Source organism: Stegostoma tigrinum, chromosome 18 (assembly GCF_030684315.1).
Source record: "Stegostoma tigrinum isolate sSteTig4 chromosome 18, sSteTig4.hap1, whole genome shotgun sequence".
Taxonomy (NCBI): domain Eukaryota; kingdom Metazoa; phylum Chordata; class Chondrichthyes; order Orectolobiformes; family Stegostomatidae; genus Stegostoma; species Stegostoma tigrinum.
Window position 1 is genome coordinate 33,687,741 of NC_081371.1, and position 72,089 is coordinate 33,759,829.

The following is a 72,089-nucleotide window of genomic DNA, read 5'->3' on the forward strand; positions in this document are numbered from 1 at the left end:
CCAGGTTTCATTATTAACAGAAAATCACTTAAATTTTGTAACATGCTTGGCTTTAAAAGATAGCAGAGAAATTAAGATACTTTTAATCTACTACTGTGTAACTTAAACCTTCAAAAACCCAAATTCAGAAATAATCATTAACAATTATGAGAAGCAGGACAGAGAGTTTGACACATATTATGGTAAAAAATGGATATAGATGGGGTAAGTATAATTCTCAAGATCAAGTGTCCAGATTTCAAGATTTGTCTTTTAGATTGCCTCACACAATTCCTTTGAGTTTTAGCATGATGATATGCTATTGTCTGTAAAGCACTGATTGCTCCTCACTTTATTAATGAATTTGGAGGATCTTGATCTTTTCTTGCTAGATTCTATCTTTTGAGCCTTCTTGTTTTGTTTTACTGCTTGAATTGAAATTTTACTTCTTCACTTCTGGAGAAGGGGTAGGAGATACAGATGTTTTCAGTTTACACTGGATGTCTCTGCTGCCTGTGAACTTAAAGCTTTGTAACAAACTGCAGACAAACCACTTAAGAGAACAAAAGAGCAGAATAGAGCAGAAACAGATCCTTTGGCCCTCCAAGCCTGCTGATCATCATGCTCTGACTTAACTAAAAAAAACCTTCTGCCCTTGTTCTGCCCATATCCCTCTATTCTGTCCCGATTCGTGTGACCATCCAGATGCCACTTAAATATCGCCGACATGCCTGCTTCTACTATCTCCTCTGGCAGTACATTCCAGGTTCCTACCACTCTCTGCGTAAAAAACGTTCCTTATATATCTACCTTAAACTTTTGCCCTCTCACCTTGAACCTGTGCCCCTTTGTCACTGAAACTCCAACCCTGGGATAAAGCCTCTGACTATCCATCCTATCTATGCCGCTCATAATTTTGTAGACTTCTGTCAGGTCTCCTCTCAGCCACCGTCTTTTTAACCTTTCCTCATAGCCAATGCCTTTGAGAACAGGCAACATCCTGGTAAAACTTCTCTGCACTCTGTCCAAAGATTCCGTATCCTTTTGGTAATATGGCAACCAAAACTGCACACAATACTCCCAATGCGGCCTAAGAAGGGCTTTATACAGTTGCAAAATAATTTGCTAGCTCTTGTACTCCATGCCCTGGCCAATGAAGGCAAGCATGCCATATGCTTTCTTAATCAGTTTGGCCACCTGTGTTGCCAATTTTAGGGAACTGTGGACCTGCATACCCAGATCTGTCTTTATGTTAATGTCCCCAAGGGTTCTGCCATTTACAGTAAAATTCACACCTAAAGTTGATCCTGCAAAATGCATCACCTTGCGTTTGTCTGGATTAAACTCCATCTGTCATTTCTGTGCCCAAGTCAGCAATTTATCTATATCCTGTTGTATCCTTTCACAATCATCGGCACTATCAGCAACTCCACCAATCCTTATATCATCTGCAAACTTACTAATCAGACCAACCACATTTTCCTCCAGATTGTTTATATATACTACAAACAACAGAGGGCCTAAGACTGATCACTGTGGAATGTCACTAGTTACCAGTCTCCATTCTGAAAAACACCCTTCCACCGCTACCCACTGTCTTCTATGACCAAGCCAGTTTTTTATTCAATTAGCCAGCCTGAATCCCATGTGATTTTAGTTTTTGTACCAATCTGCCATGTGGGACTTTATCAAATGTCTTACTAAAGTCCATATAAACCACCTCCACAGCTCTTCGGTCATCAAATATCTTTATCACCTAAAGAGGTGTTGCCAGGCTGAATTTCCTTAACTCAAAGACACTTGGCACTACTCAGTCTCAAAATAATGATCTCACCACTTCAAAAGGAAACATTGACCTGCACAGCTAAAAATGTGAAGCACTTGATGTTTCTCAGTTACAAAACTCTACAGATATTTCAGCTATACAGCAGTACAACTCCCATTTTGGTTTATATTCACAAAAAGGAAAAAAATAGAGACCTTTTAGGATGGAAAAGATTGCAGTGTCCTTCAAAAGTGTCTACATGTCAGAAGCAGAGAAAATCACAGGAAGATGAAATCCCAATCCATCAACTCTTCCCAAACTCAATCATTCTGTCCTGCCTCCTATTCTATTTACCATACAATGTTCTAGACACAGAATTTTTGAAATGCTGGGATAAGGAGAAAAAAGGGAAGCTCAAAGATGTTAAAAGAATAAAAGACAGTGAAAAAAAAATAGAAACTGAAGCAGAAAATAGAGGAAACATTGACCACTGATCTTTCAGTTCATTATTCAAAAGAAAGCTGTTCATTTATCTGAGATAATGGGAACTGCAGATGCTGGAGATTCCAAGATAATAAAATGTGAGGCTGGATGAACACAGCAGGCCAAGCAGCATCTCAGGAGCACAAAAGCTGACGTTTCGGGCCTAGACCCTTCATCTCTGATGAAGGGTCTAGGCCCGAAACGTCAGCTTTTGTGCTCCTGAGATGCTGCTTGGCCTGCTGTGTTCATCCAGCCTCACATTTTATTATCTTGTTCATTTATCTTTTTTTTCTCTTTGCAGACATTGGTAGAACTGTTGAATCTTTGTAACATTTTTGGTTCTGTTTCAAATTTTCACTATGTGCACTTACTACAGATTGAGTTCAAGAGGCCAATATTGTGGAGGCAGAGATGGGTAGTCTTTGAGATAAAGAAAATATGGATGCTAATACACAGCTTAGGGTCAAATAAGACACTGAGGTGGCGGACAATGTGATTCAGCCTGAAACACTGGCAGAGTGTATACCCTTAGCAGGTCCACTAAGAAGCAGACATAAATGTAATGTTGGATGAACAGCTATAAACTAATCCTCCAAATATAAGGTTTTAACATTAATTCTTTGGATGTAGGTGTCTTTTGAAAGGCCGTACTCATGGCCCCATTCTTAGCTGTACTGACAAGTGAATCAAATTGCTTTTTAAAACAAGCTAAGACTCAACTCTCTAAGATTGGAGTCATTAATATTCCAGGTTTTATTTCCATAGTTCTTCAAGTTGAATTCAAACTTGCAAGTATTTGAGCTTGTTGACTGGATAATTAGTCCAGGCTCTGTAATTACTAGTTTAATGACATAATCATACTGTGCACCTGAAAGTGTCTGCATTCGATAAAGTTCTATTCTGCCTGCGAATTCTGACGGCAAATCTCTCAAACTCATGCCTGCGATTGAGATACCCTGCTCTCGTGGTCAAACTATTGAATTGCCTAAAGGAATAGTGTTTGATCCATTAATGGCTATGAATGCAGCACTGATATATTGTTGCAGTACATGCTGCAATACAGTGAAAATTTACAAATAAGTCACTGACTTAAATATGAAATGAATATAAACACAAAATTTGTGAAAAAATAAGAAAATACCGTTGCTTAAATACATATAACACTCAAAAAGTTCATTGATGCAGAAAATCAGCTTATTTATTAGGGGCAATGAAGTGTGCCACAAAGTAGTATGTCATGCATTAATGCCCATGATTTCCCACTGCATGAACTTCTGATCATCGCCACGCCATGGGGCAGCTGCACCAACGAGATACTCAACTCTAGCCCACAGGCAGGAAAGAAAACTGGATGACAGACAACCCATGGCTATATATCCAAACGTTCCAGTGGCTGGATGAAATGTGCTCTTGACAGAACTGTGCCAGCGGAGTGCCTGCCAACTTGTAGGGTGGTAGATCAAGGCTCATAGCACATGAGGGCATGAAACAAATATAGCAAAAAGAAAAGACTTTTTCTGGTTTCAAAGACAAGGTCACCAAAGACATCAAATATACCATCAAAAATAAAATGCTTAAAAACATTAAAGAAAGTTTAATAGATTATCTTCTGCAAGGGATGCCACAAATAAAGTACATCAAAAACTCTGGACTTTGAAATTAATTTTATGTAACAAAATACTATTAAATCCAATATCATCATTGTTTATTTATTGCACAGTGTATCAATTAAAGATCACAGCAAAGAGATGTAATTTATCAAAGCAGACCTTTGCAAATTCAGTTTTTTTTATCCTCACTAGCCATAATAAACACTTCACACTTACCTAATTCATTGTCTAAAATAAGTAATAGGGAAGTTGAAGGAAAGAAAGCAAAATTATTTTATTCTGATCTGAAAAGAACAGCTACTGAGTGTAATAAATAATATTCCTGATTACTGGCTTGTAGTAGCTGTCATTTATACTTCTAATTCTTGGGCACAGATTTTGAAAATGAATTAATAAGGCAGAAATATAATTATCTTCCAAAATCTAGATTTTTTATAATTATTTCTGTGTTATACATTTAATTTATGGGTATAATCTTCACAATTTTTAAAATCTTTTTTCTTTGTAGGATAGCAATAAGAATACAATTCACGGTGGGGTTAAATGATTAAAATAAAGACACACAAAATTGTGCTTCATACCAGTTTTTCTTTTATTAAATCATTTTACATGTGTCGCTGGACTCCAGCATGCAAGTGGAAGTACTCAGAAAAATATGCTTAATTATTGAAACATTAGTAGCACTGTTATTGTGCTTGCAGATCATCTACAAAGAGAGATCATCTGTCTGTAATGGACTTTCATTCTACTATTACTTCAATTGTGTCAAAAGAAGACAACTGGCACAAATGGACAGTAAAGCTCTTAGAATGAAAGTATGATAAAAATGATATATATGCATTGTAAAAACATAAAATACTGTTCAGGTTGACACATTCCAAAGTCATACTTTTTATTAAGGGACATTAGGAGTAATTTTTCAATTCTGCATTCCTGGCAAAGAACTGTGCATGTTAACAACAAATAAAAGAATAGTGGTGGTGGAGGTTAGTGCACCCATTTCACAGTCTGTCCAATTTTATGCTCATTAATTTTAATGGACAGAAATTTGGGCAGGCTCTGTAATAAATGCACTGTGCTGGTGTGCATGCTCTACTAAGAAATTGTAATTCGCCATGGCCAACCAAGGACCATTGGCATCTCTCCACTAAAGAAAGAGACAATTAGTTACATAGCTTGATGGGCCTCACTCCATGTCAACCATGGAACAAGATAAGGCACCTTGTCTCCATTGGCTACCACAGCTAATATGGGCATTGAACTCAAGCCAATCTAGTCATTGAGCCAATTGAGCCAACTAACAAGAAACTGACCCCTATATTCTATTACAGTTTGCATGATCAAAAGATCAAATGTAACTTTAGTCTTTATGGAGATTGTACGAATCAAATTAGCAAAGATAGCCTGGAAATTGAGTCCAGAAAATATATTTAGGACAATTTCTTAAAGCAGTACATTTCAGAAGCAGTCAGAGAGCAGGACTATTCTGAACTTGAGAATGTGAAGTGAGAATTAATAAATAATCTCTTAATAAAGCAGCGTCTAGGTGGCAGTGATCATAATATAGAAATTCACATTTAGTTTGAAGGGCAGAAGTGTAGTTTAAGTGTGGGTCAAATATTAATAAAGGGAACCTAAGGTATTTGAAAGCAAAGTTGTCTAAAGTGAGCTCAGAAACTACATTGAAATGTAGGACAGTAAAGATGTAGTGGCAAGTTTTTAAGGAGATATTTAATAACTCTCAGCAAAGATTTAACTCAATTAGAAAGAAACCTTTCTAGAAATATGCATCAAACATGGCTAACTAAGGAAGTTAAGTGTATTAAATTGAAAGAAACACTATACCATTCTACAATTGCTAGTGGTAGGTCAGAAAATTGATCAGGTTTTATGAAGCAGCTGAAAAAGACACAAAAAGAATCTGAGTGAAAACTGGCTAGAAATATAAAAATACATAATAAGCACATCTACAATCCTGAAAAGGAAAAAAATAACTGCAATGAACATTTGTCCTCTCGAGTCTAGAAAATAAATAACGTAAACAGAAAAATGTTAGAAGCATTAAATAGGAACGCTGCATTTGTCTCCACTGGAGGAAACTTCCCAAAAATCATTTGAAAGTCATTGGCAAAAGGGAAATTGTCATTGGGAAAATAATCACCATCACCCGGGAAGACAGGTTGTAAAAATCATCATACATAAAATCTGACAATTGCCCATTACCTAGCTCTAACACTGCCAGGGCTGCTAGAACTGCTAGCCAATCAGTTTGTCTGACAGCCACATACAATGAGAGTTCCTCTTGCTGAGGGGCAGAAGCCTCACTTTGAATAAATTTATCCCAGTCATAGCACAGAATGTTTTTGGGGAGGGCTTCTTTTGAACCTGCTAGCTAGATCCCCACTTTCCTTCCATTCCTCTCCACTACCCCAGTAAATTCTGTCCAATGTCAGACATTCCTCTGAAAGGTTTAACACCACGCTATGTCTCTTCAAGTATTTCCTAAACCACATGAAGCAGTGATTCAGGAGAATGCATGTCAGGATTTTCTTTGTTCTGGATAAGAGAGAAATACCTTGAGAGGTTCCACAGTATGATTTATCTGCATTCTTCAAAATATTTACAATTGTTGAATTCCTTGAAATCTGGGTGAGTTCTTGTTCTTGCCAAAGCTGTAAGAGCCTTGATAAGCAAAGCACACCAGCTTTGAATATCTTAGTTGAAATATCTTTAAGCTCTGTAGACTTTGTTGCTGTCATTGACTTGACATCTTGTTGTAGATCAGATGGAAGTTCACTCATGGATATAGGATAATGGAGGATAACTTGGACATTATCTGCCATCTCTGTGGATTCACGGCTGAGGTGTTGTTGAAAATGTTCTTTTCATCATTGTTAGATGGCAATATCGTTAAGAGAAATATTGTTCTGTGAGCAAAGGACATGTTGCCTATTTTACAAGAGCTATATATGTCCCTGACAGCTTCAGAATGCCTTTGTAAGTCATGATGGTCAGCACCTTGTTGGATCTCTCAAGCCATTCCTTCCCATCCATGTTATTTATCTTCTGGATTTATCTTTGAGCATCAGTGTTGAGCTAGCAGTATGCTGACTTCTTGTTTTGTGAATTTGGGTGGTTCTGCCAGACACTGAAGGCTGCACAATTTTTGTTCCGCATCATCATTTTTATTGACCATCCTGGTAACAACAGGTGGCAACAATGTAGAAAATCAATGGTCTGGGCATTGGAATCTATTACAGTTCTGGAATTAAGTTGATGTGTGAAGATTTGCTAGATTGATTGTGAGCTGTATTTAGAATTGTTTTCTTCAATTGGATTGTGACATTGCTCTGCTTCCTCTAGCATGTTTGTGTGTATTGGTGTCTTGGTGCCAAGTGCATGTTATCACTGATCAGTCAGACTCCTACGTGTGCATAGATCTTGACTCAAATAGTGACATAATCCAAGAGGTGCCAATGTTTTGATCAGGGATGCCCCCATATGGGTTTGTATTTGTACTGCTCATACTTTAGCTACAATGTCATGCTAAGCAGAATGACACCATTTGCACTGGCTTTTCCCACCACATTTTTCCAAATGATTATTCTTCCAGATTTCATTATCAAGGCCAACCCTGCCATTCCAGTTTCTGGAAGAATAACCTTTACTTTTGGTGACATAGCAGTGATGACTTTAAAAAGTTCAGAATAGCACTTCTGCTTAACTTCTGCTTAACATCTCCATTGGAATCATGGTCAGGGATTAGCAGTGGTTTTAATTTCTGTATGGTGATTTTGAGTTTATCCATGAGAGTTCAAACATTCCAAGTCGAAAGATTCAATGTTTTCTTTCTTTGATCTTGAAGGTGAAATATATGCAGGGTATAGCTTCCCCACGAGGAAAAAGCTAGCCAGCTTATGGTTAGACATCTTTTCTAGCACCCTCCACATTTGAGGTGAGCAGAGGGTCCTGAAGAGAAGTGCTCATTTTCTGCTGCTGCTTCACAAAAACAGCTGTATCCTGATGGTGTCCAATGGTTTTAACGGATCAGTCATCTGTATGAAGGTTCTTGGCTAGAGACTCCCTGGTTTGCAAATATATGAATTAGGAGTCAGACTAGGCAATTGCGCCCCTCTTACCTGCTCCATTATTTGATCAGCCCTATCCCTATCTTCAATCCTCCATTGTCACATGACTTGAAAACCAAACCTGGTAGAAGCCTGCATGTGATTATCTTTATGTAGGGACCCTTGGCCACCATCACTGTTCACACAATCTTGATGGTTTGAAGGTCAGATTTTGAGGAAGTGTCAAATCACAATGACCAGAACCATCTTGCCACTGCAGCCTTCTTCTGACTTCACAGCTAGTTTTCTTCCAGCATGTTTTGTTGTTGAGGACTTTTCGGACCATGCTGTGATGAAGTTATCGAATAAGATGGACTGCAGTACAAGATATTATCTCAGTATATTGAAATGTATCATGTGCCAATTATTCTGAGTGTGCTTTCATCACATGGATTGAAGCAATGGAAGATGGAGGCCTGTCAACATGACCTGAAAGACAAGTTGTAATGAACAATCAATGCTGGTTTTCCCTGCAATGCTGATATCCAGAAAATAGATATATTCATAAAATCAACAATGATCTGAAGCTGGAGTACTTTGCATGGAAGCCATGGAGGTGTGATGATTTTATCTGCTGAAGTGTGAGGTGTGATACACATGCAAAAGAAAAACATTTCACTTTTGAATATAAAATGTAGCCAATCAAATAGTTCAGCACACCTGATTGCTATTACAAATCAATACTTCTAGAAATATTCATGATGTACGTTGTTTCTGAACATATAATTGTAACTGCTTTGGATGGGAATGAGTTAAGTAAAGTCGGATAACGACTAATCAAAACAGAGTTTCAGTCAAGGTCTTTTCATTGATAACATCTGCAAAGGAAAATGACAAACGTTTTATTTAATTGTCACATGGCTTTTATTTATTAGGCTAATTATGTCTCCAATATGAGAAAGTAATAGATTTCTTTTATTCCTGAGATTTCTGTGAACTGAATTTATTATCGCAATGGAGAGACCTGTTTTGAAAGTTTTTGAAAATTCAGATCTATTAATCTTTGACATATACACAGTTCTGTTAACAAGAATATTTTCCATTTCTGAGATCCAACTCCGGTAACATAATAAACCATTGAGACTAAAATGCAATCTTTGATAAACACAGATTTTAATGGTCATCTTAATTGGACAGGAACAATTAAAGTATTCACCTTAAAAAGGGATTTTATTGTTCCTACACAATATTTGATTTAAAATGTGGTCCATCTACATGATTTGTTTACCCAACTCCTTTTGTTTAATTTTAAATGTATTTCAGGATTGGAAAGTATGAATTTCTGGTTTAATACCAACAGTGTACAAGGAGATCATTAATACCATATGACAAGTCAAGGCATATTTGCCTCACCTTCCAACTTTATGTGGACATAAGTCAAGTCAGGATCGTACCTAATTTTAGAAAATGCAACTCTGAAACGACAGTCAGCTTGTTTGGATTGTGAAATAATTTTAACTATATAATTGTGCATTAGTTGCGAGGCATGTCATGTCATTCTTGCCTGAGGAGTTCAAGTAAAGCACGGAATTATAGATGATGCAACACAGAAAATGCTGTTCAACCTATCACCCCTGTCTCAGATATAATATATTGAGTGAGGATGACAGCAGGTGCAAGAGTTTATTGTGCGAACAGCAGCTACTGCTGTGTTTTGTCACTGCTGGAACTACAGTGCTGCTGGTTAGCAGATAGACCAGCAGTTCTGGAGGGTAGGAATTCTTGTCCCGGCAGCTTCATAGTCACACCTTTACCTCATTAAAGCTGGGCAGCCATATTTAGAGTTGATTGCAAACTGCAGTGGACCTCGTGGGTGTTCATTCATCCTAATTTTTGAAGGATATTTAAAAATGGCTGGTACAAAAGCCAAATGTACTTAACATTTTGATCAGATTTGAATTTTAAAAATAGTTAAGAGCTGTTGGAAAATACCAAATAGTCAGACAGAAAATACAATTAAGTTTGGGCATGGATATGTGTTTGAAAGAGAAAATTGATTTGTATCTGGGTAAAAATATGCCATAGATTCCAAAACCACTTCATGAAAGTTTTAAGGAAGTGTAAGCACACTTATTTAATTAGAATGCTTCTAAAAACATAAAATGTGTACCCTGACCTCTGAGTCATGAGAATAACCTACAAATTCAGCAGTTTAATGTTCAGTGTTTGGAAGAAAATTGTCTCTCTGCAGAGATAATGGGAACTGCAGATGCTGGAGAATCCAAGATAATAAAATGTGAGGCTGGATGAACACAGCAGGACAAGCAGCATCTCAGGAGCACAAAAGCTGACGTTTCGGGCCTAGACCCTTCATCAGAGAGGGGGATGGGGTGAGGGTTCTGGAATAAAATAGGGAGAGAGGGGGAGGCGGACCGAAGATGGAGAGAAAAGAAGATAGGTGGAGAGAGTATAGGTGGGGAGGTAGGGAGGGGATAGGTCAGTCCAGGGAAGACGGACAGGTCGAGGTGGGATGAGGTTAGTAGGTAGATGGGGGTGCGGCTTGGGGTGGGAGGAAGGGATGGGTGAGAGGAAGAACAGGTTAGGGAGGCAGAGACAGGTTGGACTGGTTTTGGGATGCAGTGGGTGGAGGGGAAGAGCTGGGCTGGATGTGTGGTGCAGTAGGGGGAGGGACGAACTGGGCTGGTTTAGGGATGCGGTGGGGGCAGATTTTGAAACTGGTGAAGTCCACATTGATACCATTAGGCTGCAGGGTTCCCAGGCGGAATATGAGTTGCTGTTCCTGCAACCTTTGGGTGGCATCATTGTGGCACTGCAGGAGGCCCATGATGGACATGTCATCTAAAGAATGGGAGGGGGAGTGGAAATGGTTTGCTTCTGGGAGGTGCAGTTGTTTGTTGCGAACTGAGCGGAGGTGTTCTGCAAAGCAGTCCCCAAGCCTCCACCATCTACAATCCGACCCCACCACCCAAGACATTTTTCCATCCCCACCCCTGTCTGCTTTCCAGAGAGACCACTCTCTCCGTGACTCCCTTGTTCGCTCCACACTGCCCTCCAACCCCACCACACCCGGCACCTTCCCTTGCAACCGCAGGAAATGCTACACTTGCCCCTACACCTCCTCCCTCACCCCTATCCCAGGCCCCAAGATGACATTCCACATTAAGCAGAGGTTCACCTGCACATCTGCCAATGTGGTATACTGCATCCACTGTACCCGGTGTGGCTTCCCCTACATTGGGGAAACCAAGCGGAGGCTTGGGGGCCGCTTTGCAGAACACCTCCGCTCAGTTCGCAACAAACAACTGCACCTCCCAGTCGCAAACCATTTCCACTCCCCCTCCCATTCTTTAGATGACATGTCCATCATGGGCCTCCTGCAGTGCCACAATGATGCCACCCGAAGGTTGCAGGAACAGCAACTCATATTCCGCTTGGGAACCCTGCAGCCTAATGGTATCAATGTGGACTTCACCAATTTCAAAATCTCACCTTCCCCCACCGCATCCCAAAACCAGCCCAGTTCGTCCCCTCCCCCCACTGCACCACACAACCAGCCCAGCTCTTCCCCTCCACCCACTGCATCCCAAAACCAGTCCAACCTGTCTCTGCCTCCCTAACCTGTTCTTCCCCTCACCCATCCCTTCCTCCCACCCCAAGCCGCACCCCCATCTACCTACTAACCTCTTCCCACCTCCTTGACCTGTCCGTCTTCCCTGGACTGACCTATCCCCACCCTACCTCCCCACCTATACTCTCTCCACCTATCTTCTTTTCTCTCCACCTTTGGTCCGCCTCCCCCTCTCTCCCTATTTATTCCAGAATCCTCACCCCATCCCCCTCTCTGATGAAGGGTCTAGGCCCAAAACGTCAGCTTTTGTGCTCCTGAGATGCTGCTTGGCCTGCTGCGTTCATCCAGCCTCACATGTCTCTCTGCAGACACTGCCGTACCTGCTGAGTTTCTCCGGCACTTTCTGTGTTTATTTCAAATTTCCAGCATTTGCAATAGATTGTTTTTGCCTCAGCATTAACAGTAGAGATACATTTTGCTAAGATTCATTTGGCCTGAAAAACAAATAATTGGTGGGTCATTTTTAATATACAAATAATATTCTGTACACTCACAACATATTTCTGAGTAATTTAGAATGACGTTAATCTGAGTGCAGCATTCTGGGAATAAAATATTATTAAGCAACTTCACAGTTGACACTGTCAGTTACCATACACTTTCACAAATATCTTTGTGGCAGTTTTCAAATGTTATTACCCTTCTTCTCTGAGCCTGTGTAGTCTCCTTAGCACAGTAGTTGTAATGGAATGAGTTATTGATTTAATATTTTTCAATTCAGAATCATAGTTAGAGGATATTATGAAAAACAATGGAGACAGTGACAGGAGTTTAAGGCTGTAATTCAATGTTGGGGTGTATTTTTGTGTGTGGGCAGCACGAAGTACGTTTTCATACTTGGAGTATGACCACACCCCTCTTTATTCAATTTGAATCTGATAACTCTCTCGAAAGCATCAATTCATCTATAAAATTATCTTAGTCTTCCTCATGTTCTATTGTCACTGTCCAACCCAATTTAAATACTGGATGTATAAGCCTTTGTGTTGTAACTAACATCAGTTTTACTGGAAAACATTTCATGATTCCTTTCACGTTTTCATAAAATAACACCAGTGCAATGCTATATCATCTTAACATATGTTATTTCTGTTCTTTTTAATTCTAGATATGTAATAATGAAAGTGATGTTTTTTAAAAAATCGATGGGCACTTTTCAAAGTAAAATTAAATCTGAGGTGCTTAAGATCAAGCCAGAATGGATGTCTTCCAAGGCTAGTTGAATTTGTCAACTTTAGATCACTGTTACCTGGTGTTCTTTTGCAGATGTCAATTGGTATTGATTATACTCTAAAGAAAAACTAAATGTCAAGTTCCACTGCAGTTATCCCGGCTGTAGCTTTAGTATTCTCTATTTCTAGACAACCCTTTGCAGTTTCAGTCTTATGATAAAGCCGTCTGAGCTAAAATTAGGAAGTAAATTCCAAATTGATTGGCGGGTAGGTGTCATCATTAAAAGAGAACTAGATTAATATCAATTGAGAATATGGATTATGGGTTATAGAGATCTCAACAAAATGGCTCAATTATTTTCAAGGGTGGTCAGAAAATAAACATAAAGGCTAATAATAATCTTGCATTGGAAAGGTTCCCTCCTTCAGTGGTTGCCTTCCATAAATGAGCTGACCTTGCAAAACGTGATAAGTCAACTCATTGCGATGTTTAAATGTGATTCCCAGCACTCTTCTCGGAGCCAAGATTGCGGAGATAGTAATTATTAGACTATCAAGGTTTTCTGCCTCCTTGGTTCTTTTGGGGGAGGCAGAGCAAAGGATGGTGCATTCAACCCTTGGAAGCAAAACAGCAGGAACAAATAATTTTACAATTACACTGGTTGAAGTTCTGGCCAGCATGTAGATTTCTCTTAGCTTTCCATGTAGCTGTTCGATACATTACCATTGAAGTGAATTGCTCAGATACTTGAAAGGCACAGCACCAGAATTATGGGAATGGACCTAACAACAAATGAGAGCTCAAGGGGCTTTCCAAACAGTTCTTTGTTTATATTGAGCACAGAATCAAAACCTCCACTTCTGTGGCCTCTGCACATTCCTTAAACTAAGGATGATAATGGCTTATCTCACTTTAGATATGAATACATCCTAAACCCTTTATTAAGGAAGGTTACAAAAGAATATATTAATCTGAACAAAAGCAGTAAACTGTGACCCCAAGGAGGAACATTGTTTCTTCGTAACTAAAAGCAAATAACCCTCATTGGGTCAATGTCACACTCAGTGGAAACTAAGATCTGCAATGAAATTCTGACCTAAGACTTTGAAAATAAAGCCTTTTAGAAATGCTGGGTAAATACTTTTGTTGCTCAATCCACAAGAATTGCTATATTAGAGGGGCAAGAAAAGGCAAATAAAAGACTGTCAGAATAACAGTATGTTTTTATTGTGTTGACAGTAATTGGAATGCTAATATTGCCAGTTGTTAACTTAATTTACCATGAAACAATAACTAGATAATTGTTTGAAATAATATTGTTTTTGTGGATAAACTTTGATTGGAGTTCAATGGAGATTTTCTCCCTGTGTTTTTTAATATTTTGCTGTTCAATCTTTTATGGGCACCATATATGTCTCACTTTAAACACGGTACCTTCAATAGTGTGGCCTAACCTTGATATTGATATTGAAGTGTCAGCCCAAATTTGTGCTCAAATCTCTGGAATGGTACCTTAGAATCTTCTGACTCAGAGCCAAGAGTACTATCACCGAACCATGGCTGACAAACTTCAGTGGAAAATGAACTGAATAGATGTTGGTCCTGTGTCTATCACAATTGACTAAATCTATCTCTTGGGGACCAGATTGAATAACAATGGACTACAGTCCTTTTATCAGTAGGACAATGTTCTAACTATGCATGAAGTGGATAAAATATGTTTTCGATTTAACAGATGAACAGAATTAGCAGCCACTGCTCCCTCCGTTCTCCCTGAGGAAGTTGTGGAAAATTTGTACTGCATGGTGAACATTTGCATATTTAGACTTTGAACACTTCCACTGAGGGGAAAAATTGATTTTTGAGTGTTTTTTTTTCCACTGGCACAGTGCCCAAGACCACAGCAAATCTAGTTGCTGCTAATAACTGGAATGAGTGAGTAATCATAGTTAAACTGGCAAGTTTATTTTAGTAACCATGTGTTTCCTAAATACTGAGTGCCAAGTTCATTATGGAGCTCATGTATACAAAATAAAGCTTCCATATTATTGATGGAATACCAAATATGACAGTCATGAGGAGACAAATGAATAAATTTTTCTTCTAATAAACAAACTGATAAGGATTTAATGCTTGGCTAAAACCACAAATGAAACATCATCTTTTTATCTAAAGAAACCACTATCTGAATAAAAAAATGTTGAGGGACAATTTCCATATGGACTAAAGTTCCATACACTATCATTCTGCCCACTTAAAAGCTTTGCTAGATGATCTAGTTAATTTATTTCTTATCCAAAGTAGTCATAATTGGCATTTCTCCTTTGTAAAAGCTCTCATCAATTTTTCCAGCATGCTGAACAAAAATAATTTTTATGCCATAGATATTGAACTAAGAAAACAGCATTACTGTCATATTGTGAGATCTACACTCTGGTGTGTGAACTGCAAAAGGCTTTATTGAATATAACCATTTGCAGAAGATTGTAAAAAAAAGACTGGAACCCCACAGATTTAAGACACCAGTTCCATGTGATCTAGCAGCACACAGGCATATCTCCTTTTGCACATGGTCAGTAGCTATCCTTAAAGGGTATGATTTCCTTTAATCTACATCTTGCTGCAAGTTCTCTTATGGTACCCCTTTTACCATTAACATTTAATCTCAAGCATTCAATTCTAATCAAATTCATTCCAACACACATCTCTTTTTCCTTAAGGCATTAATTTCTAAATGTATTCTCAGATCTCTTAAAAAGCAAATAGGATATATGTGCTTTTGTGCCATTTCTTTGAAAGGAAACGTTCTGACAAAGTGAAATGGTAAGTTTCTAATATGGGCAGTTCTCATGCTGTGACACTCATGAAGACTTGAAAGTAGCAGCAGTGAAGTCCAATCAAGGATAAACTGATTCAAAAAAGAACATTCTAAGTCTCAAGTGATCATGGTCTGTTGAAAGGGAAGAGAATTAACTGAACTTCTTACTCTACTTTTCCTCTGCTTGTTCTCTGATGAAAAGCTGAACCTAATAGATGTTAAGAAGAATGGACAGCATCCTGATAGCAATCCTCGAGGCAAGGAAATGAAGATTTCTCCATTATCTCTACAGTAGAATCATTCTTTCTTGTTAGTGTTATCTCTTTGACACTTGCTGCATCAGAGGGCTAAGGTTGCTGAGACACAGACAACAATATCTCAGGCATCTCATGAGAAAGTAGGACTGCACCTACCATCAACAATGTAATAAGGTGATGAACCAAGTTCTTTAGGAATTTCCTAGGTCATACTGTGCTCTGTAGAATCGCTCTCTATTTTGTTTCAAACAATCTCTGGCATTAACAGAGGGATTTCCTTTAAAAGACAAGATCATTGCCATTAACAGTAGCAAAAAGTTTCCTTCAATAAATTGTTCACTTTGATCTTGGAGTTCTGAGCATTTCTGCAACAGAGCTCATTCTTTTCTCCCATAAATGTATCTGTCTATTGCACCAAGTGTGTGAGAATCTAGTCGATGAAAAGAAGAATGAAGAATCCTGGTTGTCTGTATATATGAGTTATGTAACTTCTCTGCAAGCTTTTTTGTTTTTGGTCTGCAGAGAATTACTGCATTTGAGTTCAGTTGTTTCATTGAAACAGATACATTGTGCCATTTCCTATTGAGTTTTGATATGTTAATCCACATCTGATGTTCAACTTAAAGCTTTGCCCAGGCCTTTTACATATCTAGAAGCTTAGTAGTTTGGTTATATGAGCTTTGGCTAAGAAACTACCTAGTATTTCTATGTCTTGCTAAAGTTTCCTTTGTAGCCTCCAGCTACCATTTATGCAGATCAACACGTTCTGCTCATTGAATTTTGACCTTACTCAGTTAGGACTTAAGTATGTATTTTTCTCAGAATACCTTTTTATTAACTACTTGCAGTGATGCAATAAAAGAAACTGTGGTCACAAATGAAGAAATTCCTCTCAGTGTAAAAAGCCTGACCACTACTGTGAAACAAGAAAACTGACTTATGCTACTTCATTCACTAATGAAGACAGAAGAAGCTTCACTACCTCTACAGTAGTAGTGTGACCACAGAATCTGAGAGATCATTGTGCTTTTCTTTGGCTTGAAGTCTGTAAACATGTCTAGCTCATGTTGATGTTGTGGAGGATTGCACACAATTGGTTTCTGCAGTGCGAATGAGACACCACCGACCATGTCTGAAGCTTCAGTGTTCTTGAATTTGTTTTGGGATTTGAGATCTCCTTCTTGTGATTGAGGATACTTTGCTAATACCATAATCCTAAATATCTCAGATTCTGTTGTTTAAATTGGATTATGCATTAGATTTTCTGAGTGCTCATTTCTTCCACATCCTTGTCAGTACCATCAACTTCTGTAAGTTTTTATTCATTGTGGTTGATTGCTTTTCTCCTGTTGTTTACAGCATAGTCTACCATAGGACATCCACTGTGCTTTTACAGCTTCTGTGTGAACTTTCAATCTTCATGGTTCAATATTTGGATGGTTTTGGAATCTGCTGTACCTGCCTCCTATTGTCAGGATGTGAAATGAGGGAATGTTTCTTTTCCTGAATGAGAGGGGAATAGAAGGTTGCCAAAGGGAAACACCAAGAGGGAATACAGCTAACTGAAATTTGCTGTGAGTAATCTAGCAGTAAATGTTTCCTAACCCTCTGCTGGTTTACTTCTCTGTGACAATGACATAAAAGATAACACCCACAAGGAACTCTATGCTTCTTCTAAGAAGCTGTGACTATGGTATCAGGTAGTAGGTGATGGGGCCTAAAGGGCGGCCTGCAGCCTGGCCCTGTCAGAAGGTGTCTGCAGAGGGGATTATAACAAAAGTCTCTTCCACAAAAGTCACTATTCATGCTCCTGACATCTGTTTGATATTTGCTGCACCTCAGAATGCTCAGTCTAAGTCATCTAGGATACACCAGCAATATACATAATGAACAAATATTCACATCATAAATCTTAAAACATGGTTAACATAGTTAAATAACCCCCTACACAGAATGCTGTAAGAAAAATTTGACATTGAATCATGTAAGAAGATATTAGGACAGAGGGACTTTTTTTTACAGTGTATCTTTAAGTAGAATAGAGACTGCAAGAATTTGGGGAGGAATTTCCAAAGCTCAGGATGAAGGTAGGTAAGGCACAGCTGACAATGGTTCAGCAATGGAAATCAGGGAAGTGCAATTTTGAATCTGGATTGCGAATGACTCTCATTTAACACATGGTAATTGACATCAATTAGGACAGAGTGGTTAGACTGTGAGAAGTTTCAAAAAGCACAAGCCAACCCAGGAAAGACAGTTTCTGCTTAATATTCATGTCATAAATCACGTTCTACATTTTGAATGTGACTAACACGTTGAAACCTTGAAGAACTCAGTCAACTGTTTAAAAAAAAACAGATGATAGAGATGATTTATTTAAGTATGGTTGAAAATAGGAATGCAGAAGACAGACTCCTACAGAAAATAAAGAGTACCTTTGTCATGTTCAACATGCAGGTACAGAATTGATATGATGTCCATTGATGGGCATGAGACGCAAGATGTTGTCTTGACTTCAGAGGACAAAGGTACTGTGATATGATCTGGAATGTAAGATGAAGTCTGATTAATTACAAACCAGATTCAAGGTAGGGTTTCCAAATTGGAATAAATCCAAGTGGTAATAATAACATTCAAATACAAACAGGAGCATTGTGCAGGATTCACTGAGGAAGTGGAACGCCTCAGGAAATTAAGGGTCACTGTCAATGAAGGTCCGTTAGTCAGGGTTGAAATAGGGATCATATGGGCAAAACAGTGACAAGAAAAACGTATTTTGTGAGAGTAAGATTAGAAAATAGTTAGGCATTTTATCTTGATTGCTAGAATTCCTAGCATATATATAATTTGACAGAACAATTCTTTTCTGATTCAGTCATAGGATGTCATATGGGAAATGTGGATTGGTGATGAAGGTCAGCTGCTGCCACATTTCAGGATTGAGCATACCAGTTATTGCAGTATTATAGAAGGAACTGAATAATAGCTGAACACATACATAAAGGTAACAAAACATTGAGTAGGGTAACTTTTTATTTCCCATATTTTCCAGTGTCCTGCAAAATCAGTACTAAGTTTTAAAGCTATGTATATTGTTGTGTCAAAATGAGGACAGGTGAATTAGCTCCCCATTACCGTTTCGTTCAATCACTAAAATAATTTATTTCTATTTTGCAAGCAGCAACACCACACTTCAATTTAAATGTTATATTCGTCAAAATTAGAGAATCAATTATAAGATTTTCTTCAGTGAAAGAAAAAAATAATTTTACTATTTATCATCTGCAAGAAAAATAATAAACACAAGATCAAAGCAAATTTAAAAAGGAAAGAGTGTCTAATATAAAACAGAAGTCAAGAATGTGAAGTTTTAAATGTAATGGTCCTCGAGTCATTAAGTTGTCAGATTTTAAACTGAGGTTACAATTGGTTAATAGATCTTTTGGATTTCAGCAAAGACAAAATCTGTAAACGTCTTCTGGGTAAATATGTTTTCTTCAGTTTGTTTTATCACCAGGTGCTATTTTTTGATGATTTGAGGATATTAGGCAAGGAGAGAGAGTGAGTAATCCAATTCTGTCTTTCAAAGCCATATTCCTCCCCTGTTCTGTTCAAAATTTATATTGCTGCAATATAGTTCACTTACATATTCCCATATTTGGCATCATAGTTCTTTTCATGTTGACAAGTTTCATGCCAATATGTGAAACTTCCAAAAATATGTAAAAGTAGGAGAGGAAAGTTTCTACACACTTAACTGCATTTAACTTTCTTTCGATAAATTGTTAAATCTGGCTCAAGTTGTCTTTGTTTATCTTACACTGGACTCATGAGTTTAGCTCATCCTAGTCAGGTAACTATTGCAACCACCTAATATCAGTATTTCTCCTTTCTTTAAAGCCATTCTAGTTCATGAAAGTCTCATGTATTAAAATTATATTTTACCATCATCATGAAAATACAAACAACATTGATGTGAAACTGCATTCTCCAATTGTGTCACATAGGTAAGGTAAGATGGGTGGGCATGGAGTTGTGAGGGGTACAGCAGCTGATAGGCTCACAGCTCCATTCCTAAAAGAAAATAAACACTTTTCCACCCAACCTAAACACTGAGTTTTCCATTTGGGAGATTTTAGTGAACAGCTAGTCACTTCAGCATCCTTCCCTCCAACTGAAGAATTGTTTTATAGTCTTCTCTGCAGGCAGAGAGAATGGATGGCGCACAGACAGCATTTTTATTAGACTTAATTCCCAGTTTTGTTAAGAGCCCACCTGACAGATTATTGGGTATTGTTCCCTGGAATATTCTTTCTACCTAAAATACTTCAGATTATTTTAAAAATGAACCGAAAATGACCTGCATCCACATGAACTCAAGTCATACACATTTCATGAATAATTATTGCTGAACCCTTGTTTATTTGATTGTACTGAAATATGATATTTTTTTATTCTGCTGTCCCTATTTTTACTTGATACATAACTAATTGTTGGCAGATGTGGCAATATCTATGGCCAAGACATATTTGTTTGCACAGTCTGATTTTTCAGACTAAACTGGTATCAGGCAGTTGCAGCTGGATTTTATCAAGGCTTTGTGGACCCCAGACATTCCACCTGGCAAAACAAGATGGGTCTATATGACCTGCGTGTAAACGCTTTGAAAAAATTGAAGTAGTTTGTATTAAACTTCAGCAATAAAGAATCATTGGTGAAAACATAGTGCTGCAATTCATCATCTACTCCAGAATAAAGTTCATTTGTTTATATTTAAGTGAGCTTATAAACCTCATATGTTACTAATAGTACTGCTTTTAATAAAATGTCAACGTGAAAAGGTTTTCCATTGCATCCCCCTGCAATAACATTCTTGGTCCATTTGAGCCCCACAATATTTTATGAGGTTTTTTTTAGATATTGTTCTAAACCTTGCATGAGTAGATTCATGACAATGTTTATCACTGAATATAACAAAAATCTGAGTATGTTTTCAGGAAGAAATGAACAACAGTAAATAATATGATTATCCATATGACTAATGATAAATCAGAGATGAAAGATGAGAGAAAGTTGTAGATGTTACTATTTTAGTATGGATGAAAATGGTTATTCTGTGGTGCTGTCTGAACCCTTCTCCACACCTCCATCCCAAAGAGATGAGGAAGCAAGAACATCTTGTGGCATTTCATAATTTTACACAAGCAGATTTGTTACTAATATTTAACTTGAAATTTTTAGGATTTATTTTTGCTTATCTTCTGAACTTATGCTATGATATCTGAGCTAGGAAATATATAGTGGGCAATCTCTAGATGGGGAATGATTAAACAATTTCTGTAACGATGAAGTTGAATTTGATGCAGATGATGTAATGATAATTTCTCATATCAAAATATGCACTACATATTTGCAATCACAAGAGATCAAGTAGTTAACAGACAATATACTGCCAAGTCTATGTGCAAAGAAAAAGCACAAAAATGTCCAAGCTAGTCTATATTTTTCTTTCGGGTGAAGATATCAGGATTTTGATTCTCAGTGATCCTAAATTTAAAAACAAGCTGGACAATTGAGAAATTAACTCAGCTCCAATGTGTCCCATGGTGTTTCATGTTTAACAGAGCCATTCAACAGTAATTGGTAGTGGAGAGCTCCTTCAAGAAGATCAGCAGCTTGCATTCCAACTAAGTGCAAGTGAAGTAGACAAGCTCTACATATGTCACACAATCATTATGGAACACACCCGCTGGTCACAATTGATTGCTGCAAGGTTGATCTGTTTAGCGATTGCAAGGGAGCTATTTAAAATAATCAATTCCTGCTGAAATTTTCTGTTGGTTAGCAAAGATCACATCAAAACCAGGCAGGGGTTGATTTAAAAAGAAAGCAAAAAATGGCTTCTGATCAGTCTGGCAGTAGACCAACTTTGCACCGCAGATTGTGAAGTTCGCAGGCCTGCTTCAAACCTGGGGATGGATTTTAACGCAGAATGGGTTCCAAGTATGCAGGTATGGAACACTTAAATGTACCCAGAATCATATAAACTTCAGGCTTGCAATATTTTATTTTGGCCCTCATTAAATTTTTTTTTAATTCCGAAGCTATCACACAAGAACAGAGGCCCCACCCACTTTCTAACGTAATTTCTAGCAGATATCTGGAACCGTATTCAAATTTAGCCTTTGAAACTGTTTCATTTTGATGGGTTTGTGCTGTATATGCCAAAGCATCATGCGTAGGTGAACATGAAAGACTCATTACCTAAGAGGATCATCAGATTAACAGAAAAAGCAAGGTCTTTGAGGACATTAATCTGCCAGTAAAATATAAAAAGAGATTATTTTAATTGCTGAGTCCTAATAAGTCCAAAGCTAAATGTGAGGAAGCCAAAAAAATTGAAGGGAAGTCCCGGCAATACATCATGAATGTATGTTCACTTTCAAAAAATAATTCCCACTAATCCTAAACTATAATGGATTTCTTCTAAGTGCATTGTTATTTTCTGTCTGTTGTTAATATATCTAATTTACAGTGATTATCTACATTCAACTAATTTGCTTTGGGTTAAGAATTAGTACCAATGACTACATTATAGGAGATGAGTTACTCTAAAATATTAGCAATTATATTGCTATTACCTTCTCAAAGGATGACAACAACACCAACTATACCAATAGCATTTTATTTCTATTGAATCAGAGGCCATTCATTCATGGTCAACTCTAAGATCTCACTGCAAACTTTGATGGAGTCTACTGTAAAGAATCTCCTGCCCTGTTATTGCATCTGCTAGAGAAGCAGAAATATTAGTGGACTTTGTATATTTGACAGTGAGTGAATCAAATGTTCTCAACATATTTCTATTAGCTGTATGTAAAAGAGTTAAATTTAATGCTAGAACAGTGGCATAATGGGTATGTTACTGGACTAGTAATCCAGAATCCTGAACTAATGATTTAGTAACAAGAGCTTAAATCTCACCATGACAGCAATGGAATTAAGTCCACTTAAATAAAATCTGGAATAAAAAGCTAGTATCAGTATTGATGGCCACAAAATCACTGGATTGTTATTAACACCCATCTTGTTCAATTACGTTGAGGATCGAAATCTGCTGTTCTTGACCAGTCTGGTCTACATTTGAGAGGAGACCCACAGTAATGTGGTCAACTCTTTTCTGCTCTCTCATATGCCTTACACCAAAGTTGGGAGAAATATCCCAATCTAGCCAAGCAACTGTCTGTCATGCACACAGAATCAAACGGTAGAGAAAAAGTCCAGGACCTTTCTGTCATTGTTTTTGGGTATGCCCAATCCCTCTGGAAAATCCACCAACAGTGGTGACACTGTGATGAACAGGCAGCCTGGAATGTACCTAGGAGTCTAACATTAACCCTGACCTGTGATGATTCAAACATGTTCAGCAAAATTTTCTGCTCATAACCACCCACCTCCCTCAGCTGATGAATCACATAGAATACCTCTTAGAAAAAGGGTTGAGTGTAGCAAGGGCAGAAAATATACACTGGGGGAGAGATTTCAACATCCACTATCCGGCCTAGGTCAGTAGCTTGATTACTTACATTCTTGAAGTGGCTTAAGCTCTTAAACTGACAGAATGGTTCAAACCAACCACACTTAATCAATTAATCAATTTCAGCCTTAGTCCAGTTTCTAATGGATGTGAATGCAATAGACACAATGCAATAGAATCTGGTGTTGACTATTGTATATTCTATCAGTGAAGCAAATTGCTGCTTAGACCAGAAGAAGAAGTACTCTGGATTTGATAATGACAAAGGGGGTTCCATTTCCTCTAGCAATATGACGAAACACGATGAGCACAAAATTCACTTTCTTTTGGAATTGTGATTTAAGGAAGAATTAAAGGAAATGGAACATGATGAAATGTTATTCTAAAAATTAAAATAAACGCGAAGAGGAATGTTATAAAATTGCAGAAATACTACAAAACTAATGAGGAAATATTAATGTATTAAATAATGTGGCTTTTTCTATAAAAGTATGAGTTGTTACAATCTAAACAAGATTGATAATTTTTAAAAAATGAATTCCCAGTGACTGACTGCAAGATCACATGACAGGATTTGAAACTTTAAAGATAATTAGTGTAACAAACCACTAAAGGAACATTATTTAAACATTGTTCAATTGGCAACATACACTCTTCTCCCATTTAAAGGCCCAGAAATCTACCTTTATGTATACACTTTAATGGACATTGCATTCTCCGGGAATCAGTACAAAGCTGCCATTTGCTTCAATTATTCTTTTCCAGCCATCGAATTTGTAACCCTAAAACAAACATTATTGGTAACAGTTACCCTGGAGAGTTTTCCTTTTACACAAAGCTAGTGAAACAAACAAAATTGGTCTCATCAGTTTGAGGGTGAGCTTTCGACTGTACTGGGCTTAGTGAATGATAATGACTAGCTGCTTCTATCTCATTGCAGTCTGTCTCTCACTTTGTCAAATTATGCAGAATACTCATGTGTGTGGTTCAAGGGTGTCTTTGGAAAACCTTGTAAGATGATTCCTCAATGCCTTGCTGTGAACTCTTTCCCTCTCACAAAGTTTATCGCTATGGCAATGTGAATCACAGGGGTCTTGTATTCCGTGATTACCTATCCTCCAGATTCTAACTCTAAAATATTTATTCAATTCAAAAATAGACTGTAGTATGACTCTTTAGAAAACTTGTTATTCTTAAACCTTGCTGTAAGACTTGGAGAATGTAACCTACCTGCATAAATACCAACCTTTTCCTGACTACCATCAGTTCTGTAGAAGGGTCATTGGGCTCAAAATGTTAACTCTGCTTTCTCTCCACTGATGCTCCCAGACCTGCTGAGTTTAGCAAGCAAACCAGATAACAAAGTGTGAAGCTGGATGAACACAGCAGGCCAAGCAGCATCTCAGGAGCACAAAAGCTGACGTTTCGGGCCTAGACCCTTCATCAGAGAGGGCTACTTGTCCAGCTGTGTTCATTCAGCTTCACACTTTGTTACCTTGGATTCTCTAGCATCTGTAGTTCACATTATCTCTGAGTTTATCAAGCAATTGTTTTTGGCTCTGAGATCTTGCTAATGCCTTGACTGAATAGACACAGAACCCAGGACCCTGAACACAACAAGCAGCCAACTAACTGTGCCCAAGTCCCTGGACTGGTATCAGATGATGCCCTTAACCTACAGCGCTGGTATCCTCATACTGAGGCCAGTCCCCTTGACTTGAATGATGACTACTTCCTTTAGACTTTGAGACATGAAAAGCTCAGTTTACGAGCAATGTGGACAAATCATAGTAAGCAAGTACATATAGACCACAGGGTGAAAAAAAACTTACAGCATATGGGTTACATTGCACAGGGTATGCTCTAGGCAAGATCAATATTATCAAGATCAGCTTTATTTGCAGTTAGAGACTCCATTCATCAGTCTAATAACGACCTGGAAGAAGCTGTTCCAGAACCTGCTGGTGCATGTGTTCAAGTTTCTGTACCTTTTACCTGATGGAAGAGGTTATAGGACAGTGTTACCAGGGTGCGATGGATCTTTGATGATTGGCAGCCTTTTATGGATAAGCATATGGATAATGATGGTATAGTGTAGGGGGAAGGGCTTAGATTAGTTCACAGGTCAGCGCAACATCGAGGGCCGAAGGGCCTGTTCTGCGCTGTATTGTTCTATGTTCTATGGCCAATTGTTTGAATCATATCCTTCATGTTTGCAACAGAAGTTGCAGATACATTCTGTAGGTGTGACATTAACATAAGCTAGTGCCATACAGTAACATGTTCATCCCTTCACTGATCATTGTGGCAAACATGACAAACTGTCCCACTTTGTGTCCACACTAATTAGTAAGTCAAGACAGTAGCTCAGTGAGGCTGCAAGTTCTCAATGAGAGGGCAAGGCACATAAAGGCAAGGCAGGTATAGGTACTAACAAAATTAAGTAGGTGCAAAGTGAATGACTGCTTAGAGAGCAACTGAAAACTGGTGCAATACACCTTGCTCTAATCTGTGAAGTTGCCTCTCAGTGTTTTCAAGTGACCTGGCAGCAGTATTACAGTGCAACATGTAAGTGCTGTCAAGTGCAGTATTAGACAGTATTCTAAGTGAATTGCAGCAGTTCTACGATAAAGCAACAAGGCTAGTGCATGTCCACGGCCAAACTCCATAGACAAAGATAGGAGGAACTGCAGATGCTGGAGAATCTGAGATAACAAGGTGTAGAGCTGGATGAACACAGCAGGCCAAGCAGCATCATAGGAGCAGGAAAGCCAACGTTTTGGGCCTGGACCCTTCTTCAGAAATGAATTTCAGAAATGGATTTCTGAAGTAGGGTCTATGCCCAAAACGTCAGCTGGGGGATAGCAAACAACATGTAACTGAAAAGTGAATAGGTAAAGTTAGTTTTTAATACAAATAACTAAGCTTTTCACTGCTCACCAATGAAAATCTTGTCTCAACAGTCCAACACTGGGTGCAAAATTGAGCCTTTCTTCTCAATGTTCTCAATCTCAGTTTTCTGATCTCTCCATATTTTTTTCTTTAGACTCATCCATGCTCACATTGTTCAGAAGCTGGCAAAATTCACCTCATAATTTCTTGAAAAAATAAAGAGGTGAGAATAAAGGAGAAAAGTTTCTATTTGTCTGTAGCACAATTCAATAAACTTTAATGTGTAAGAGATAGAAGAGTAAATATCCACACAGCTAATCACTTGATGAATGTATTTGAACTTCTATTACCAAGTTTAAACTTGCATTGTCCCTCAGATTTATACTACCATCTAGTACAGTTGATGAACCGTAATGAAGTAAACATATGAATGTTACTTCTCCCTTTCTCCAGACTACATTGCTTCATTTTCAAGAGTTTTTAAAAACTGTTTTGGATTTTGTTTCCAGCACAGTTACTGGGAAGTTTAAAAATGAGTTCTAAAATCACTCTCACATTCTTTTGGTAACTGTTTTAATTTCATTCATCTTTACTACTAATTATGGTATTGTGCTTCCCTCAGAACTGAAAGTTGTTTGTTCAAGCCAAATTCCAGGCAAACCTTTACCTACGAGAAAAGGAAAATGACTATGTTTGATGAAAGTAAATTGCGAATGATGAAGCACTGAAGATGATCTGCAAATATAACAATGTATCAATATATAGAAGTTAATATATCTTTTCGCTTTACATTCACTCATGAGGATTTATTGGTAACTTTTGCAGCAGACATGACGGCAGGCAAACTGGGAGAGTCATATCTGATTTCCAGCATCTTGAATACTGTCCCTAATTTAACTGGCAGCAGCAAGTTTACCAAAATGGGAATCATACCTTTTGGCAGTGACATGCAAATAGGCTTGTCAATGAACCACCTAAAGCCCTTTAGCACTAACTCTATTAGGATTTAAGGGGCTTAATAGGATGTGTACAGGTCTACTGTGCATCTTCAAGGCTGCCCTGTAACATGGATACACAGCTTGTGGAATTTGGCAGGAGCTTCCTAGGGGATGTGACTTCATCAAAGTCAAACTCACCCTCTGCCCTTACACCCAACTATCCTGCACCCAACACTGCAGGAACCCTGCCCCTGTCCTTTAGCCTGGCTTAGGGTAGTGAAGAAAGAGCTTGGTACACTTGCCTTTATTGGTCAGTGCTTTGAGAGTAGGAGTTGGGATGTCATGTTGTGACTGTACAGGACATTGGTTAGATCATTTTTGAAATACAGTGTCCAGTTCTGGTCACTCAGTTATAGGACAGATATTATTAAGCTGGAGAGAGTTCAGAAGAGATTTACTGGGATGTTGCCGGCTATGGAAGGTTTGAGTTGCAAAGAAGGGCTGTATAGTCTGGGACTTTTTTTCACTGGAGCTTAGAAGGTTGACAGGTGACATGATAGAAGTTTATAAAATAATGAAGGGTATAGATATGGAGTTAATGGCAGTTGTCTTTGCCCTAGGATGGAAGATTACAAGGCAAGGGGGCACATTTTTAAGGTGAAAGGAGAGAGATTTTAAAAAGACACGAGGAGCAAATTATTTACACAGCGGGTGGTTCATGTGTGGAATGCACTTCCTGAGAAAGTGGTGGATATGGGTACAATTACAACATTTAAAAGACATTTGGATAAGTACATGAATACGAAAGGCTAGGAAGAATATGGGCCAGGAGCAGGCAGGTGGAACTAGTTTAATTTAAGATTACATTCAGCATGGACTGTTTAGACTGAAGGCTCTGTTTCTGTGCTGTATAACTCTATGACTCTGACATTTTGACTCTATAAACTGCTAAACAGAATTTATCATACAGCATTAGGATGTCACATCATGGTTGTACAGGACATCAGTTAGGCCATTTTTAGAATACAGTGTTCAATTCTATTCTCTCTACTATTGGGAATATGTTGTTAAACCTGAAGGGGTTCAGAAAAGATTTACAAGGATATTGCCAGGGTTGGAGGGCTTGAGCCAGAGGGAGAGACTGAACAGGCTGGGCCTACTTTCCCTAGATTGTCGGAGGCTGAGAAGTAACCTTATACTGGTTTATAAAATCAAGAAGGGCTTGGGTAGAGTGAATACCAAGGTCTTTTTCCTAGGATAGGGGTGCCCAAAACTAGAGGGCACAGGTATAAGGTGAAAGGGGAAAGATTTATAAAGGATCTCTGGGGTAACCTTTTCATTCTGAGGGTGGCCTGTTTATGGAGTGAGCTGCCAGAGGAAGTGGTAGAGGCGGGTACAATTACAACGTTTAAAGGCACCTGAATGGGTACATGAATGTAAAGGGTTTATAGGAATATGGGCAAAATGCTGGAAGATGGGACTAGATCAGCTTAGGATATCTGGATGAGCTGGGCTGAAGAGTCTGTTTCTGTGCTGTATAACTCTATGACTCTATAGCTGTTTAACTCCTTACTGATGATACAGGTGGATTGATGAAACAGCATATCCATGTCATAGGTGCCACTTTTGAGAAAAGTTATTTCCCTGCAGGGACAGCCATGACAGATAGCAGAACAAAATGAACAGTGATCTTTAGTGTAAGAGAAGACTTTGAATAATTGTGGCTTCGAGCAGGTGAGATTCCAGCATGGCTCCGTCTCTAAACACCTAGTTAGGCATAACTGATCAACATGTTTGTCCTTGGGCTTTCCCACATAGATTCGAAGCAGATTTACAAAAACAGAGAATGGAACATTGTAATAAGCAAAACTTAAAACAACATTGCAAAACAAAAGGTGCATGTATCCAGAACCCTACAATTTTATCTTATGCAGCCCATTTTTTCAGAGCTGAACCTTAACTGCCCTTTCGTTTTATAATTGAATGCTTCCTTTTGTTTTGGACTTGCACATTATAATCAAGCTTTAATTCCAAAAGGTGCACTCAAACTTGGAGAGGTAAGGATCCCAATAATACAGTTCTCTACCCAACTCACACACAAACATACTGTTTCGTGTTGGTATCAATAAGAGATTTGACCTGATGATTTCATCCGGGATTTATATAAGAAATTATATTCTTATTTTTAAAGGTTGGTTCTGAATATTTTTTCTCCTACTGGTGTAATTCATTATGGGAAATAAATCACACATCTGGCCAGTTACAAGCTGTAGATCTATTTGGACAGAAGAAGTTTAGGCTGTTAAGAGAAAATTGTGATTCAAATGGATTTTAATAATTATGTTAATATTCTATTCCCTCACTGTTTTTCCTTTTTCCCCTCCAGTTGATTTCTGTTATCCCTTTGTTCCTTCCCTACCTGCTTACCCAGTATTCTGGTTTCTTGCATTCTCTTTTCATTTCTGCTTATTGGCTGCAAAACGGACAGAAAGAGGGAGGGGTGGGGACAGAGAGAGACAGAGAAGGGGAGACAGAAAGAGAAACACAGTTCTATCACCAGAGGTAATATTAACAATGCTTCTCAACAGTTTTGAAACAAATCCCTATCTATAACTGTGCATACAAACATTTGATGTCTGTCACTGAGTAAGCCTCCTTCATAGGCCATAACAAAGTACAGAACTAGGAAACTTAATATTATTGTAAGCACGCTTAGCCATTTCATTTATGAACATAGAAGGCAGGGAACGTATCCCTGCAGGACTCCATCAGTCTTGTGCCCTGTCCATCTATCATCACCATTTTTTGGTTTCTATTATGAAGTTAAATTTAAAGTGAATCAACTGGTGATTAATTCAATTTGCCTTTATCGCTTGCAAAACTTTGAGATACAGAATCTTACAACTACCTTCTGAAGACATGACCATATGTAAACCACTTGTTGCTAGGTGTAACCTGCATTTAGTTATTAATTGTATGAATTTTCTTTCCGATTCTAGATCACTGATGCATTTTCCCTGAAGCCTATACCTAGCACTTAAATAAACATTGTTTGCATTCTTGAAGTTTTTCCCCAACATCTAAGTTAATTACTATGCAGTTCTGTGCTTTGTGTATTATTTTAACATCCTGAATATCGTAGCCACATTTTACTCAGAGTAATAAAGCTTGGATAATTGTAACAAATTTTGACATTTTTCCTGATTATTTCTCATTACAACAAATGTAGATAAGATATTCTAAGGTTATCTCAGTGGTTGAGATTTCCTCACAAGAAATTAGCAACTGATTTCCATGCATTTACAGATTTTAGAATCAACTTGCTGGATTTCAGCTTTGGCCTCATGGCCTGAGAAATGATAAAGAGAGAGATGAAGTAAGCAGGAAGTAAATAAAGTGAACAACTGATGATGAAATTTGAAAATTGAGGAAGGCCTAACGGCTTTATAAATCATAACTTTATGTATCTGTACTTCATTCTGGTTCAGTTGTCAAAAAATACAAATTTTATATTTTTACGGACTGCACGACAATTTTTAAGTCTCTGCCTTCTATCTTAAAATGATTAATATTAAATGATACTTTCTTCACCATTATACCTGTCAAATCTAAAACTAGAAAAACTAACAGCAGTAACTTATAATTCAAAACAGCAAGTTACTTTCTTAACATGCTTAACCTTCCTGTGGATAAGTTCTTGATAGATTCTTTAAGAGGTTTTGTTTGAAAAATAATGCAATTCATAACACAATATGGTGTCACAAGATCAATTACAGTTTATTTTTGGAAAATTACCTATGAGATCACAACTAGTAGCAGTATTCAGTTGTTATAACTGAATTTACTTTTAGGACTTTGAATGAACTAGAAAGGTATGGAAATTTACAAACCTTTCCTGAAAGGAAATTCTATTTGACATAATTATTAATTAAGTGCAGAAAGCCACAGCATATTAAGTTAGTAAACTGCTCAGTGGATTTGTTCCTGGTGCAATCCATAGGTTTAAATCCCCTTTATGGTATCTAGTGATTATTCACTGTTTCATTGCTCTGTACTCCTCTGCAGAACGGAACAGTTCAATTCTGCTGCTTCTGCTGTTCCTAGCATTTTCTGAGTGTCATGTCATGTTGAGTGATAGTGCTCTTTATTCTAATTGGATGTTGCTTTTCTTCTAAGCAAAAGTCACTTTATACAGATATGGTAACCTAACTGTGTAAATGCAAAAATACAAAGCAAAAAACACTTAATAGGAAGCTTGATAATTGCTCAAAGCTTAGGAAGCAAAGTTAATGCTGATTGTAAATGTCATAAAGAGTTGCAATTAATTTTCCAATATGTAACATGACTGGCTGCCAAAAAGCTACAGCGAAAAAAAAATGCAAGTCAAATTCACATGCACATTGTAAATAAGCCCTTGGGAGATGGTAGAAGTCCTCGGCTCATCAGTATTTGCAACATTTTCATTTAAGAGCTTCTGGATATTTGAAGTGATGAAGTGTTGAAAGTAAGAGGACAGTGCAGTGAAACTAAGGAGCTATATAATCAGTGTGACACCAAAGTAAATAGGATACTACTTGGTTGTCGGCAATATAAGCCCTGGGAGGTTATACTCCCAGGACAAATGAACACTACATTCTGCCTAAAACTAAAGGAAAGATCTGTACGACAGATACTGGGCTTTTGGCACCAGGCAGAGGGGCAGGAGGTAGGTTCACGGGTTGGTTGGGAGTTGTTTACTTCCAGGCCTCGGGCCACGTGGTTCTTGATAGTAAGCTAAACTTTGTGGGAGAGGTCAGTTAAGTTGTGGACAGTTAAGGGAGAGACGGACAGAAAAGATGTGAACCTTCTGGTAATGGTGATATAAATATTCTCACGGCACTAAGGTTTCTCCTAGATCACAAAGGTGATTTCTATGTTACTATAGCAATAAAGCAATGGCAGAAAGCAGGGGTGGGATGCTCTTTGGAGGGTCAGTGCAGACCCAATGGGTTGAATAGCCTTTATCTGTACTATAGGGATTCTATGATGCAACCAGAGAAACAGAAATGCACCATCAATCCTGAAAACATCTATTCTGTGATATGACGCCCATAGAAAATGATAACTTTTCCAAAGTGGATGCAGAGACAATTACATCTTTTAAAAGAAATCTGGATAGATACATGAATAGGAAAGCTTTGGAGGGATATGGGCCAGGAGCAGGCAGGTGGGACTAATTTAGCTCGGGTTTATGTTCAGCATGGGCTGGTTATATCAAAGGGTCTGTTTCTGTGCTGGATTACTTTATGTATGAGTTTCCCAGTGATGAGAATCGCAAGAAAAGATTTCACGTTTTAAACTTTTACTGTTAGATGAATGAAGCATTACTTAGTAAGCAACAAACACATTCTACATTACAGAAAAGTTACTCCCCCTGAATTTTTAAACAAAACTGAAAATGCCACGCCACATTTAGACATTACACCGGCACCTCTCAGCATTACATTTAAAGTCCCAAACTCATACTGGTTTTAATAGAATCTCTTCGCCCTGCCCCATGGACAATATTCCTGTGTCCTTTCAAAAGAAAGTCCTTTCACTCAATCTTTTGAGAATAAACTAAGTCACATGGTATCTCTGGTACTTCCTTGGTACTTATGTCTTCACAGTTTGTCTCTTCGAAAAAGGAAACTGTCCCCAGCAACATCCCACTTGGTGATCAACTAAAATTAGTATTTTTCTTTTCTGCTTGGCATAGCAGTTCTTGTTTTCAATCTTCCTGCCCAAATCCTTCTGACTGACTCTGAGAGAGAGCAACAGCTGTTGATAGAATTTTAACCATGCTTCTTCCTGTAGTCAAGGTGCAAGTCACTTCTTTTCAACTGAAAGACCATAAAATGTGAATTTTCTCTGTTTGCTTTACTTTTTCAAGCTCGTCCATTTATAAGATTGAAATTGATAAAGCTTTTACTTGATCCCATTTATTGATGTCATCACAGAATCCTTACAGTATGGAAACAGGCCCTTCAGCCCAACAAGTCCATACCAACCCTCAGAGCATCCCACCCAGACCCATCCGCCTAATCTACACATCCTTGAACACTATGGGCAATTTAGCATGGCCAATCCATCTAGCCTGCACATCTTTGGACTGCAGGAGGAAACTGGACCACCCAGAGAAAACAGACCCACACAGATACAGGGAGAATGTGCAAACTCCACACAGACAGTTGTCCGAGGGTGGAATCAAACCCAGGTCCCTGGTGTGAGCCAGCAATGGTAACCACTGAGCCCCGTAATTTGTTATCTAACAGTTAGGGATAGCAATTGAAAGTTTTTGGTGGTCATGGAATGGGCAGTTAAAGCCATTGTAGAGTCAGAAATGGTCTTGGATGAACTAGATAAAGGCAACCAAGGAAAGCTTTTTGATCAGACTTCAAGTTGGATGAAGAAGGCTGGTGGAAAGCAAGTCAGAAGATACCAGACCAAGTAATTGTATGCACATTATGAAACTACAATTTTTTCAATTAACCTCATGATAGCTACATATTATTTTTAGGATGACATTTTTAAAGGACAGTTATTAAAAAATATTTTCCTGTGCTTCATGCAATCATATTTGGTTGAAGCTGTGTCTCTTGCATGTCAGAAAAGCAAAAATGCCTCAGTGGTTCTGCGATTGAAAAATATCACAAACATTAAAATGCTAATCACAAAAATTTTAAAGAGATTTGTTTCCATTAATCAGAAAGAGCATAATTAAACAAATCTTATGTTGCTTACATTGGTATGCTTGTAATTTTTAAAAGCTAGCAGCAGTTTATTTGACAGATTTGACTTAGGAAACAAGAATAGCTTCATTTGTTTCAGTAATCACTTGACCTGGTCAAGTAGTAACGTGATGGCTTTAAGGAGCCAATGGGCACAGAATTGGACTTAGTAGCTGTTTCTTGGGTGCTATTAAAGACCAAAATAGCATCCAATATATACATGTATTCTGCTGCAAATCACATCAGACTTGCTCTTACACAACTAATGTCCATCAGAACAATGCAAGGTAGACATTTAATGATGCCAATCAAAATGCAATGCTGTTTTAGTGTCTGCGCTAGCATTTTAAAGCTCGCTGCTACAGATAATGTTCCTTGTTAACCCCACAAAGCCGAATACATGCTAAAGAACAGGAAAGAACCCCCAACCAACATCATTAAAGGGACTGTACAAAAGTTCTAATGAATTGCTTGTTGATTTTTTTAGGTTGCGATCATTTTACCAGTGTTTAATGTTTTTCAAGACTGTTTTTAAAGTCCTTTCAAGTTGTAAAATTCTACTGGGAGTGTTTTAGAAGGTGCTAGTGTGATCTCCTTGATGTGAGTTCACTGACCAACATGAAAACCTCTCTAGAAGTTAGACATGGTCAGAATTCAGAATCAAACACATCCTTCATTTTGAAAGATATTGTGTGTTAAGTTTGAAGTGAGTTGGGGGAACAAAATCAGAATTGGTGTATCTGGTCACTGTCCCATGTTCCCAGCTCCCAGTGACTTTGCTAGACGTAGTTGAATGACAAGGGCTTACTGCCTGGCAGGGCTGGGTAAAGCCAATGAGATAATTAATGGGTGATGATGACAATGCCACTGGAACCTTGCTGGTTTGAAAGTGCACCACAATCAGTTTGAAGCCTTGCAACTCTCTGGAGGAGGTCTCCCTCAACAGGCTGAGGGGCCATCACATTGAAGACTTTACCTCCAAATGTTGGGCTGTTGAGATGAAAGGCTGCACTTATGGTTGAAATAAATCTTCCAGAGGGATACTGTCTCCATTCTGAAGAGCTTTCCAGCTTTGAGCTCCTTCACTTTCAATATTTTCACCTCACTTCCTAGAACACCTTGACATGTACATGTTCCTCCTGCCAGTTTCAACAGCACTTTCCTCCTAGGGGCCTGCTGACCATCTGATTGGGCCTGCCAGCTCAGGAACCCGTAAATGGACCTGAGCTATGGAAGTAATTAACAAAAGATCACATTACAGACTGCTCAGTAGACATGTGTGATGTTGGGACCAGGAAATAGTCCTGACTTCTGAATGCAAAGTATTATCTGCATATTGGCTCCTATTGATGAAGTCTCAGCATAAATAGAAAAAAGATATTTGGCAAGTACAGAGGCTGGGAAAAGGGCATTGGTGGGAGGAAATGCTGAGGTAGAAATAACAAAAAGATCTGTGATAGGGTGAAAGACAGTTGAAATTATTAGTGTAAAGGGATGATGGTAAAAGGCAAAAGGAGATGGTAATGAGACAGCTAAAAGAAAAACAGAATGTCTCACCAATCAAATCAGGATCTAAAATCCAAAGCAATCTAAATCTTGATTTTTTGACCCTCATTAAAGATAACAATATATGTATTTATGCAACGCTTGCCACACAACATACTGATACATTTAGTAACCAATTAAATATTTGTGAAGTAAAGTCACTGTTGTGGTGTATCAGTCAATTTTTATACAGCAAGGTCCCACAGACTGCAATGTGACACTTATCTGATAATCTGATTTTTGAGGGATAAATATTGGCCATCGGTCACTTCACAAAAATTATTGCAACAAGAATATTTTATATATCCAGAGACGCAGATGGACCCTCAGCATAATTCACCCTACCTAAAGTTAGCACCTCCAATAGCGTAGACCTTCTTTAGTTTTGCGCTGGGGGTGCCAGATTTGCTTTTTTTTAACAATCAAAGTTGAGGATGAGTGTTTAAATCGACAAACCTGGGACTTAGAGATCAGAGTGAAACCATTGTGATTCAATAACTATGCAGCACCTTGGACGAGGTACAGTCTAACCACTAATTCTGGTGAGGAGTCCATAATCCAGCCATCTTGATCTCTCAAACTAAGGATAAATCGAAGTGGGGGAGAAAAATAACATTGAGATAATGGAGTAGGTAACATTAGTCATTTTCAAGTTGAGCTTAAATCCTGCTCTTTGTTGTAATAGTGAGAAGTGAGAATACAACATGAAAGCTTTGTGTAAATATCAAGGAATATTCAACTTACGTGAAGACAGAACAATCGCAAATGGAAGCACCAGCAGTGTTTCATGTTTCTTAGTACGACAATAAGCAAAGAAAATTAAGCAAACAAAAATGCATGTAACAAGAGAGGCGCCTAGTGGTGAATGCATCATACTGCTACTGGTTGCAGAGTATGAGAAAATTGCACCGTTTACTGACAGTCCATTGAACTGTATCTGGGATTCTCAATTGGGAAGTTAAAGTGTCAAAATTGACATTCATTACAAATGTGGTAGTGGCCCTAAGGGATTAATGTGTTTGTGTTGCAACATTTTAAATTATTTATTGTTTGTACATTTTCATTCTGGTCATTGCAGCTTCAGAATGACGTTTTTTTTCTTATTTAGGTTGTTAACTGGGCAGTTCACTACAATCTTAAAGCGTGAATAGTCTTTTGTAATTCAAGTTACAACGTCTTGGGACAGCATAATTTTCACTAGCTTTAAATTATGTATGCAGGGGGTGTAAGAAAGGCATTGTAAATTTCGTTAACACAACAAAGGATAAATCATTAGTTTTGCAGTCATTGCTATAATGCAAATGACGAATGTCAGTATTAACAGTAACTGGGTAAAGAACTGCTATGATAGTTTTCTCATTTAAACTCGTGTCATGTTTTCAAAAAAGCATGAAATTACAGTTTCCATGGCAACACAAGATTACTTCATTTATTATTGAGCCAGGTTATTTTGTAAATTTAAACTTGCGATTTTCAGTGGCACTTAAAAGTGACTGGTGGGATATAATGGTCCGTACAAATATTGTGAAATTTTATTATTTTTGATTGCGAATTAGCAACCATGAAACGGTTTCATAAGTACTACGGATTGAAGGTTACTGAGCAAGTGAGATTTTCTATAATAAAAAAAGAAAATAGACAATTATTTGAAAAGGGAAAATATGCAAGACCATGAAAGGGCATGGAAATGTGATTAGGTGGATAGCTGAAACAAGTGGACTGGACTGTATGGGTTCCTCTAATGCTATACAATTCAATGATACCGTAAAAAGTTCAAACTGAATAAGCAATGGAATTTCTTGAGGCAAGTAGCTATGCATATCCGTAAGTGTCTCCAAAACACTGTTTCTATCCATAATACTCTTCTTGCTTTGCATATTGGTAGCCAATGTCCAAAACATTCTTTTCTGTCTCGTACGATGATAGAAAGTGGATCGCAATATCTAAAAATCAGGTATTAACTGATTAAAATGATTTCAGTATAAGTCATACATTTTAGGTGATTAACTTTTCCTGAGTTATTTGTGTGAAATTTAATTTTCAAATTATTTTGTTACAGCTTTAAACTTTTTTTGCTGTTTTCAAAAAAAACTTCTGTTCACTTTGCTTTGCTTATTGTGCTCAAATTACTTTTATGAGCATTATTTTCGTCAACTTATATATCCATAGAAGGCTGGAAAGCCAATTTTGTTATATAGAATTTTGACTTTGCCTTTCCTTCTTTTAGGTGATTCATAGACGCTGAATAGATTAAGATCTGGTTACTATGGTGCCCGAGACACATCTTCGGGGAGGGTCTTCTGATTCTTTTCAATGCATATCTGCCATTTATACCCATTAGAAGTTCTGTTTAAAAGCAAAAGCCTGTATCTTAGTAAAAAGTGGAAATGGCTTACAGTATAGGACTGATATGGTATTGAACAACTATGAATAAACAAAACCATTTCAATTTTCTATAGCCTTTAGAGCAATAATGAAGTTTTGTTTGAATTTTCATTATTTTGTAATGTAATTTTTTATATTTTGTGTGGCAATGAATCTAAACATAGTGATGCCCTTTTCTCTAGCAGAAATGCTTTAACTTTATCACTCTATCAGTTTTAAAGGTCTTACATTTCCTGTGAAGACAGAAGTTTCAATATTTACTGCTGCAAAAGATGATGATGTTTGTGGTATTCACAATTCATAGAAATGGGAGTGGACTAACTACCAACAGGGAGCTGTCATCTAGTTTTCTTTTACTGATCCTTAAATAATGGATTATACTTTAACAATATATCATGGCCTTCATAAATTACAAGATACAAGGAAGTTTTTTTTTTAAATGCCAAGCTAAGTGACAGGACTAGATGCTGTAAAGTAAGTTCTCTGATATTGAAGGTCCAATTAACTTTAGAAAAGGACATATATTTTTATCAAAAACAGAAATTGCTGAAAAAGCTGATCAGGTCTGACAGCATCTGTGAAGAGAAATCTGGGTTAATGTTTCCAGTCCAGTGACTCTTCCTCAAAACTGTTCTGAGGGAGGGTCACCAGAACCAAAACATTACGTCTGATTTCTCTTCACTGATGCTGCCAGGCCTGCTCAGCTTTTCCAGCAATTTATGATTTTATTTCTGATTTACAGCATTTGCAATCCTTTTGGTTTTTACACTTTTTTATCATTACTTAACATGTTTGAATGTATTAACAAATGTAAAACAGTATGTAGTTCACTCAATTTGGTATTAAAATTCATGTCAGAAACATAATCTTCATAAGTCTATGGCTTCCTTTACAGGTATCAAGCAGAACATATTCCAAGCTGCATTTTTACTTCACTGAATCATAATATCTTCCTCTCTTCAAATCCTATCTGTACCCTGTATGTTCTCTTTAGCATTAATGACACATGGACATAGCCCTGTAACAATAACTCTCCATTACCTTGTTTCCAGTGCTAGCCAAGATCAACTTATCCTGACTCCAGATTGCACATTGCATTACAACCCATCTGAATTCTGACTAGATTAATTCATTGTAAATAATTAGGTTAGCCTACAATCATGTAAACCAATTTGTACATCATAAATGGCCCAACTGGACAATGTTTACAGCTTTCCAGATAAACAGATGTTACTGCGTATCATTCTGTTTGTTCAGCCAATATATTTGGCCAAAATAAAAAAAGAATTAGTTTAATTTTTATTTTGGCAATTTCAGCACACCAATGCTCACCAGAGTTATGCAGTTGGTTAATTCATAATATTAAAACAATTATGGATTGTATTTCCATCTTAGAGGCTGGTGGCAGGAGTGATTGAATTTCCTGGCGCATCATGCCCAGGAGTGTTTGGTTCCCTTGAGAGAAAGTATCAGTAAGAGCAGAATTTTTGTTCCAAGGTTGGGCACCAACTGTCCTCCACACATTTTCCATGCCCTTCCAAGCAAACTCATGTCCCTCCACACACTCCTCAGCTTTCAGCCATGCCCCACTTGCAGTCTTTTCTTAGAGCCCATACATCCAATAGTTTGTTGAAACAGAGTGATATCGCTTGATAGATAGCTTTTACTGTTAAATCTATTTCAGAACTGTACTTTGTGTATTTACACAAGCTAAAAAGGTGCCAAGTGCTTGCAGTTTCTCCCTTTGTTACTTTAAAATTCTGTTTCTTGCTGCATTGAAAGGGTGCCATGAAAGCAGTTTTTAATAATTATTTTAATAATTATAAAAATAAGTTATGAATAAATGACTAGTTTTACAATATTTTCAAATATGCCATTTGGCTCCCTGGTGTTGTTCCAAATGTATACTGAGTAAATTAGTACTGAACTATGATAGGTGGGTAAGGAGGGTAGGAAGGACCATGGAAATATTTGGAAAGGCATAGACTAATATAGAGAGTATAGGGTCTCAGGGCTGGATAGAGAGACATTAAGGGCATTGCCAAAATCTTTTGAACAAATCTTCAATATGTTTCCTCATCCAAAAATATACCTTGTGATGATTCTAATGGGCCATTAATTACAATTCCTTGAAAAGCTGACCGAACTGCACAAAAATGATGAGAGACTGGGACATGCCTTTCTCTGCAATGGAAATGGCTAAATTGGGAGTGCAAGGTGATAATGGGAACTGCAGATGCTGGAGAATCTCTGATGAAGGGCCTAGGCCTGAAACATCAGCTTTTGTGCTCCTGAGATGCTGCTTGGCCTGCTGTGTTCATCCAGCTTCACACTTTGTTATCTGGGAGTGCAAGGTGTTGACTTATGACGCAGACCAGCCCACATCCTTATTCACTGCAGCTGAAAACTGGGGACACTAGGACCGGGCATGGGAATCTGAGCATTGAGTTTTGACTGCTTCATTTGAGCCTTTCTGACTTCCTGAACATCCAAACCTATATCACTAACAATAACTTTTCCTTTATTCACAAGCTCACTGATACACTTCCAGACTGCTAAATTTCCCAAGCAATTGCTTTAAGCTCCACACAGCTAGGCAACCCCTTTATTATGTCAAATATCTTTGCACAATGCTTCTGTTGGGAACTGAGTTCAGGTTCTGTTGACAGCAGCAGTGTGATCTGAATGTGCCTTGTGGTGATGTTGTAGACTTCATGAAACCTCACATAGATCAGGGACGTATTTTCAATCTCTATCTCCCTGTGATTCATGTCTACCATTCTTTTTCTTTGGCTTCTCTGTAGTTAACTACAGTAACACCACTCAGAAAGTATGCCTGGCCTCTGACTGTTGGGAATACCACTCTTTGAATAAAAATATACTGCCACAAGTACTTCCTATCCATTATGAGTTATTTCTGTGAGTTAAACATTAGTGACTAATTTGACCACAGCATACATTCTTCTGGCACTTCAATAAAGGCAATCTGAAAATTTTTCAGAAATGTAAGTTAAATTCTAATAATTCATTTCTTCACTTAATCTGTATTTGGTTATACCATTAAGAAGTACAAATAAATCTTTAATACACAGGAACAGTTTGAGAACATCAGAGTTGTTCATCACCATTATACTCCATCTTGAAAGATGTCAAGTGTATAGATTAGGATGTAGGATGTTGCCCAAGTTAAACATTTTTAAAATCACTAAAAATACTAAGACATTACAGTATAAAGTTGACAGTAAGTTCAAATATGAAATAATAAAAAATGCATTAATTAAAATGCACCTGACCTCATAATTCTGAACAGTTGTGCAGTGAAATCTGTCTGTAATGACTACCTCTGGGACTGTCTTCAGGTAGTCTTTGTAGGCAGGTGATCTGCTAATATGAGTTCAAATCCAAATCATTATTTTATTGCTAGGAATGACTCTCCCATAGATGAGCTTTAACACAGGTTCAGCAAATGAATTTCCAGTGCAGTGACTATTAGTTTGTCATATATCAATTAAGTTATAATATTGCATCTTTTACCGAGTTGTGGATTTTGAGTTAAATTGCATTTTTGATATTTTGCTAAATTCCTGTTCTTCTCAATATTTCAGCGTAATTGCCAAACATCAGTTTGCTCATTGTGATTAGAAATGCATGAACCACAATTTGTCAAACTAACTATATTGGTGGAAGAATTGGATGAGAGATAACTGGCAATATTGCAAGAGTAATTTAGGCATGCAGACAAATTGAAAACAAAACAGCATAACATTCACAAAAGGATCATTAAACAGGAATATGTAAGCTAGAGACTACTAATATTTCTCAAGAAGTTACATCACTATTATATCAATTTTAGTTTAATACTGCAAAATATGCTTTAGTATAATGCCATTACAAAAACCACTGTTACAGCTCTTTACCATCAAATTGTGGATTGCCTGATGCTATTTGTGCCAGATTGTACACTGTAGATTTTTAAACAAAAGATAAATAGAGGATATTCATTTTTGGATCTGTACCAGTTAGGTTAATTGTCATTTTACATCAATCAAAGAATAATGTTGCATTATTGACATGATTGCTGTAGTTTGTCATTCCGTAATTAGCAATAACAAATAAAGCATGCTGGTGAATACACTTTGGGATTTGTTTGACCACCTGGTCTCACCTTGTGCCCAAACTAATTCTGGCATGCAGTAAAATTACTTGCATTAATTAACAATTAATTTATACCTTCTTGTTCATTATTGCTTCATTAAAGTAAAGTATGTGATACAAGGAGAGAGTGCATCGTGTAATTGATTGTTTCAGTAATCACAGTCTGCTTTTACTGCTCAGAGTCTTTAGATGTTTTCATATATTGAGCTCTAATCCTAAGTGTATCTGGGCCGTCGATTCCGTTTTGCATTACAAATCATGCTGGCTCTGCAGTCTGCTTTAAGAGGTCATATAATCCAGCTAAGGTTGAATAGCATTCTAAGAATGTCCAATATTAACATGTCTTTGTAAGCGTTCTTGTCCGATGAACAGAAGAAGGCACTGGAAGATAAATGTTTTCTGTACCATGCAAATACAGATATAAAGTTATCAGGAAAGAATTGGACCTTTTCGGCCTTGCAGATCAGTTAGGTACTACCACAGTAAAAACCATCAGCTGTCAACCAAGTATCTTCCAGCTCTCTTGAGAAGTCTGACTATGGGCATTGTAATAATGGACTGTCTATAAGGTATCCCCAAGGCAAAGTACCTAGGATTTAATGGGATAAGTATAGCATTCCTAAGAGGAGTATTAAGAGTCTTGTGCTGTTTTTCATTCCGTGCCCAGCTACAATTACAGTACAATTTCACAGATCCATGATCAATTACAGATACAGCAATCAGTAACTGTAGTATATTCAGGCCTTTTACATCATTTATCAGTAATCTTATCTTGTCAGTATCCTCCACTAACTAGAGCAAGTATGCACTGTTATAGAATCATCCTTTTCCTAAAAAAAACTAACGTACCTCTTTTCTTCTTTTCTTCCCTACAACCAATAAAGGTTAGAATGGTAAATCTACAAAATGGCATTCTTGTCCACATCAATAATTATCTACACACCTAACTCCACATTTAATACTTGAGTAGATTCTAAAGAATGAGATTAACTGTCACAGTTTCATGTACATAATATCATTGCTCATGTGCATGCAGTGTAATAATCTAGTTTTCTGTACTGAACTCGTGTTTCTGTACTGAATTCAAAGTATGGTTTTATTTTTGCACAGTAGCTCGCAGTATATATAGAGATATATCTCAAATATCTCCATGGCATTGTTGAATCAAAATGCATTTGGAGCTGAGATTGAACAGGAATCCATTTCAAGGACTGAGCCTCAGTTGAGAAAACCCTCAGGTCCTTAGACTGTAAATACTTTTGGCTGTGTTGAATGATTGACTCAAATCGTGGCTGTTGGTGAGTTCCTGGATATCCTGCACTCCATCTATTCTTTAGATCATAGGTTTTTTTTTGTTGGTGTTGGGCCTTCATTTGTCTATAGAGCTGCTTTCTTTCGTTTAGATTTTGATAGTGCTTCCAGTTCAGGATGCCTTGCATTCACAATTTAGTACATTCTAGAACTTCTGCACATTTCTTTTAAACTATTCTTAATGTTTCCTGTTAAGAGAAACCCAGTGTGTTCTTTGCAAATACTATTCATGATAGATTTAAGAGTAGACCAGACTTGTGGACCTTCTGTGCTTCATATTAATTCAGTGACACCAGGTTGGCTGTGAGGAGCTGACTGAGTAGATCTTACTTCATAGGTCCTTTGACATTCTGCTGGCATTTGGACCAGGCTGATGGACATATTGACAGTTGCTCCAATAGACATTAGATCCACCCACGATGCTCTTGTGGTCTGTCATTTGGACAATGGTATAGTCAAGTAGATGCCATCATCCAGAGCAGTGATGTTACCGTGATTTTCTTTTATTCATTCACAGGATGAGGATGTCACTGGCTAGGCCGACATCCCTAATTGTCCAGAGGGCAGTGAAGAGTCAACCACACTGCTGTGGGCCTGGAGTCACATGTAGGCCAGACCAGGTAAGGATGGCAGTTAAAGGATATTTGTAAACTAAATGGGTTTTTCTGACAATTGGTCATCATCAGTCTGTTAACTCCAGATTTTTTATTTAATTCAAATTCCACCATCTGCTGTGGCATGTTTTAAACATGCATCCCCAGAACATTACCTAGGGCTCAGGATTATCAGGCCAGCAATAATATCATTAGGCCATTACCTCATGCTATGTCTTTAAGTTGTCTCTGATAACTTAACATGTTTGGTATGGCCAGTCAATGCTCTCAGCATTTTGACAGGAAGAAAACGTCCTTCACGATTACCTGCCATTTTTTCTTTTGCCTTTTTGCCAACCATATATCCCAGAGATTTGTGGCCCTCCCAATTCTGGCAATGAAATTACCAAGATTACTCAACTTTGGCTCATGGGACAAAGACTGGATTAGTGCAACTCCAACAACACTCAAGAAACTCAACATCTTCTAGGACAGAACAGCCAACATAATGCTTTATTTACCTCCTTAAACATTCACATCTCTGCCACAGTGTCAGCAGTGCATATCATAAAAGATCCAGCAGCTCATCAAAGCCCCTTTGACAGCACCTTCCAAACCCTCAATTACTGCCAGTGAGGTGGCCATGAGCAGCAGAAACAAAGGAACATCATTGCCTATAGGTTTCCCTCCAAGCTATATACCCTCTTGACTTGAAACTATATCACCATTCCTTCAAAGGTAGAAATAGGTAAAAATACTGGAACTGTTTTCCTCCAGGTTTGTTGGTTTACCTATGCCACATAAACTACAATGGTCAAGAAAGTGACTCACCACTAGCACTACCTTCTCCAGGGCAATAAGGGATGGGCAGCAAATGTTGGATTAGCCAGCAAGAGTCACATCCCATGAAAACATAATGTTCAAAAAAAAATCTGTTCACTCAAACTTGGCAGTGGGATTCGTTGGACAGATTCGAGACTGGATTCTTTCGTCTTGTTACTACTAATCTGCCCATCCCAGTGCTAATGCAGGGATTTTCCAATGGGATGTGACAGTGTACATTGGCTTACTCGCATTATGGTTTAATGGTGTATTTCTGCAGATTGTTCCTCAGAGTACTGAAAATCAGGATTGCAAAGTAACTGTTTGTAGGTGACAAGGCAATTATTTAAAAATATAGTGTCTGGATCTTTCAGTCACATGTGAAACAGCTGCAACCACCATTTTGTTTCCTCTCCAAAATGCTTGATGGATGAGCAAGCAATAACAAAATTAACAGAGATGATCAAAGAAAATTGAAATGTGCCTGACTGCAGAAAATGTACAAGTGTCAGGGGCATTGACATCTGAGCAAAGGTTGCATCAGCTGGAATACACTGCTCAGTCCAGATCAAGGGAAATGTCATGATCAAGAGAGATGAGAGACATGTCATGAAATAAATGTCATGGAATGACAATGGTTGCAGAAAGGAAACAAGGCATTTGTCAAGAGTGAATGTGGATGGCTGAATAATTAACAGTTCTAGAAACAAGATTTGATCCTGGAATGTAGTAGCAATGAAACATGTATTAATAAAGCAATGATAAAAGAACAATTTTCAAATTGACCTGTCCTTTTTCCAAATACGTTTTCTAGTTTTGCTTATTTAGCTATTTTTAACAAATTGGACGATTCCCAAGATTTCAATAGTGCTTCAGGGCCACCATCACTCACTGAATGATGAATGACTTTACTGTCACATACATCTTGTAGATACAATGAAAATCATTTTGACATCACAACCTAATGCCATTTTGAGGCACAACAAGGAAAAAAGAAACGAATTAAATGACTTAATGCCTACCGCTGCCTAGAATCCCCACACAGGGCACCACCACTGCCAAGAATCCAGGCTCCGGGCCTACTGCCGCAAGGAGTACAGGCTCTGGGCACCGACACTGCTTACAGGACTCCTGGTCCACACCACTGATGCTACAGCCACTGCCTTGCTGATACTGCTGCAGCCTCAAAGATGAAGAAGAAAAGACAGAAGATGAAAATTATGTAGAGAAAACTATGCCCTCGGCCTGGAGTGGATGGGCTCCGAAGAGCACGAATATTACTTTCTGTACCTGTACCATTTTGAAATAACTGAAATGACTGAAGAAACTGAAATGAAGTACTTACATTTACATTGTGCCTTTCAAGCATCCCCGACTGCTTTTCAGTCAATTAAGCACTTTCAGAAGTGTAATCACTGCTGTTCCATTACTGCTATTTGGGACTGTAGTGTGGTTGTGTTAAACACTGACATTGATACAGATTGCAAGAGGCCTAACTGTCAGTAAGCATTCCCTTTTATTGAACATGATAGTGTTTCTCTATGAACAGAACAGGAATTCACAGAAGGCCTCCCAATGGAACCATGTCCCTGTTAGCCATGTGATCTTATCTCGCTAATGACGTGGATTGTCTTAATTACATGTTAACATAACCCTTTACACTACATCTTCTACCATGCTTCCATCTCTATTCAGTACATTAGCTACATTATCCTCCAGCTTTCCGAGGCAGAATAAAAGAAAATAATTATATTCCTTTGTCTATCTGCAGAATACCATTTAACTGACAAGTTGGATAATATTTGTGGTATATCTTAAAGGTTTGTTATAACTTTGCTGCTATTAACTGCTAGATTCAAAAGGGAAAGAAGAATTTAAGACTGCCGGGCTTGGTTAAAAAAACTGTATGACTTTATTGTTTAACTGTCAACTCAGATTCGCATGAATTTAGCCCTAAGAATTGAAGCAAATCTTCCTGCTATTCTGGACACCCTCCAGGCAGAATGCACTCAATTTTGAAATCGGTGTAGAGATTTACCAGCATTTAATCACATGCAGAAACACATGACTTAACACAGAAAATGTATCCTTGGGAAATTCCTCAGGGAGCTCATAATTGTTAACTTGAACTAGCAAAAGTTGACTATAATTAACTAGAACAGGAAAATAAATGTTTTTCATATTGTTACTGATTCAACAATTAATTTATTTAATTTTAAGTTAACTTTATTCAGTTACTTGCAAAACCTTGTTAAAATAGCAGAATTGTCATTTTATCACACAATAGGACAATTATCAGCTCACTTACTATAAAAACCACAAAACATGAAAGCACTATAATCTGCCACGAGTTTGATAAGCTTCAAGAGGATAAAGAGCAAGGCTGGTGGAGTGGGCAGGTATGTTGCAGATGAAATTTAATGTGGAGCATTGTGAACTTATTAATTTTGGTAGGGGACAAAAGCGAAAGATAGTATAATAACAGCAGATGCAATTCTAAAAGCTTTCACAAACAGAAAAAATCAGGGAAACACAAATCATTGAAACTGGCAGGGCATGTTGAGATAGGAGTTAATAGAGCCTACATGATTATGGGCCTTTATATGTGGTTTGTATAGAGTAAAATAGTACATTCTGATAGACAGTTTAAAACTGCTGGTTTCGCTTCAACTGAAGAATTGTGCCCAGTTTTGAAAACTACCTTAGGAATAATGTGAACAGAACAGAAAACATTCATGAGAACGGTTCCAGTGATGAAGAAACTCAACTACGAAGATGGATTGGAAAAGTTGGGCCTGTTTACATTGGCAACGAAAATATTATGAGGTGACTTGGCAAAAGTTTTATATGTCATGAGTGGTCTGGACAGAGTAGATAGATAGAAACTGTTCCTTCTTGCAGCAAGACCAAGAACTAAATGCCATCAAATTAAGATGATAGACAAAAGAAATGACAGCATAAGAAACACTATTAATTCAGTGAGCAGTTTGTTTCTAAAATGCACTACCTGTGAGTGTGATCGAGGCAGATTTAACTGAACACTTCAAAAGAGATTTGGATAATTATCTAAAAAGTAAAACACAATAAAACCTCAGGGAAAAACAGAGGAGTGGGTCTAGGCGAGTTGCTTATATAGAAAGCCGGCATGGTTTCAACAGGCTAAATGGCCTCCTTAACTGCTGTAAACAGTCAATAGTTCTATTCTATAAATATGTTAGATCATAAGATGAAATGCAGCATTGTCAATGATAATAGGCATTGCATTACTCCATGGTTTGAATCTTTAAAAGATAGCATTTAATGACAAAATAACATGGTGGAATAAACAGGGTTTTAAGGACACTTTTCTGCTGCCTCTTTCAGTTGCTCTAAATATGCAATTAATATGTATTTAGATCTATAAATATGAATCTGCATATGTTTTTTAATTATTCTGTAAAGAAGTAAAAGCAATCCATTTAATCAAGGCTAAATGGAATATGAAGAATGCTGCCTCAGTAACCTTATTATATGTGATATTGAATGAAGCTCAGTTGCTGAAAACATTTTTCTTGCTTCTATTAGCTAGAAATGATTGATGATAAGCTTGTCTATGCTAGCTGCATGTGACAGGGAAATAGGAAGGGTCAGCAGGGAGTATTTATAACTGAATATTTTCTAAATTATTTTCCTTTAAAGACAGTCATTTAAAACATTTTCACAAAATTGTTCCTGGATGTGCTGATTTAATCCTCATCAACCTAAATAACAATAAAGCAGTTGTTACTAATGGATGATGTTTTACCTATGGGGCAATATTTAAACACAGTCAGTGAAACAGAGCTACTCTTATATACTGTGTAGAGTTCTACTTTAAATAAACAGGGGTCATTTTCAATGTCGACAAGAGAACTGGTGGCAGCTGATCATCCACTCATTACACATGCCTCCTTCACATTGTGTGTTGCTACATTAAAGGAATGCTTGTTATGAGCAAGTCATGTGAGTTATCATATTTTTAACACAAGTGCACGTTAAGCTCTAGCTACTCTTACTATCAACTATCCTTTTCATCCTTCGCCCTTGCTCTTTGATTTTATTGTCACACTTTGAACACAGAAATTCCTTCATTGTGAAGCAAATATGGTATATGATGGATACCATGTCTTGTAACAGGTCTTATGTTAAATACTGTTAACAAGAGGTAAGATTAATTACAAGGAACTGGTAAATTTGTTTCTGCTGCATACTCAGTTTATAAGTTTCAATCGCTTGCTGTCTTCTTCAAAGTACTTTTGCCAACTTTTATTCATCATACCCCTTTCTCTAACCAACTTTTCTTGTCTATCAAATCTTTCACCTGTTTCTTCAGCTCTTTTCTATCATCAGTTCTTTAATTAATTTTATCCATAATGTATCTCAGTATCTGACATTGCCCCAACTCTTTCCAACTAACTCTTCTCGAGAGACAATCTTATCTAATTTAAACCTTATCTCAAGAACAAATCCATCAAATCCATTCTTTCATTGATGAATTGCTAGAATTTGTGATTGCAAAAGAAGTACGTGCCCACCGCTGTTATCACTCCTTGTTTGCAAATCTAAAATAAGAAGCCTGACTTTGCCTAAGAGTGCTCTGAACTCTGATTTGGTTAGAGGACTATAAGTGAGGAGAAAAGTCACCCTATGTGATTTTCTCTGCCATGTAATTAAGGACAGTGGGTGAGTTTTCAAAGTTGGAGGGCCAACTGTAGACCTGCAGTTTGAAAGCAGCAATAAGCCCTTATGGAAGGTAAGTGAGTGTGCTACAAAATGAAGATACCCCTGCTCCAACCTCTTTAAAGTGAGGGATGGAGGAAGTGTTAGACTCCCTTGAGAGAGCAGCCACAGCTATTGCTTTCCCAGGCAGACAGGGTTGCCGTCTAAGTCTTGCTGAAATCCTGTAGAAACTTGGAGGTCGAAAGGAAAATCAGCATCAGCTTCCTTTGATTGAACTTACTTAGCCCTGGACAATTCTAAGCAGCTGCATCCTGCTTGATGGTGGCTAGTCCTTTTGAACGACCTGGTCTCCATACTACAGAAATGGCTCAGAGGTGGGATGGTGCTGGGAACTAGCACAACACAGCAGCCAGCAGTGTCAGTTTTAGTGCAAACCATCTCCTCCGCGATGAGGGCAAAGAATCTGGCCTGTAGTTTCTGACCTGTGCATGACGTTAAACTGGTCAATGTAGGCACTGACATGCACAATTGTCACTTCTCAGCATAAGATTTTAAAGCCCTTTCAGCCTGCTTAGGAGAGCATAAAAATTCTATGGCATCATTCAACAACAATGAATTCCCTGTTGAACCATACAGCACGGAATGGTCATCGGGATCATTGTGCCCCAATGTCTCTTTGGAAACAGCTGACCAATTCATTCTATCCCCCTGTCCTTTCCCTCCAGACCTGTGATCTTTTCTCTTTCAAACATTTACCGAATTCCCTTTTGAAACTTACGACTGAACTTGCTTTCACTGCCCTTTCACCCTGCAGCAGAACAACTCGCTGCATAACATTTGATTCCTTCATCTTGCCACTGATTCTTTTGCCACTGACTATGTCTCCTGGTTATTGCCCTTTACAACAGAAAGTGAATTAAAGGCAGCTGTCCAACCATATCCTTAGACATATTCAAAAAGTTGTTCAAACTTCAAACTTGTTGGTATTTTGTGAAAACTTCTTATGGATTATCACCTTTATATTGTGCTCATATCTTGTATTACTCCCTATTATGTGAATTTCTAAGCATAGCAGAAAATAACATATTTGCTCAACTAAGTATCCCATATGAAAGATGAAAGAGATCCTCCTACAGTTATATATTAGGTAAGTCACAACTCCTGGACTATCAAAAAACATGTTGAAGGAGTTCAAGGGTTAGACTCCAAAAGCTTTAACTCAATTCGAACCCATGGGTCTAAAACTGATCATACCAGAGTCTACTAGATTCCTGTTAAACAAAACCAGTGGATGTATCAGCACAAGTGAACTCAGGTGCTGACTAGCCCAAGACACCCCAGATCCTTCCTCTTCAATGTCTTCTACTTGAGGGAAAGCTTGATTCAAATAGTATTGTTCTGAGACCATAGTTTATATCAAAAATTATTCTTGAACTTATTAATTGCAAACTACTGACTCTTTTCAGAAACTGAGACCATATGACGAGAGATTGCAGTCTCAAAGATAACTAAACATTTGCATCATAGTACATTTTACAATCTAAAACTATTGAAATAGAAAACGACCTATTTTAAATGTCACCAGAAACAGTCATCCTGAAGGAATATAAATAGAGACCAACTCCTATTCCATCAGCAAAAAAAAATTGCAATTGCCTAGACACTCAACCACGAGGACAGCCATGAGATGAAATCACAGAAAATGCTGAGAAACTCAGTAGGCCTGGCAACATCTGTGTAGAGAGCAGACATATTTGATACACTTCAGGTACACATGACTGTTCTGAAGTTCTCACAGATGCTGCCAAGACTGGCAGAATTTCTCCAGCATTCCCCAAGTCCGTTTCAGCACCAGCACCTGCAGTATTTTGCCGTTATATGAGATAAAATTATTTGGACAATGAGATTCTGGCTTTGAAATGAACATACCCTATTTTACAGATAGTTACTGTTTGAAATTAAAAACGAAAAGAACTGCGGATGCTGTAAATCAGGAACGAAAACAAAGTTACTGGAAAAGCTCAGCAGGTCTGGCAGCATCAGTGGAGGAGAAAACAGAGTTCAGATGTTGGGTTCGGTGATCCTTCCTCAGAGCTGATGGTGGCTGGGAAAACATCAGTTTATATGCAGGGTCACTGGACCCGAAATGTTAACTCAGTTTTCTCCTCCACAGATGCTGCCAGACTTGCTGAGCTTTTCCAGCAACTTTGTTTTTGTACTATTTGAAATTGTCTTACTATGTCCCTAGTCCCTTTTTCCTGGCTCGAGAATCTAGAATATGTGAGCATAGTCTCAGGGCAAAGTGTCAATAATTTAGGACTGAGTTGAGGAGAAATATCTTTATTAGAAGGGTTGGGAATCTTTAGGATTTTCTTAGAGGGGTGGGATGCTTCAAAATTGAACAAATTTAAGGCAGAGAGACACAGAATTTGGTCTTTTAGGGAATCAACCGAAATGTTGGGAAAGTGGAGTTGAGGTTGAAATTCAACCATGATCATACTGAAGATGGAGCAGGCTCAAAGAGACATCTTGCCTATTCCCATTTCTTATGTTCTAATGTCAATATGCCTTATCTTCCGCTATGTACTGGATTTCAGTCCCGGACAGGGCCCGATCAATTGGGAAAGCAAGAAGGTAGAGAAACCACATTGCTGGATTAGCCACAATGCTGCCCATTGCTGTAATTGGCCTTGTAAGAGGAAAGTGTAAACTTTACCCCATATAATCACAGATATCTAAGACATCATGTGCAGTTGGTTCCATTCCATATTCCAGTGAGGCTAGCAGAATTGCTAAAGAAATTTAGAATCCTTGACTTTTTTTTTACCACTTTCAATAGTTTAGAATTCTGTGATGGCAGTATAACAGAAGTAAGATGACATAACAGTAAAGAAAAGGTTAAAACATAATTAATAGCAAATTGTAGAATGTGCCTTAGAAAAAGAAATCAATTCAATCCTTTTAGCCGAGGCAATATTGAAACTACCACTGACATTTAAAGAGTCAATATGATATAGAAATGGTACTTTTTTGTATTTGAAATAAACAAATATTTCTGATGGTTTCACTGACATATAGTGCAGTTTATTGGCAGACTATTTCTTTATTTTTGATTATACCAGGTGTAAAAATATTATTAAACCTTTGTCACCGGAAAAATGGATTTGTGTTCCGTGCTGTCACAATGTAAAACCCAATTGCTTAATTCTACATTGTTTATGAGATCCTACCCCATTCCCTTTTGAGTCTACCATGGAGAAGGAGCTGAGTGACAATATGTGCAACAGGGTTTTTTTAGTCCATTTGGGGTGTTACGCACCAATTGAAGAACTGATGGGAAACTTGTACTGGCCTTCCTCTAGGAGGCCCAATGCCATTATCAGGTAGTCAGGTGCTTACCTCCCACTCAGTTAAGGTGAACAGGTGCAAGTCTTGGCCCCAAAGAAACACCAGCAGTAGACCTCCTGTGCCCACAGGTTAGTGGGAGGGATCAGCCATGGATCCTTGGATAGTGGTGATTGTGTGTGAGTTCAGGGTCACAGAGAGGGGTCACCAGCAAGGTGAGGGAGAGAAGAGGTGGAACCAAGACCAAGGACAGACTTTCCATTCACCACTTCCATTCCAAAGCCATGTCCCTTGTTCGGGCATAGAGTAACTGTGAACAGTGATTATCCTGGTTAGGCCACCAGCAATCTAGATAGGGTTGCCTCTTCAGATGCCAAGTTGTTCCCTCACCTTAGACATGGTGATGTTCAGGTTAAACCTCCAACAGTCACCTCACTCTAATGAGAGAGCAGGACTATGGTGACTCTAGCCACAATTCATTGCTTTTAAACACATTCGAAAGAAATGCATGCATCTCTCAGGATTTTGCTTGTGTATTGAGAGATATATGATTTCCAGGGCATGTGAGAAATCCTCTATTCACCACAAACACGGAATGTGATTAATTTGACAAAATATGCCTCTGTGAATGTGGTTGAACTGTTTATGTATATTAATATTCAGGAAAACCTCTGGGATAAAATGGTATGCAAATATATTTATCCATTGTCCAGATTATTACAAACAATATTTCTAAACTATTAAAAGGCTATAGCTTTAATTGCACTCTTCATTTTAAAAATAGCACAAACACAATTGCAAATCTAGTTTCATGGTCTTTCTTTGTGATTTATCATATTCTCTTTTACCTTATAACATTAGCCACAGGAATTCTGAGCTAACATTTCGAATTTTGTGTTGTAAAATCTGGGCTTGATTTACAAACATTATCACTGGAATAGCTCGTTTTTGCTGCCTACAAAATGAAGCAATAGAACATACTACTTTTCTTATCCAATAATTGGCAGAGGCCAGAAACCTGTTTGTCGGCTTTGGAGAAATGGCTTTTTGCTTTCATTCTAGCCACAGTGTGGAGCTCTTCTTGAGAATATTGTGCAGTGTTATGCATTAACATCTGAAAGAAATCTAACACAAAGCTATTTATTCATGTTTTAAATAGGACAAGAAGGAAATCTGCAACTGAAAATAAACTGTGTTGATCCACGTACAGTTTTCCCTGCCTTTAGAAGAAACTGGGCATGTTTTTTTTAAAAACATACAATTAAGGAACAAGAGTAGGCCACTTAGACTGTTTTGATATTCAATAGGATCGTGGTTGATCTGATTTAAACTTCAAATCTACATTCTTGTATACCCTGATGTCTTTCATTTACTTGGTAATCAAGAATCTATCTAACTCCATCTTAAAATGGACATATGTAGGCTTATTTAAATGACACTGCTTAACGTTGCCTTTAAATTTCACAGCCACCTGATCAATGGCTCTTATGATATTGGATAGGTACACTTCAAAATAAAAATAATATCTAAGAGATCCTAGTGACTGCAGCAGGTAGGATGGCTTAACAGATACTGACACCAAATATGGTCCTCAATCTGAATAGGCCAAGGTAAAGGATAAATTTACAAAGCAAGTCACGGGTGATTTTGAAGTTAACAATTGAAAACTTATCCCCCTTACCCCTCATACCTGGAGCAGGATGCAGGTGAGTGGTTGTAAAATCAGGAGGGATAGCATGAGGTGCTGTGCCTATCACCTTCATTCCTCCACGTTTGTATTATCAACAATGGGAGTAGATGGTGGATGGTCTGCCTCCCTTTAGACTAATTTAGTTCCACAAGAGGCCAATTAATGGATAATAAAGTTCTTGTCCCTGCTATTACTATACACCACAAAGCTGCCTCCTCATTAAATATCTGTAATATTGAACCTGGCGTATTCTCCAAGAAACAGTGGAATTGTATTAGAGATAGCAGGAACTGTAGACACTGGAGAATCTGAGATAACAAGGTGTAAAGCTGGATGAACACAGCAGGCCATGCAGCATCAGAGGAGCAGGAAAGCTGACGTTTTGTGCCTAGAGATTCTCAAAGCTGATTAATAACTCTAAATATTTAAATGTCTACAAAATCACAGAAATTGCACTCATAGTCTGATGCTTACCAATGTTACTAAAATTACATGCACATAGCTAACCGACTGCACACACCACACTAACTCCATTAAATAGGAAATGACTGAAGATGAGGCACATATCTTTATACTGGAATATGGCATGTTGTGAAGTCATGTTAAAGGTATAGGGCTGTATGGTCTGGAATGGATGCCATAATACAGTACAAAATAAATTAGCTCCTGAAGAAATCACTTGTTTTTTAATTAGGTGGTCATCAGAACAGAGTAGTGATGCTGATGTGGATCACCAAAGTTTGCATTTAGTTTGGCTGCTTTCCCAAACCTAACCATATAATGGTAAAACATCACCTCAAGATTCTATAGCATGGCATGCCTAATATTTAAATAACCCATGGATTTACAACAGCTCTATTATTTAAAATCAATTCATTCATATGATGTAGCTGGTTAGTAGCATTGCTCCATACCTAATTAGGAGTCACAAATTAACCACATTGCTAAGGACCTGAAGTCACTAGGAGGCCAGATCAGGAAAGGATGGCAGATTTCCTTCTCTTAGTGAATCAAATAGGTTTTTACACCAATTGATGATGGTTAAATGATTGTCAGCATTTTTGCCCTAGATTCTCACTGAAATCAAGTCACCATCTGCCATGGTGGGATTTAAATCCACAAACACAGAACATTTGCCAGGGATTCTGTATAATTAGTCTCATGATATCACCACTATGTCACTGCCTCCCAGTAGGCCCTAACCGGTGGCATAATAACCAAGCCATGCTCTTAATCCATGATGTCTTCCTTATTTCAGATATTTCCATTATATCATTACTCAATGTCTCCATGGACTCCTATCAATGTTGATTCTTGTTTGATTACCTTGTGAGTACATTTGAACACTGTTAGAAGCAATATATGTTATAGTAGAATCCTAATCACTCTTAATCTGATCATGGGTGTGGTAGCTGCACCTGACTCCATGTTTCATTTATGAAGCTTGAGATAGCCCCGCCCAAGACCTGCCAGTGGGAACTTTCTGTGAGATCGGGCAAGAGCAACCAAATTGAAATTGCTTTGCAGACGATATGGAAATGAAAGTGAATTCAGAGACTTAAATCTAATTGGTCATATGTGGATTATAAATTTTGGTAATCTTCCCAAAGCAGCTTATATATTTTCATTTATCTCCCCTTTTACAAGGGCAGGAAAAGAACAGTGATCTTTGGAAGTCAAATTTAGTTATGTAATAAGTAAAGAGGTAGAAAAGAAAATCTATACCCAAATGATGGTGTGGGACAACTGTTCAATACTGTTTAATGGTTAATGAAATAGTGGTGAGATAGTATCAGCGGACAAAGAAGGGTCACTTAAGACTTAAAATGTTAACTCTGCTTTCTCTCCACAGATGCTACTAGACCTGTTGAGTTTTTCCCACAATTTCTGATTTTGTTTCTGATTTCCAGCATCCGCAGCTCTTTGTTTGTTTTTAAGTAGTAAAGTACCATAGTTGTTTGGATAATACTAATAAAAAATGTGAGGTCTTACCTGATAAGTACTGCCATTGGGATTTAATATCATAGCTACAGATATTCTTGCAGTAGATACTACATTTCTGAATCGGGATATCTGCTGCGCCAAATTTTGCGTTCACTTTCTGTATGTGTTGCCAAGACTTTTTTTATTCTTTCACTGACATTTATTGACAATCTATAATTGTCACTGAGAAATACTGATGAATTGTTGCAGTACAATTTGTAAAGGGACAACCAAAGAGCTATGTGGAAGGGAGATCCAGAATTTGGACCCTGCAACACTGAAGGAATGGTGTTGGTGTTTCAAGTTAGGATGGTGTGCAGCCTGGAGAGAAAATTACCAATAGTGGTTTTCCCTTGCACCCACTGCCCTTGTTTGTCTAGCTGGTAGAGTTCATCCATTAGAAGGTACTTTTGACGGAGCTTTGGTGAGCTGCCACTGTGCATCTTGTAAACGGTACATACTTCTGCTACTTTGTGCTGCTGGTAGCGGGAGTAAAAGTTTAAGAGGGGTGACAGGGTGCAAACATGCTTGTTTCATTGTCCTGCCTTCTGTCGAGCTTCTTAAACGTTTAAAGTTTTTGAGAAGATTTGTAGCTCAGGTTGTGGATGAGGTTGTCGAATGCTCGTTGAGCCAGTGGATTTGGATGCAAATGTTTTGTCACCCCGCTACACCAGAGGCACACTGACCATGTTACTTAGCATGGTGACGAAACATTTGCAGCCAAACCCACCCGCTCAGCGCGCATATCCACAACCTTTTAAATGTTGTTGGAGCTCCACTCATCCAATGAACTGGAGTAATCTATCATCCTCCCAGCTTATGGCTTCCAGATGGTGGACAGAAGGTGAGTTATTGTCTCTCAATTCCCAACCCCGACAGGCTCTTGAAGACACTGTATTTTTGTGCCTGGTCCAGTTCAGATTCTTGTCAACAGTAAACCCAGGACCTTGATAGTGGAGTCACAATGATGACTATGCCATTACATGTTAAAGGGAGATGGCTAGATTCTCTCTTTCTGAAGATGGTCATTGACTGGCACTTGTGTGGTGTGAATGTTATTTGCTTATCAATCCATGTTTAAATGTCCTGATCTTTCTGTATTTGGGCACATTTGAGGAGTCACAATGTGAGCTGAACATTATACTAACAGTAAACATCCTCACTTATACATTTACAATGGAGTGAAGGTCATTGATGAAGCTGCTCAAGATAATTGGGTCTAGAACATTAACCCGTGAAACACAGGAATATCATGTGGTTTAGTATCCTTATCTCTGAGCTAGGATGTCCTGGTTCAAGTCTCAAATGCTCCAGAAGAGTGTCATAACATCCCTGACTAGGTAATTTAGAAAATATCCACCCTTTGGAACTTCTGCAACAATGACCAGGATTTATATGATTGAATTCCAATAACCACAACCATCTTCTTTGGTATTAGGTGTGACCTCAACCAAGGCTGTCATTTCCTGATTCCCATAGGCTTCAGTTTTGAATGATTCATTGATGACATGCTTAGTCAAATATTGTCGAGGAAGCCACTCTCAACGCAGCCCTAAAATGAACTCTTGTTTTTCTATGTTTGGATCAAGAATTAAGTGCATTTCCCCTTGTAACTATGGTGAAGGGGTGTGGGTTGTAGATACATTCTGCTTCTGGTGTACGTTGGGAGAAAAACAAATCTTAGTGAAGGAAGATTTTCCTTCAAAAATCCAATGTTTCTAAAATTCTCCATGTTTAGCCTCACCAAGTAAACAGAACCCCCTTCAGAAATGTCTTAATTGCTGCCAGAAAGCTCAGAATTGAACTCTTTGAAAGCACTTCTAAAAACAGCATGTGGTGTAAGAAGAGATAAGGGAACTGCAGGTGCTGGAGAATTCGAGATAACAAAGGGTAGAGCTGGATGAACACAACAGGCCAAGAAGCATATTAGGAGCACAAAATGCCGCTTGACCTGCTGTGTTCCTCCAGCTCTACACTTTATTATCTTATATGTGGTGTAAGGAGATGCTTAAATGCAAACAATGGGTAAACACCAGAAAAATTACATGGATCTCCAGATGACTTAATTGCGCTTTAATTTTCATGCAGTTAGGTGTAAATTGGCTGATATTTCTGGTAACACAAAACGTAGTGGAAAAAATGTTGAGGGAATTTGTTTCCAAAACATGGGTTATTTTTCTTCAATAGCCATTCAGAGCAGATTTCAACTATTACAAATGATATGGTGGACTGAGGCCCTTTTTACAAAGGTCAGCGAATTGCAGCTAACCTCAAAGCAACTTACCACTGTCTATAATGTTTGATTAGTTTCAGGGTATTAATTCTTGCAATGAGATGCAATCCCTAAAAATATAAAATTTCTTCAACTTTTTCTGTACAAAATGATACTTCTATTTGTACCTATTAACATAGAGTTGTCAGAAATAAATATCAACTTTAGATTCTTATTAGCTTGAAGAAACATTATCCCGATTAACAGAAAAATGCAGTCACTTTACATAAAAACAGATCATTGGCAAATAATCAATGTGACATTTTGCAATCCGTTCAATTTTATGCGTTGTTGCGCAGTCTAATTATGAAACAGTGCACTGAGTTTGCATTACCAGGGGTTTGCTCAGCTTGGCCTCTTTAAACCCCAACAAGCTTCCCTTCATTGCTCAGACCTTTGAGTATTGGAATTGGGATGTCATGTTGAGATAGTAGAAGATGTTGGTGAGCTTCATCTGGAGTACTGTTTGCTGTTCTGGTCATCCTGCTAGAACAAGGATGTTATTAAATTGGAGAGGGTTCAGAAAAGATTTACCAGGATGTTACTGGAAAAGGAAGGTTTGATTTCTAAAAATGATTGGATAGGCTGGGACCTTTTCACTGGAGCGTCAGAGATTGAAGGGTGATCTTATAGAGGTTAACAAAATCATGAGGGGCATAGATGATGTGAATAGCAAGGGTTCATTTCTCTAGGGTTGAGAGTTCAAACCTAGAGGCCATAATTTTAAGGTGAGAGGAGAAAGTTTTAGAAGGGACATCAGGGGCAACTTTTTTTATACAGGGCGTAGTTCTGTGTTGAATTAATTGCCAGAAAGTGTGTTGGATGCAGGTAGAGTTACAACATCAAAAAGATATTCGGATAAATATATGATTAGGAAAGGTTTGCTTGGATGTGGGCTAAACATTCAAGAGGGACTGTGCAGTTTGAGAACATGGTCAGCATGTATTAGATGGACCAAAGGGTCTGTTTCCATGCTGTATGACTCCATGACTCGAAGATAACAATTCAGCCGATCCAATCATATTTTTCCCAATATTTAGTCTGCCCTTGAGCTAATAAAAAGCTGCATAATGCATTCATTCTGAAAATATAAATTTTTATGAATCTATAAATTAAAAAAAAATCCAACATGGGAGACTCCACATAAAGCCTCTCTGTTGTTTGTCTGTGAAGTATGCTTCACTACAAGGCTTCTGAGTCCACTCTTACAATGAAATGTGATAATCCTATAGGACTTCAAAGATTCTCAAAACTACACTAAACATCACATTCTTTTGCAAACATCAAATCTTCTGATCTCTTTAATTGATTCTGTACACTAAATATTCTAAAGCAGTTTCAAATATTTTTGAAGATCCTGTGACTATTTTAAAATTATATTCTATATCTGTGCTACAACTCATGCTGTTACACTATTTGAATAGCAGCAGATGTATAACTTTGTGTTTTGGTTGGTACTGCTGCCCTAACCAAATTCACTATGAGCAGATTAACTAATTATTCATCTCCTTGACCAATTCAGACCTTGCTTTTTGAGAAAATTGCTTCCACATTCAGCAATGATTGCATCTTTCTTTCGAAGTTGATGTAGATGCTTTCTAAGAAACAATTTTGAGTGCACTTGAAATTAAAATAACTTGAAGCTACTAACTATGTAATTCCAAACTGTGTACAGACTTAGTTTAAGGGATAAGATTTAGAGAATAGCATCAGCTCTTTTGGAAGATGTCAATTTAAACTGCTGAATTTTCTGAAATTGCATCTGCTTTGTAGGAATCATTTTAAATAATTGACATTTCTGATTTGTTGGTTGAAGAAAAATTGATTGGCCACAAAACATTATGGTTGAATACATTTTACAGTAAAAGTAAGTTTGCATTGAGATCTACAATGGGTGTCTGCTCTGATGAATTTATGAACATTAGTTGCTGATGTCTCCTCTTTCTGTGCGCTCCTTTTGTTGGAAGAAGGGTATTGATGGATTGTTGCCTATCTAACTGGAGATCCGAAGGAGGAACATATGTACATAATCTGTATGAAAATTTATATCTCCATCAGTGCCAGGAGCATCCTGTATTAGCATAAATATGGGCTTTTTTGCAGGATCAACACTTATCCAAAATAAATTTGCAATGTCAGTATATAAGCATCTTCAAACTGACATATACATATCTAACCAGAATTGCTTTTCAGCTCCAGTACATTGTTGCTAGATTATGCTAATGTTCTCAGCATAATGTTTGATGGGCATTATTGGCTGGGGCAGTATTTACTGACAATCCAAAATACTTTGAGAAGGTTGCCCTTGAGGAGACATAGCTGAACTGCATTCTTGAATCTCTGCAGTACGTGGTGGTAGGTACACTCACAATGCTATGAGGAAGGGAGTTCCACAATTTTGGAGCAAAAGAAAATGAAGTAACAGTGATTCAGTTGAGTCAGTATATTGTGTGGCTTGCAAGGAATTTGCACATAGTGATATTCTGCTAGCTTTGTCCTTCTAAATGGTGCATGTTGCTTTCATACAATCTAAGTCAACTATTGACTGGTTATGAATAAGTTAGAATGCTGCTTCCAATCTGCAGTCAGCATGCCAATATTAGTCATGATGTGGGGAGCATTGGAGCACCTGAATGTACATGCAGCCACAAAGCTCAGAGGGAACAGTGGCCATAGGCCACTTCTCTGCTGAAGCATATTTTCCCTCTTGTACATCCTTCATGGGCGATGATACTTTGCTAAATAATGGAAGTACAATGCTTGTCCGAAGTTATGAAAGACTGTCTCCAGGACTGCTTGAAATCAGTAGACTGGACTGTGTTCAAGTACTCAACGGAAAGCCTAGACATAACTGATTTCATTTGCAAATATGTGGAGGACTGTGTATGAAAGAAGTCAGACCGTGTGTTCCGCAGCCATAAACTTTCGATGAATCGGAAATCCAGTCCCTACTGAAGACCAGACGTGCCGCATTCAAGTCAGATGACCCACACCAATGCAGAAAATCCAGATATGACCTCCTGAAAGCCAATGTATGCTCTATGCACGCCTTTCTACAACCTCTGATCTGTACATCCTTGCTTACTATGATGTGGCTGTATTGCTCATAAACAAGGCTTTTCACGGTACTTCAGTACACATGGCAATCAATCAGTCAAATTTCTCTGGGGGACATTTATTGTCCTGAATTTCCTTTTCAGAGAGAAGGTCTTCTTATTTTCTGATTGCTGAATCTTTCTCATAGGTGTAGAGATCATTTCCACTACATCTTTAAAGCCTGCGAGCTCCTTCCTATTGACAGTACTAAATAATTTTCTTACACCATTGTAGTAACTTCAGTAGAACCTTTCTTCCACCATGATTCTAGCAATCCCAAGCACATTGTCTCTCCTCCCCTCGCTGCATCTCAAAACCAATCCAGCTCGTCCCCACCTCCCTAACCTGTTCTTCCTCTCACCTATCCCCTCCTCCCACTTCAAGCCACACCTCCATTTCCTACCTACTAACCTTATCCCACCCCCTTGACCTGTCTGTCCTCCCCAGACTGACCTATCACCTCCCTACCTCCCCACCTATACTTACCTCTACAGGCTCCATCCCTGCCCCTTTAACTTGTCTGTCTCCTCTCCACTATCTTCTCTGCGATCCATCTTCGATCCGCCTCCCCCTCTCTCCCCATCCCCTTTTCTGATGGAGGGTCGCGGCCCGAAACGTCAGCTTTTGTGCTCCTGAGATGCTGCTTGGCCTGCTGTGTTCATCCAGCTCCACACATTGTTATCTCAGATTCTCCAGCATCTGCAGTTCCCATTATCTCTGACACATTGTTTTACTGCTTGGTTTTTTGCCTGTTTATTGGAAACTGTTTGTTTCTGAACCAGTTGTTCCCTTGAAACTAGTCAAATTCTGCTGCCACAATGATGTTGGAGTCACAACATGCGTGCATGCTCAAAACTAGGAGATGTTGACTGTGGATTACATAACAATTGGCAACTTTCTTATGTTCTTTGTGTTGCACCAGTACTTGTGGCATAACTTTACATTTTGGAATTATTCCACATGTGCCATATAGTTTCATCTCTATAGTCTGCAACACCTGTTTCTTCAATCATGGCATCTGGTCTGATAGGGCAGTGAAATTGCATCTGTATCATGCATACAATTAATGGATATCTACCAACATATACAAATTATATCAAATTTGAATCTTTTGGATCAACAGTTTCCCTTAAAAGTGCTTCAGATATCCTTCCTGGTGGAGGTACAGGTATTTCTGTTTTGTTAACGTGAAACAGCTGTAATGCAATTGATGAATAGGGGACACTGTTTGGATAATGTTCACTTGCTGATGTACAGGCATAGCAATTTTCTATAGTGATTTCTCTATAACACAATTTTTATGGCGATTTTCTATCGTGAAGGTCACACAAGAATGCAACTATCACATTACAGGAGAAATACCTGTCGTGTCTAATGTGTGTATATTTTCTAAAGAAGGTGATTCTATTACATTAACCTCCCTGTCTGAGTAAGTATTTGGCTTCTGATTTCTAAAATTGTGTCTGCAAACCTTCTTAAAGCAAACTAAAGTTTTACAAAGGAAAGATTATTTTGTCATAGCTTTGAGACATTCTTGTGCCACAGTGCTGATGCCAATGCTTGATTATTTTGTGTTGGCTTGTGTGTCTATAATGTATCTCATAAAGTGGATAGGTTACATTGATTTCCTCTAGTAAATGTTCTCCTTCTCTTCTCAGGAATCCTCCTCAATGAGTCTGCTTGATTTCTGCTTCAACTTGATTTGAAAAACTTTCTTCAAAATCAAATCTTCCTTGGACTGTAATAACTAAATTCATAAACAAATCCAATAACAATTCAGTCGGTTATAAAGTCTATTATCTAAGTTCCATTGTCACAGATACCTAATAATCTATAGAAGTTATTAAGCATGATCAATAGACTCCCTGGACTTTGTGCTCTTTTCTTAAATCTTGCCCTTTCAAAAATTAGATTTCTTACTTTAAAAATAATTACCAATTATCTGTGCCTTTTTAAAAATATTTTGGCGACTTATATCATCATCTGATGTGGGGGTTGATTGCATATAAATGGTATATTGACTTATTCAGGTTAGAATTTAGTATTTCATTTTGATGGAATTGGGTATCTTAACAACTAGTTTCTCCAACATGTCCAATCTTGTGCTTGTTCAGCCTTTTTATTAAATCAAATATTGATGGTAAAATTATCTATCCTACCAATTCTTCTTTTTGTGTTCTTTTTTATTCATCTAAAACCTTTCAAATCCTGAAGCATATAAATGCTGTTTTGTTCTGTTTATACCCAAAATGTAATGCTTCTGCAATAGATAAATTTAAAACTAGCCACTTTGCATTTTTAGTACTTTCCTTAAAGTCTCCTCAAGACTTTTAAGCTTTATGTAATAACAAAGCTGTAGTATTTCCTTCTAATAAAGCTTAACATTCAGTATTATTGGAAGCATTGTTGGGATTACTTCTTTCAAATTATTCTAATTATCTACTTTCTTTAGACTCTATGTTCAAAACCTTTTAATTTGCCATTATATTGCTTCAAATATACTCTGCAAGTTTTTCAAAAACTGCAGATTCCATCTAAATTTGTACTGCAGCCCTGATTCTGTCTATGGTAGTCATGAGTCATTGAGCCTGCTCATGTTGACAACCACACTTGCTTAGAATTGTTGGTAATTCATTTCACTTTTAACCGCACTAGCCTGGTCTTTTGTGTCATTATTTTGATTCTTCTTCCAACCCGCTACCTCCCCAATCTAGGGAGGCAATGGCCTAGTGGTATCATCGCTGGGCTGTTAACGTTCTGGGGACGCAGGTTTGAATCTTGCCATGGCAGATGGTGGAATTTGAATTCAATAAATTTCTGGAATTAGGGATCGAATGATGATTGTGAATTTATTGTCAATTGCCAGGAAAAAAAATCTGACTCACTGTCCTTTAGGGAAGGAAACTTCCATTATTGCCTGGCCTGGCCTCTATGTGACTCCAGATCTACAGCAATGTGGTTGACTCTCAACTGCTGTTGGGACAATTAGGGTTGGACAAGAAATGCTGTCTAGCCAGCGACGTCCTCATCCTGTGAATGAATAAAGAAAAAGAAAAATCCCCATTTGAATGTCCATGTTATATATGGAGCTCTGAATTGCTCCCACAATTCCATTTTCTCTAAGAACTCTTGCTCATGTGACTAGTTCTACCCTCATCTAAGCCCTACTATTTTTCTTATGTCTCTTAGAAGCTCTAAAATAAAGACCATTGATGAAACAGCTGAAGACGGTTGGGCCTAGACAATAACATGAAGCAATCTCCTGTTACTGAGATGTATAATCCCCAACAAACACAGCCATCATCATTTGTGCAGGGTGTGACTCCAATCAGTGCACAGTTTCAACCTGATTCCCATTGACCTCTTCTGCTGGGGCATCATGATGCTAAAAACAGTTCAATACTACCTTAATGTCAAAAGCAGTGACTTTCACCACTGCTCTGAAGACCAGATGTTCCCTCCAAATTTCAGACAAGCTTGTAATGAGTTCAGAAGCTGAGATGCCAAGACAGACCTGAATCTGAGCATCAGTGAGTAGATTGTTGCCAAGCAAATGCTACCTGATAGAAGTGTCAATAACTCCTTCCATTACTCTGCTGATGATTTAGAGTGGACTATTGGGACGTTAATTGGTTCGGTGGTATGTATCCTCCATTTTTGTGGGCAGGACACACCGGACAATTTTCCGTACTGCCAGGCAACTGGAAAGCCAGTTCTGAAGCCCACATTTTCAGTAGAATGTTTGGAATGTTGTTAGCCTCAATAGCCTTTGCAGTATCAAATGTCATCTTATGTTTGTTGATGAATGTTCTTCTAGCTGGTAGAGATCGTGGTTATAGAAGGCACTGTTGAAGGATTCGTGGTGAGCTGCAGTAGTGCATCTGTAGATGGTACACACCTCTGCCACTGTGCACTGCTTGTGGCTGGAGTAAATGTTTAAGAGCGGGGTGGGATACAATCATGCAGGTTTCATTGTCCTGGCTTCGGCCAAGCTTCTTCTCTGCTGTTGGAACTACACTCAACCAACCGATTGAAATATTGCATCATCCTTCATGCCTCTGCCTTCTAGACCCTGGACAGGAGGTCAGTTGCTTGCATAGAATTCCCAGCCCCTGACCTGCTTTTGCAGCCACTGTACTTGAGCGGCTGGTCCAGTTCAGATTCTTGTCATTGGTAACCCAAGAATCTTGTTAATGAAGAACTCAATGATGGTAATGCAATTTCATATTGAGGGGAGATGGCTAGATTTTCTCTACCAAATTTATTTGCTTATCAACCCATGTTTAAATGTTGTCCTGGTACTTTTTGTATTTGGGCACATCTGAGGATTCACAAATGAGCTGAACATTATACTATCAGTAAACATCCTCACTTATAAACTTATGATGGAGTGAAGGACAATGATAAAGCTGCTCAAGATGGTTCAGTCTGGAACATTAACCTGTGAAAGTCAGGGACCTTGTAGTGAAGTTTAGTATCCTTACCTCTAAATTGGGAGAACCAGTTTGAAGTCTCATCTGCTCCAGAAGTATGTAATAACATCCCTGATCAGGTTAATTAGAAAATATTCACTCTGTGGAACTCCAGCAGCAATGACCCAGGATTGAGTTGATCGAACTCCAGTAACCACAACTGTCCTGCTATGTGTTATGTGTGACTCCAACCAATGGTAAGGATTCGTGATTCCTATAGACTCCAGTTTTGCAGGACTGTTTGATGCCACACTCAGTCAAACTTATTGAGGAAAATCACTCTCAACTTCTGCTTGGAAATATGGTGAAGGGGTGGGAGTAGTAGATACATTCTGCTTCTGGTGTGGCTTGACAGAAAAAGAAATCGTTGTGAAGTAAGATTTTACTTCAGAAATCCAACGTTCCTAAAATTCTACAAGTTTGGCCTGGCCAAGTAAGTCGAATCAGCTGCAGAAATGTCTTAAATGCTGCCAGAAAGCTCACAATAGAACTCTTTGAAAGCACTTCCATATACAGCATGTAGCGTAAGAAAATGTCTAAATGCAAACCATGGGTAAACACCGGAAACATTATGTGGATGTTTGGATGATTTAATTGTGGTTTAATTTTCATATGGTTAGCTGTAAGCTGGCTGATATTTGTGGTAATACAAAATCAGATGGAAAAAATATTTGGGGAATTTGTTTCCAAATATTTTTCTCCTACATCCATTCAGAACAGATTTCAACCATTACAAGTGATTAGGCACACTGAGGCCCTTTTTACAAAGCTCAGCTAATCACAGTTAATCTCAAAGCAACTTATCACTGTCCGTAATGTTTGATTAGTTTCAGAGTACTGATGCTTGCAGTAATTGAATTGAGATGCAATCCTTAAAAATATAAAATTTCTTCAACTTTTCTGTACAAAATGATACCGCTATCTGTACTTATTAACATAGAGTTGTCAGAAATAAATATCAATTTTAAATTCTTATTAGCTAAAAGAAACATTACCCCTGATTAACAGAAAAATGCAGTCACTTTACATAAAAACAGATCATTGGCAAATAGTCAATGTGACATTTTGCAATCCGTTCAATTTTATGCGTTGTTGCGCAGTGTAATTATGAAACAGTGCAGAGTTTGCATTACCAGGGGTTTGCTCAGCTTGGCCTCTTTAATCCCCAACAAGCTTCCCCTCATTGTTCAGAGTTTTCAGCATAAGACATCATGTTCAGATTGTGGAAGACATTGGTGAGCTTCATCTGGAGAACTGTGTGTAGTTCTGGTCATCCTGCTAGAGCAAGAATGTTAGTAAATTGGAAAGGGTTCAGAAAAGATTTACCAGGATCTTATGGTGAATGGAAGGTTTGATTTATAAAAATGATTGGATAGGCTGGGCCTTTTTTCACTAGAGCGTCAGAGATTGAAGGGTGACCTTGTAGAGGTTTATGAAATAGGGACATAGATGATGTCAATAGCAAGGGTTCATTTCCCTAGGGTGGGAGAGTTCAAACCTGGGAAGCACATTTTTAAGGTGATAGGAGAAAGTTTTAAAAAGGACATGAAGGACAATTATTTTTTATACAGAGTAGTTCTTGTGTCGAATTAATTGCCAGGAGACATGGTGGATGCGGGTAGAATTGCAACATTTAAAAAAATTTGGATAAATGCATGAATAGGAAAGGATGTGGGCTAAATAGTCAAGATGGACCAGTTCAGTTTGAGAACATGATCAGCTTGTATTAGTTGGACCAAAGTGTCTGTATCCATGCTGTATGACTATTTGACTCGAAGATGAAAATTCAGCGGACCCAATCAGATTTTTCCCAATATTTAGTGTGCTCTTGAGCTAATAAAAAACTGCACAGTGCATTTGTTCTACTTGAAAATATGAATTGTTATGAATCTGTAAATTAAGAAAAGATCCAACATGGGAAACTCCCCATAAAGTCTCTCTGTTAGTTGTTTGTAAAGTATACTTTACTACAAGTCTTCCGAGTCCACCTTTACAGTGAAATGCATCATTCCTATAAGACTTCAAAGATACTTAAAACTGCGCTAAACATCTCATTCTTTTGCAAACATCAAACCTTCTATTCTCATTTAATTGATTGTGTACACTAAATATCTTAAAGCAGTTCCAAAAATTTAATGTTTCCATGAGTTTTCTTCAAATAATATTCTTTATTTGTGCCCCAAGTTGTGCTGTGACATTATTTGAAGAGACATTATCTTCTGCCTTGATTGTTACTTCTACATAAAACAACATCACGAGAAACAGATCAACTGGTCATTTGCAAAATCAGAAGATACTGGAAAAGCTCAGCAGGGTCTGGCAGCATCTGTGAAGCGAGATCAGAGTTTATGTTTCTGGTCCAGTATCCCTTGCCCAGTTCTGGGGAAGGGTCACCAGAACCAAAATGTTAACCCTGATTTTTCTTCACAGATGCTGCCAGATTTGCTGAGCTTTTCAAGCAACTTCTGTTCTTGTCTCTGGTTTCCAGCATTCACAGTTCTTTCATAAAAGAAAACTGCTCATTCAGATTGTGCTGATGAAGAATGGTTTCCATATTCAAGAATGATCACATAAATCTTGATGTACATCTTTTTGTAAAAAATAATTTTGAGCACACTTAAAATTAAGATAACTTCAAGTTATCAACAATATTATCAAATGTATAACTCCTAGTTATCCATAACCTGGTGCTCTATTCAGTCTTCATTTAATGTATAAGATTTTAAGGGTTTTTTGAAAAATGTCAATTATGAATTGCTAAATTTTTGGAATTGCACGTGCTTGGTAGTGTTCATTTTATGTAATTGTTATTTCTAGTGTTTTTAATGATGAAAATCTGATTGACTGTAAAACATAATGGATGAATATGTTTATTATTCAGGAAAGTACATGTTTTGGATAAGAAATATGTACAATGGATGTCCTTTCCAACGAATTTTGGAACGTTAGCTGCCGATGTCCTCTATTTCTATGCGCTTCTATTTTTTTTGAAAAAAGGATTGTTGACTATCTAACTAGAGACCTGAAGGAGGAACAGATGCACACAATGTGTATGAGGATTTGTTTCTCCATCAATGCCATGAGCTTCATTTATTAGCATAGATATGAGCTATTTTTCAAGTACAGCATTTATTAGCAAAGAGTTGTTACATCAGTATACATGCATCTTCAAACTGCCACGCAAATATCTAACTAGAATTGCTTTTCAGCACCGCGTATATTGTTGCTAAATTATGCTAATAATCTCACCATTGTTTTTGGTGGGCATTACTGGCTAGACCAGCATTTATTGTCCAACCACAATACCTTAAGAAGATTGCCCTTAAGAGCTGTAGCTGGATTGAAACCTTGCATTGCATGGAGGAAGGTACACCCACATTGCTATGAGAAAGGGAGTTCCACAGTTTTGGAAAGAGAAAGAGGATTGAGGGAGTTAAGGCACAGTGACATTGTTCTTGAGTCAGGATAGCATGTGGTTTGGAACAGATTTGTTAATTGTGCCACCTTTCTTTTTCTGGGTGGTGCATGTTACTTTTACACATTGTAGTACAAATCGTTGCTTGCTTATAAATGAGTTAGAATAATGTTTCCAATCCAACTGTCTAAGGAATATGAATTTTAATTAATCCATTTATAACTTATTATAACACGTACCTGTGACCATAACATTCTGAGGTTGGACTTGAATCCCTTTGGCCCAGAGATAGGGATGTTACCACCATGCCACAAAACCCTTTTCATACAGCATACACCACTCTAATACAATCAATATGATACTGATAGTCTTAATTTTTATCACATACATTCCAAGTCAGGCATGCAGTTCCTGCCAGGGAAATATTTCAGCTCTGGGCAGTCAAAGACATTGTACCAAATCCCTTGATACTCTTTTTATGTCATCCTAACAGCCTACTAAAGTCAGGATAAACAACTACTGAGACTTAATGAGTAGAAGCTGCTGTCTTACACAACAAGATGTAGGTTAATGCATAATACGTACTCATTACATTGACCAGTTAGGTATAATTACGAAGGCAATAGGGGTCAGAGAAGATATATCTGGTTCCATTGGGACCTCTTGCTAGAGGTCTGCTCTTCTCCACCCAAAAATTGTGTGACATCAACAGATTTGGTCAGCCTTAATGCAACTTCAACATTAACCCTTTAAGAGCCAATACCTTATATACCAACTCATCTCAAACTTTTCTTCCCAACATTTAACTTTATACATTCAGGTATTTAGCTACATTTACATTTAGCACTATTCCATTTCCTCGCAAGATTCAGACTTCTCAAAATCAAGTGTTCTGGTGGTTTCACTGTTCTTCCAGAATGCATTCTCTTCTTACTTGAAAGATTAGTGGTCTATTTCTTCAGGGTAGTTGACATTGATTGTTCTGTGACCACATTCCCTCCAATTTCCTTATTGGGTGGACAGACTTCCATTGGACGTTAATGCCGTGATTAGCGTGCCAAAATTAGTGGCCATGCAAAGACTATTGAAGCAATGGTAAGTGCATGCAGCTGCACAGGGAACAATGTCTGTGGTGCACTTCTCTGCTGCAGGAACTTTGACCTTTCGTATGTTCTTCATGGAGAATGCTATTCTGCTAAATAATAGAGTTGATGCATTAGCTTCTCTGCAATACATTTAATGTGCTGAATTTCCTTTGCAAAAAAAACTCATCCCTGTTAACTCAGGTAGAAGTCTTTTAACATAGTCCAGAGGATCTTAATCTTCTGAATTTCCATTATGGAAGATGACTAGTCTGTTGTAGCAAATGTCCTAAATTTTTAGACAAGGTAACTTCTTCCTAAGTTATGTCCAGAATCGGTTACATGACATAATTCTGGCTTTCATTGAATCATATGCAGCTTATCTCTATTTTGTTCAGGAAAACCTTTAAATTCCCGATAGATTGGAGTTTGTTAATAAACTCAGGTGGATTGTATTTCCCATTCTTGTTCTCAGCAATTGATTCTTCTGGCAAATTTTGTTGACTTGCATCTGTTGAATCTTTTTTCAAAGTCAGAATAGGAGTAGACACCATTTCCACCTCACCTGTAAAGTCTGTGAGTTCCTTACTGATGAAATATAAAATAATTTTGTGCATGTGTAACGTCAATCGAATCTGTCTTTTTTTGGGTCCACCATGAGTCTAGGAACCCAAATGACATTTTCCACTGCTTAGTTCTTGCTGACTCATTGGAAACAGTTTATTTCTGAGCCAGCTGTACCTTGAAACCAATCAAATGTTTTCTGCCACCACAAGGATGTTGAAATCGTGGCATGTGTGCAAGCTCAAAAGTAGGAGATGTTGGTTGTGAATTACAAAGCAATTGTCAACTTTCCTATGCTCTTTGTGTTGCAGCATAACTTATAGCATACCTTCACGCTTAAGAGTTAGTTCACTTGTACCGTATAGTTTCATCTCTACAGTCTGCAACTTCTGTTTCTTCAATTATCATATCTGGTCTGATAGGGCAATGGCACTCGTGTCCATATCAAGCATGTAATTAATGGATATCTAGTGACATACACAAGCTCTGTTAAATTTGAATCTTAATGCTTCAGGTATCCTTACTAAAGAAGGTAGTGCCTAATGTGTGCATATTTTCTGGATGAGGAGGTTTTATCACATTTACATCCTTGACTGAGTAAACATTTGGCTTTTTAATCGTTTAAAATTGTGTCTGACCTCTGCAAATCTTCTCAAAGTAACCTACAGTTAAGCAGTGAACAAATCGAGGCTTCTCTAAAGTTCTAGGTCGAAAATGAGAGCTTTTTGCAAAAATTGTGAATGT

The 72,089-nt window shown here is 37.9% G+C and overlaps 1 long non-coding RNA gene across 1 annotated transcript; it reads right to left on the reverse strand.

Annotated features, from left to right (window-relative positions):
• Positions 1-24,043: 24,043 nt before the first annotated feature.
• Positions 24,044-36,252, reverse strand: LOC125461010 (uncharacterized). The gene is made up of 4 exons (XR_007249374.2): positions 36,207-36,252; positions 29,596-29,641; positions 26,279-26,436; positions 24,044-24,120 (listed from the first exon to the last, which is right to left on the reverse strand). It is a non-coding gene; the product is annotated as an uncharacterized LOC125461010 (long non-coding RNA).
• Positions 36,253-72,089: the final 35,837 nt, after the last annotated feature.